Genomic DNA, 72,089 nt, shown 5'->3' on the forward strand with positions numbered 1-72,089 from the left:
ATTAGACCGCATTATATATGCGGTTTGAGCAATTTTTTAAATTATAGTCGTACCATATAAACTTCAAACCGCACCACAAAAATAAGGTACAATGTAATATGAACGATTTACACATATCGCCTAATAATTTATAAGTTAAATTGACAATTAAACATTATAATAAAATTCAATAGCTTATAAGATTTATGATGTATATACTAGAGGAAATACATATTACAAGATCTTTATTTATTTTCATGTAATTCACATATTATAAAATAAACATGCAAATTCCTAGAACACGCTCTTATGAAATTGATACAAATGCAGAATAAGTATAGAAACTTACATTACGCAACAGAACTAGAAAAACTTGTTTCTTCAATCTCTCTTATCCTTGATTCATTTGTGTAGCAAAGTATTATAAATAGATTTAACTAAATCAACAACACAGTCTTCCTCATCAAGTTTTTGATCAACCTAGAACTAGTGTGAGCTGATTCTCAATACATAAGATAGAAATCTAAAAGAGATGAAGAAGAGAGTGGCTAGAAGAGTGTGATTCTAGAGTTTTCTATGAATGACTTTTGTTGTCATCTGAAAACCCTAGCTATGACACTCTAATTATAGACACATCCATGGACTTATTTTCTTATTTAAATTAAGTGAAAATTACATTTTATATGAGTTTTTTAATAAAGTTTTTAAAAATATGCATTTTGTTTTACAAGTATTATTTTATGGCTTTTTAAAACTTGTATTCCCTTCTATGGGATTTTTTCCCCATATTTTTGTAAAAAAATCATTATTATGCCATATTTTTGTAAAAAATCATTATTATGCCATATTTTTTCCCATAATCTAATTTTTTTAATTAAATTTGTCCATACAAACTAAGAAAAGTTTAATTACCATATTTTTGCATATTAATGGCCAAAAATCTATATTTATGAAAAAATCCCTTAAATTAATTAAAAAATATATATAAATAAAGCTCTATCATGGCTAGTGCACACTATATGGGTTGGGCTCATGATATTTGTCTTAAATTTAAGGCCCAATGGACTCAAATTCAAGACTATTTTATTTATACATTTTATAATTAATTAATTAATTACTTAATTCCTTATTCAAATTAAATATTTATAATTTGAAACTTGATTTAATATTATTTATTAACATTAACACAAATTTTTCATTATCAATAAATATGCCAAATATTCTCTTTTATTCTTTAAATCACATATTTCTGTAAAATTTTCTAAAATTGGCCTAGTTAGCTTTAAAATCCTATTTAATAATTAAATAATTTAATTGAGACATTCTAGATGATTTACTCAAATATGATGCGGGGATTATGGATCCATGAAATTAAGCTCCAATAAGTTACTGTAGATTTATTTACGAATATTTTCACTGCCTTATTAATTCATCGAGACTCCACTATAGACTCGGAATTGAACTCTTGAATTCATAGAACGTATTTTCCAAACCACAAATACGTTATCCGTTGTTATAACCATTACAATCAGTCAATCCTCTATCGATGACTTATTAACGAGCTGAGTACAAATTACTATTTTACCCCTCATCAGTATTTTATCCTTAACTCCCACTAAGTTCCTTATAAATAATATTTCTGTGAACTTAATCACATAAATGAGATCTCAATTCTTTAATCTTTTGAACAAAGAAATTAAGGAAATCATATTTTCACTTCTCATACAGAAGTTATAGATTTCATATCAATGAATAATACTCTCACTCAATTACACTACTTAATCTCCAAGATGTAAGTATGGGCTAGACCGTAGGGTAATCTGGTAACAAACAAGTCAAAATATTTAAATAATATAATTAGCAGAATATTATCACTTAGAATTAAGATCGACTTGACCTATGGTCAACGTTGTGACATTGATTAGATTCGATAACAACGATATTTATTTATCTATCACTAATCAATATTGGTCATAGTTCGATGTAACCAAATACATCTGATCTTATCTACTTGGTCAATGTCTTGGACAAGACATCACAACGCGAATATATAAGTAGATCATATCGTAGATTGCCTAATTAGTGAAAATCCAATGCACTGATCTTAATCTTAGGACTCGTTCTTTCGAACATATAATTACAATTATAATCCACTGTGACCTAGTCATTATAATTGTAACTATTTATATGTTCGAGATTTTATAAATGTTTATATTATTTTAATAATCATGTAATAAAACAAGCAAGCAACACGGCTGTTAAACTAAATGATTTCTATTACTTTTATTGACAATATAAAATCATGTTACATGCTCGACATGGTTTTATAAGGGCATCAAACCCAACATATACTTCATCTTATCATATTAATTAGAGAAAAGATTATCACTACTCATATTTGAGCCCTTTCAATATTGACACACTAACAGTATTATATTAATCAGTGCTCATATAAGAGCGTATACAAATAAGGTTCAAGTTCCGATGTTCATTTTGTTGATATTAGTTAAATATAATAGTTAAGTTGTTTACATAACGTGGTAAAACACTTGACAATTTTCCCTTAAGTTGGAGTGATGAAAATTTGGAAATTTGTTTTCGATGTATTTAAACATGCCCAAAAAGTAAGTTTGGGAGTATTTAGATTTGATTAATGTCAATTTTGATAAGTTGACCAGCAGTGTTACAACATGTCACTTGACCATGTTGCGACATGTCGCTTAACTATTCCGTACAATTACATTTTTACCTCCAATGAATGGGTTTATAAGCTTATACTGTAAAATATTCAGAATTTCTTAAAAATTTACTGGATGCTCTAAATAATTACAAAATACACGGTCATAAAAAAAATCACTTCAAAAATTGTTCACGATTTGAGAATTCACAAGAGCCCCCTATAGTAGAATCTCCCATTATATTATATATATTTATGACTAATATATAGTTGAGGCATAATATCAAGAAGCAGATAAATACTTCTCGTGTACCTATAAATGATGAACTAAAATCATTATTCTCATTTTTCTTTTATAAATTTCTCTATTGTTTTAGAAAGATCATACACAAAAAAGTAGGGAGAGACATATCATCGGTATTTTTACATAAAATTCATATTTATGAAATTTCAAACCACACATCATTATAACACACGTAATTTGAAAAAACAAAACTGAAAATCATATCATTTTTTACTAGCTATCATATCTACACAAAATATATACCAAAATACAGATATTTTTAATAGAGTGATTCTCAACATGGCCGACATATAACATGGAATGTGTTGATATTTTATATACATTTATTTTTGTATTGATATTTTATGATATTATTTTCTATACTTTATTATTTATCCTTTTTGATCCCACTTTGATTTGACATAGCTCTCGTCCAACATGTTTGCTCGTAGGAGTCGACCTGTCAACTTGGAAACATCAACGTAGGTAGGGTTTCTTTCTAATTAATTAAGAATTTGAATAATATTTTTTAATTACATTATGATAATTTGTACTAAACATATCCAACCAAAACTTTTATATAAATACCACATATATAAAATTATAGGGTAGGATTAGGATGCAAATCACTTTTTTGGTTGCACTGGTGCAGTTAGTGGGTTATTTTCTAAGCCTCGGTAATTTTTTTTTTATATGATAATATGTATTGTAGTCATTTAAGACATCCTACAAATTTTTCAGAAATTCTAAATAATTTACAGTGCCGAAAACATGGTTCAAACAGTTGAATTTTACACGCGTATACAAAAAAATAAGCACGAGTGCAACAAGTTGTTTGAATTTTGTTATCGACACTATAAATTATTCGGAATTTTCTTAAATTTTGCAAGATATCTTAAATGACTACAATGTACACTGTCATATAAAAAATTGAAGAAAAAAATTATCGAGATGTAAAAAACACTCACTGAATACACCAATGCAACAAAAAAAGTAGCAGCACCGTAGGGTAAATACCACATATAAAATTATAGGGTAAGATTACGGTGCAACCACTTTTTTGATGCCAATGGGTTATTTTCTATACCTCGATAATTTTTATTATACGACAATATACATTGTAGTCATTTAAGACATCCTGCAAATTTTCCAAAAATTTCGAATAATTTACCATGTCGAAGCATAGTTCAAACAGTTGAATTTACATGCGTATACAAAAAAATAAGCACTTGTGCAACAAGTTGTTTAAACCTTGTTGTCAGCACTATAAACTATTCATAATTTCTTCAAAATTTGCATGATGTCTTAAATGACTATAATGGACACTATCATATAAAAAAATTATCGAGATATAAAAAACACTCACCGGCTAGACCACTACGTGGTTGTAGATATTGTAGCACTAAAATTATAAAGAATTCTTATAATTTTGTCAAAATATTGTAGCACTTTTCTTAGAGTGCTAAAACAAGACACATGTCATCTTACTTGTGGTTGTAGATATTTATTTAGTGGTTAACAAGAAGATTCCTTAAGAAGTCTATATTGCACCTTCACTAAACCACACTCTATTTCAGCAAAACGTTAAAACAACACACCAACCCAAGGTTTTGCCTCATCAACAAGCCAATTCACATTCACACACACACACCATCTGTTCGACAAAATTACTCACTTGAGTGATTAAAGGAGCTGCACATGGGAGGCCAAGCCTGAGGCCCCATTGCACTGAATGAATGACCAAATTTGAGAAAATTGGCCGAGAATTGTTAGGCCATCTCCAACCACAACACTATATTTGCCGTTGCACCATCACCAAATATGATAAAATTTTAGCATCTTATTTTTTTCCATTCCAACCACAACACCAAAAGTCACACCAAAAAATATATTCTTCATTATTATATTATTATTCTTTTACATAATTGAATACTTTTTATTATTATATTATTTTACTAAATTTTTTAATTGTTTTAAGTATTTTGTTAAGTATTTCTTTAATTATATATTGTATTTTGTTAAGTATTTCTTTAATTATATGTCAATGTTAATTATAATTTTTTATGAGTGTATTATAAAAATTAATTAAAATTGTGTAAAAAATATATATAATTATGATATATCTAAATTGTAATTAAAAACTTCCAAAAATAATTAAAAAAATAATTAATCTAAGCATTTACAATTTAACTTAATCAAAATAAATTAATTTTAAACTTAAATAATATATATATATAAGATTATTTAAAAAAAAAAAAAGACATATGCCGTAGCTACAGTACCCCAGCATATATGCTGGGGTACTGTAGCAATTCATCATATATGCAGCTGCCATTGCTGTGGGTTGGAGGAGTAAAAAACAGCAAATATGAGGGGATGTTGTGGTATATGCCGTGGGTTGGACTTGCCCTTAAGGTACACTATTGGTGTCCAACACCACAAATAGGTGTCAGACTGCTATTGGTGCAATCTAATATCGAGTCCTACTTATTTAAATTTAATAAGAATTATGAGGTATCGCTAACCAATCATGAGGCGGCACCTCATGTAGTGTTGGACACCTTAAAATACCAAATAACAACACTCCAAAAATTAATAACTATATTTTGCTGGAGTCCACATAAAAAGCTTGGCATCAAGTGTGTTTGTGTGTGTGTTAAGGTAGAGTGGCCACGTTGAGTCCTGCCCTAACACACCAAAAACCTTATCCATAATAATTGATCTCTATTTCTTTTCTTCCATAGAAGAGTTACTTTTGGAAAAAGTTGCTTTGTTGTGGTGATCAAATCCAATCAAATCAAATCAAATTGAATGAATGAACCCCACCACATCATCTCATCCTTTTTATCCCATTTCTCTTTCGTTTCTTTTTTCCTTTTTCAAAATTTTGAATATCCGAATGCATATAAGTTATGTACAAGAGATTTCTTGAAACTTCTCTAGTCTTCCTTTGCCATGAATTTCTCAATGGCTAGTGCTAAGATGACAAATTAGTCTTTTGTTTGTTACCCAAAAGTTTTTTGTTTTGTAAGAAAAGGTTGGAAGTTTCAAATTAGTACAATAATGACTATAATCGTTTGAATGGTCGTTTAGTACATAACTAATTGCCTCAATTAACATATATATATATATATATATTAAGACACATAATATTAAGTATTTTATAATCAATGAATATTCGGATCTTATCCGATCGATTTATTAGGTTAAGGATCATGTTACGAATTATGAAATTTTTTCTAAAAATTAAAAAATAATTAGTGAAGTAACTCGTGCTTTTTATAAATAGTTCGATAGTCTCAAATATTTTTTATATATTTGTTACTTAAGACACCGTACACTAATATTGTCAATAATTATGATTGTGAATATCCATAATATTATATTAAAAATAAAATATTTTGAAAAGTTATTTACTAATAAAGCTTATTTGGCCAATAGCCTAAAAACCCTTTTTTTTAGTGAACCTAATGAGACACTCCAAATAGAAGCTATTTTTTTCGAAAAATCCAAATTTAAACATTCATTTGAGAAGCTATATGCTTTGTGTCTAATTTTATGAAATTAATGGCATTCTTTTGTGGACAAATATCCTATTAGTAATTTAGTATGCTTAAAAATATCTGACTATTTTTATAATAAAATCTTGTGATTGAGATTAATAGACTATCTATGGGACTTAGATTTTACCTACCAAATCTTTCTTTTCTAAGAGCCAAATCTTTGATACTAACTATAGAAAAGCTATGCAGCCCTAATTGTAAGAGTACATAGTTTGGAAAAAATAGCTTATAGCACCCTATTTTTGTTGAAAGTTTTAGTTTTTATCACCAGCATTTAATGTTGTCCACACCCCATAATTTTTGGGAATATAATGTGATTTTAGAAAGTACTAATTTTTTTATTAGTTGATAAAGTTAGGGTTTTATCTATCAAATTAAGGAAAATACTCAATAGGAGGAAAGCAATGGATAACATTAGGTATTTATCATAAGTAATGATAGAGACACTAATAAATTAAATAGAATGATGTACTATTAATTTGAACAACAAGATTTAAAAACACATAATTGTACTTGAAAATAAAGAGATATTGGCGTTAAAAATACCAAATGTTTTCGAATATTTTCACTTATATACTAATTTTTTTTTTTCGGCAACAAAAATACCAAATTTTTGTTAATAGTTTCACTTAAGTACTAACTTTTTTATTTTAACGGTAATAATACCAATTCTTTATTAATAGTTGCACTTAAGTAACAAATTTTTTCAACTAATTTTTTGTTATAAATAAAATTGATTTTATATATTTAATAAAAATTATTTAAGGAATATATATATATGTGGCAATAATACTAAATTTGTACTAATAGTAGCACTTAAATATAAATTCAATTTTTTTTTCTAAATTTATTTAATTTTTATTAGTTTTTTTATATGCTTTTATAAATTAAAATTGATTTTATATATTTTTTTCAAAATAATTTAAGAAATATTTACAAAAATAATACTAAATCTCTACTGTTATTTACCTTCAAATATAAATTCAATTTTTTAAATTCATTCAATTTTTTCCATTTAATTTTTTAGATTTTAATAATTTAAAATTAATTTTATACATTTTAAAAATTATTCGAGGACTATTTGAAATAATTATCTTTTATAATTAGCAAATATTTGGTATTATTGTCGTGACAAAATAAAAAAGAGTTGGTACTAAGTGTAACTATTAGTAAAGATTTGCTATTATTGCCGCCAGAATAAATAAATTGGTACTTAAGTAAAACTATTAACAAATATTTTTTCCGCAAAAAAAAAAATTGATATATAAGTAAAAGTATTTGAAAATATTTGTTACTTTTACGGTCATTATCCTCAAAAGAAATAATTAAAGAAAAAGTTACCATTATTGAAAAGAAATAGTTAATGACAAAGTTACCATTATTACTCAAATAAGATTTTGTCTTTTGAAATATTTGGTGAAAACTAATAAATTATCATTTAAGAACTCAAAATTTATGGAAACAATGACAGTAACTTATTATTATTATTTTTAAAAAAAAAAAACATCAGTACTTAGTTCAAGAAGGAATTCACTAATAATGTAGTTTTTATCATGTTGCTTATATTAAAAAATAATAATAATTATATGACATCCACACATCTAATGATACTTTCACACATAGCTCGAATATTCATCTCGTTTGGAATATTGTTTGAATTTGTCTCAAATTCTACATCACATTCGGAATACAGTCAATAAGTATTTGACATCTGGCCGAGATTGTGTTTGACATCCGTCTCAAACTCTACTTTTCGGTCTCAAACCCTACTTCTCGTTCAAAATATAAAAAGCAATTTTCTTTAATTTTTTGCAAAAGTATGAGGAGTTGTTTAAATTTCAAATTCCACAACTAAAGGACAAAAGTAAAAGTAGGTTTGAGAAAAAGTCATTTATGAGATTTAGCCAATAAATATATGACAAACTATAACCAATTCACCATTAAACCATTAATATAAACAATAACACTATAATAATGCTATAATAGCTGTACCCACTATCAATGGAGTATTGCTTCTTCTACAACACATAAATTTGCAACGTCATATAATGCAATCTTCATACATATAATATTCATAGGGAGCTGATGTGGTATACTCTTTGTTTATATATACAATTTTTTTATATTTTGATACTTATAGTTATTTAGTACGTATATTAATATTAATAATTATTATATGACATTCACACATCTAATGACACTTTCACACATATTCGAATATTCATCTCGTTTCTACATCACATTCGAAATACAGTCAATAAGTATCTGACATCTGGCCGAGATTGTGTTTGACATCCGTCTCAAACTCTACTTCTCGGTCTCAAACTCTACTTCTCGTTCAAAATATAAAAAGCATTTTTCTTCAATTTTTTTGCAAAAGTGTGAGGAGTTGTTTAAATTTCAAATTCCACAACTAAAGGACAAAACTAAAACTAGGCTTGAGAAAAAGTCATTTATGAGATTTAGCCAATAAATATATGACAAACTATAAGCAATTCACCATTAAACCATTAATTTAAACAATAACACTATAATGCTGTCCACACATCAATGGAGTATTGCTTCTTCTACAAGACATAAATTTGCAACGTCATATAATGCAATCTTCATACATATAATATTCATAAGGAGCTGATGTGGTATACTCTTTGTTTATATATACAATTTTTATAATAACGTATATTATAGTTATTTAGTACGAATATTAATATTATTAATATTTAACTGAAGGTTCATATCAATTCCAACAAGTGGAGAAAGTAAAAGAATCAACTCTTTAGAAAAATAATAAAAATTTATATTATGTATTTATATATATATATCTTCTACATGAGAATAGAAGAACAAGCTTTTTTACAATCACAAAGAGGAGGTGAGTTTTTCCCTCCACAACATAAAAGAGCAAACCAACAAAACAAAACACAACTGTTTGCTCTTCTTGAATATTGGCAAAAAAAAAAAAAAACTACTAAGGCCAGGATCCAAAAAAATAAATCCAAAGGCCTAGGGCTACAACAACTCCTTGGGGACACTCAGTACAGTTTGTCTTGATCTTGATTTTATGGCTGTCATTTTTTGACATCTATAATGGATGGTGGATATTACAGGATGATAAAAGAGAAGTATAAACCAAACTGTACATGGATATAGTCAAGTCGGGGACGGCGAAAAAATTAGCGCATCATCTCCCGGCGGCGGCCAATACTGTTTTCTCCTCAGAATCTTGAGCAAACCTTGGTGTTCTTGGAAGAACAGGTTCTTGGTTAGAAGTAGAAGATGATTCTGCTTCTGCCACAACTAGTTGTTTTTCTGCAGGAACAGGCTCCTCAACAGGCTTTGGTGTGTAGTTGAATGAAAGATCTTTATTAGCAGCCAGGGCTAAGAGCTCTTTCTCTTCCAGCCCTTTTACTGGCCCGATGCTGCAGCGATCCGGGGTGTGTTTGGCCAATGCATCTTTGAATTTCTTGATCTGCAATACCAGTTCCCATCAGACATTAATTCCAATAAGAAAAAACAGCTTGAAATTGATATGTGTTAAGACTTTCATTGATCAATCAAAGTTGGAAAGTAAATGGATTAGTCTGATCAGAAAAAGAAGATCAATCCTAATATAAAAAGTACTGAATTCTATGTTCTATGTAATATGAGGACTAGTCCATTTCAGGCTTGTGGCTCAAATCAAGAAGCTTTTACCTAAAATAGCACAGCTATAACACAAGATTGTGTGGTGAAAAACTATTATTCCAAATTTCAAATTTGGTTTGAGAATAGATTTAAGAACTCAATCAAATCAGATAACAAGGGAGCAATTGACACAATTCAACCCAAGAAGCTTTTACCTAAAATAGCACAGCTATCTAGTCTTAGGATGAGTCCATTATATGAAACACAAGATTGTGTGGGGAAAAACTATCATTCAAAATTTCAAATTTGGTTTGAGAATAGATTTGAGAAGTCAATCAAATCAGATAACAAGGGAGCAATTGACACAATTCAACCCAGTTCTGAAAAGCTTATGAACAAGCAAAGGGAAAAGCAAGATGGGACTAAGACTAACCGTGGCATTAGTACAGCTAAAGCTGCATAAACGGCCATGAGCTCCTCTGTAGAAGCGGAAGAAGGGCAAAACATGGACATTGAGACTATAACACATGGATTTGTGCTCTTCATAGTTGACCTGAAGAAATTGAACATCTGGGTTCATCTCTGCCATCTGACATATCTGTCACCACCACCAACCACATAAACAAACAAAATTAAGAACTGGGTCCACCAAAAATTGATCAAAGATTTTTTCTGAAATAATCAAAATAAATAAACAAAAGATCTTTGTTACCTTGGGATGAAGAGCTCTGCAGCCACCACAACCAGGAGAAAAGAAATCAACAATAACTAGCTTATCCCCAGCTTTTGAAAGGGATTCTACCAGGTCTTCTGCAGATTCCACCTCCTTCATATTTGGGTGAAGCCCTTTCTCCCACCATTTCTGGGCTTTCCCAATTCGAAGAGTTGTCTGCAAATTTCAAAGATCATGATTATACACAAAATTAATTACCATAAACAGAAAATATATTTATTGGAATATAAATAGAAAGAAAATTACAAAATTAATGATTAAAACAAAACCAACCTGGGCCTTTATTGTGGATGATTGGGACTGAAAAGCTGTTCTTCTCGAAAAGGCTTCATTATTCTGAAGCGAAATTCTCTTGCCGTGAAAATCACCGGTTGACAAAAATGAAGAGGAAGAAGAAGACACGTTTGATTTGAGTGTCAGAGAACAAAAGGAGCCTGATCTATTGAAGTTACAGCTCTTGGGAAAAACAGAGATCTTTTGATGATGATTGAAATTTTGATGCCATGACGAAACCAGATTTGTTTTGCTCAAAACCTCAGCCATGGGAAAGGAAAAAAAAAAAAAAATTCTCACAAACTTTCCTGCTAAACAAACAAAATCTCACAAACTTTCCTGCTAAACAAACAAAATCCCTCGAACCCAGAAAAACCCAGGAAAGAAAAAAGAGAAAAAAGAAAGAAAAAAGTTTTCTTGCGAAGAGAGAAACGAAAAGTGGTTCAGTTTGCTGAGCCTACAAGCCTTGACATTTAGGAGGAAAATCGATCAGGGAAGAAGAAAACGAATATATACATCAGATTGGGGGCAATTGCGTAATTTCAGTATCAGAGTAAAGGAATGGTGACGTGGAAAAATCTGGAGCGTTGGATTAAAAAGTAAGAGGCTGATTTGATTTGAATCCAACGGTGTGAAGAAGGAGGATTTTGTGGTCTTGGACTTGGTCTCTCTTTATCTGAATATTATTTTATCCACATTCAGATTTGGAGGACCGTTTTTTACGGTTGGATGATGATGCACGTGAGCTATATACTTTTGGACACGTGGCACTACGTTACACTGTTTTTTTTTTTTTTTTTTGAAGTGGGAAGCTAATAAAATAAAATAAAATAATTACTTGTTGTTTGATGAGGAATAAGTCAATATATACCCCACATTATGAGTAGTGTTCACTAGTAGATAATATTTTATCCACAAGTTTTCACTACACTCTCTAACCTAAAATTATTTCTCCACATTAATAAATACGTAAAAATATAACATTTGTATGATAATTAATTATACATAAAAAATATATTTAAAAAAAATAAATTAGGTGTTTTTTTGAAAAAAAAAAAAAATAGTATTTTGCTAAAATTTTAACCGAAAATTCTGAGTACAGGTCAGGTCTAATCTGTCTTTGTCTAAAAATTCATACCTATATATAATTTTTTTGGTGCATCAAAATAGTTTAGATATCAATTAGTTGTTGTATTTTGATTGGTACAACAAAGTTTATAAATGTGTTTTGATAGATAGCGCAATACAATTAATAAATATATTTATATTGGTGGGATATAATGGGTAAATTTATATGAAAAGATAATATAGATTAGATATGAGGAATAAAATATAGTATTTTTTTTTTAAAATACCTTTTGCATATTACATACAAATTTAAAGTAAATAAAAATATTATAATGAAGTAACATTTAAACTATTAAGTATGTTCATATAATATATTTAGCTTCATTTACTCTCCATATCATCAATATCTTCTAGTTTAAATAATTCATTACTTTCTTTACTAACATTTCTCAAATGTTTCTTATAATCTTGTAGAATTTTTCACAATATGCATTATAAAATGATATATATGTTTGAATTTAGAGATCTTTTGTAAAAAAAAAAATGGTATTTTTCTAGAATTTAGGACCCTTTTAAATGGAGGATCTAAGCACAAACCTGACTCGTTTATGTCTAGAATTAGCCGTGATTATAAGACAATTACTTGTATAATAGGTCTTTATAGTAAATATTGATCTCAAGGAGTAAACATAATTTTGTCAAAACCAATAAAATTTAGACAGTTGGTGGATAAATGTAAGATATCAAGTTATAAGGCCAACTCCAATGGAATTAAATGAGTCAATGTTATATTTTGCTCGATTTTTACAATTATGTTGTGCAAATTAATTTAAAAAGTCAACAAAATCAATTATTTTTTATTGAAAATATATTAACAAATTATTAAATAAATAAGTAAAAAATTAACGTTGTGACTCAAGTAAAATTGAAACATTATTCTGATTAAAAAAAATAATAGTAAATATATAATATAACAATATTGTATTGAATATGTATATTAGGATTATGACTGGTGAATTATCAAATACTAAAGGATCATATATTTTTTTTTTCTATATTGGGCTCTCAAAAAAATGCAAAAATTCTAAATTCTAAATTCTTAAATGTTAAAGCTTTTTGTTTAATTTTGGATTTTTTTTTCTAATTTATTTTATAATAATATTTATGTAAATCATATTTTTAAACTAATTTTTTTACAAATTGACACGTGGCACTTTGTTACAGAGTTTTTTTTTATTATTTTAAGTAGGAAGCAAATAAAATAATTACTTGTTTGATAAGAAGGAATAAGTCAATATACCCCACATTTTAAGTAATATTTTAACCACAAATTTTCACTACACTCTCCACCTAAAATTATTTGTCCACATTAACAAATAATAATAAATCCAATATAAAATATAACATTTTTATGATAATTAATTATAAATAATTTTTTTTAAATAACTTAGATATTTTTTTCATAAACAAATAGTGTTTTTTTTTTAAATTAGAATTTTTTTTTATCTAAAAATTTAGAGTAAATGCATGTCTAATATGTCTTTGTCTAAAAATTTCAAATAGTATAATTTCTTTAGATATATAAAATAATTTAAATATAAGTGATTGCAACATGCATAAAGTAAAACATTTAGTAATTGTACTTTGATTGGTACAACAAAATATATAGATGTGTTTAGATAGCACAATAAAATTAATAAATATATTTAGATTGGTACGATATAATTTATAAATATATACAAATTAATATGATATAAATACAAACACAAAGCGATAAAATTATATAAAAAGATAATATAATTTAGATATGAGGAATAAAATGAAGTAAAAAATAAATACTTTTATTTATTACATACAAATTTGAAGTTAATAAAAATAATATCTAGAATCAACTACTCTTCATATCATCAATATCTCATAGTTTTAAAAATTCATTAATTTGTTTTAGCCACCTTTCTCAAATATTTATAATCTTGTAGAATTTTTTTATAGTATCACAACTTTTCATAGTCTAATTTCATGTAGAGAAATTAGTGAAAATAGTATATTTTTTTTAAGAATTTTTGCACTCTGGCCTACTTTTGATAATTTTTTGTAAAATGACCTCTGTTTAAAATTCGACCAGTTGTCTAAATTTTTTGACCAGTTGTCTAAATTTTTCAACCAACTGTCTAAAATTTTCGACTACCTATCTAAATTTTTCGACCACCTGTCTAAATTATTAGAGACTATTTTGCAAAGAATTATTAAAATTAAATTAAAGTGTAAAATAACTTTAAAAAATAAACCATTTTGCCAAAAAAATCCTTTCATGTAACCATAAAGTCTTCATAAAATGTTTCTATTTTAGAATAATTCTCGTATAGTTATATTTTACAATAATAAGCACAATAAAAGCACGAGCACAAAAAACAGGTACAATAAGATTCGTAATTTTCTTATTAATATCTTCAGTATTTTTTTAATTAATAATAATAAGAAGAAGAAGAAAACTGATTTTGAATATTTAATCTTTTTGTTGACCCATATTTCGAATTTACACTATCGAGAAAATAAAAGTTTTTTAGTGCACCTAAAGTGGACTTTTTTTATGTTGACCATATTAATGCAATAATTAATTAAGGTTTTTTTTTTATTATTTATTTAAAACAAGACTAATCTTACTAGAGCATCTTCAACCCAAATTTCACTTTTTTTGTGCCAATATTATACAAAAATTCAATCCAACCCAACTACATAATTTGTACCAATAATGTTAAGATCTACAGTGTTATACACCAATAATGTTGAAGTTTACGGTGTCCTAGGACGACAAAGTGATATTTTTCACTTGTTTTTATTTAATATTATAACTGTATTGTTAACACAAATTTTCGTCAACAAAAAAATAAGAACGATTAAGCTAATAATATCATAAAATAAGAAATGTACACATAAATTTTACGTGGTTCAGTAGTTAAAATCTATCTACGTCCACGAGTCACTTTTATTGAATATTCTGAGTTAAAGGTTAGAAATCAATTTCCAAAAATTACAGTACAATATTTGTCCATGAAAATAAATTAATACAATTAAATCTATCTAAAGAATTGGTATTTGATTCTCTTCCCACCATTTTAGGGGAAGTTACAAAATATTTTATATGGATTGTTATAAAATTTAATATTTATAAGTAAAATAATATATTTGTCATAAATATTAAAGTTTCATTTTTTTTATGGGAAATGTACAATTATAGGACAATTCTTCTACATGGGTTTCACTTTAAGCTCTATCGGTGTGGCTATTCAGTTGCTTTCCACGCGCATAAAAGAAATTAGTCACGCGTGCAACAATGTGTTTGAACCTAGTTTTCGGTACTGTAAACTATTCAGAATTTTCTAAAAATCATGTCGATGCTCTAAATAGCTACAATATACACGGTCATAAAAAATCGCACCGAAAAATATTCAAAGGTCGAGAACACCGAGAGCCCCACTGGTAGGGCTTAAAATGAAACCTCTATATGAGAAATTCCCTACAATTATATACCTAAAATCTAAAGTATTTACAAAAATACCTTCAGCCAAATTATTTATACAAATATTGAAACCACGTCAGCATAGCATACTGAATTTTGAATTTTTTTGGAAAATCCCACTTTCCAAAATTATAAAAAATTATATTTTAGTTGCTTACAATACTGATAAGATACATATTGGTCAATTTTTTTTTTATTAAAAGCTTTATTTTTAGATCATATTATTTAAGTTACTTTTGGTTATCTTCAAAACTCATTTGTGGATTAATTATCAATTAGTTATTTTTATATATACTATGGTATCTTATTATTTATCATAATATTATTTTATCCAGATTTGGAGGACCGTGTTTTACTGTTGGATGATGATGCACGTGCTATATACTTTTGGACACGTGGCACTACATTACACTGTTTTTTTTTTTTTTTAAGTGGTAAGCAAATAAAATAAAATAAAATAATTACTTGTTGTTTGAGAAGGAATAACTCAATATATACCCCCACATTTTAAGTAGTGTTCACTAGTAGATAAATATTTTATCCACAAGTTTTCACTGCACTCTCTAACCTAAAATTATTTCTCCACATTAATAAATAAGTAAAAATATAACATTTTTATGATAATTAATTATACATAAAAAATATATTTAAAAAAAGAAATTAGGTGTTTATTTGCAAAAAAAAAAAAATAGTATTTTGCTAAAATTTTAACCAAAAATTCTGAGTACAGATCAAGTCTAATATGTCTTTGTTTAAAAATTTACGCTTCTAAATAATTTCTTTGGTGTACCGAAGTAGTTTAGATATCAATGGTTGTTGTATTTTGATTGGTGCAACAAAGTTTAACTGATATGTTTAGATAGAAAGCACAATACAACTAATAAATATATTTATATTGGTACGATATAATGGGTAAATTTATATAAAAAGATAATATAAATTAGATATGAGGAATAAAATATAGTTTTTTGTAAAATACCTTTTGTATATTACATACAAATAAATATAATATTTTTATGATAATTAATATTACATAAAAAAATATATATTTAAAAAAAAATTAGGTGTTTTTTTTTTGCATAAAAAAATATAGTATTTTGCTAAAATTTCAACGGAAAATTCTGAGTACAAGTTAGGTCTAATCTGTCTGTCTAAAAATTTACGCCTCTAAATAATTTATTTGGTGCATCGAAATAGTTTAGATATCAATTAGTTGTTGTATTTTGATTGGTACAACAAAGTTTATAAATGTGCTTAGATAGATAGCACAATATAATTAATAAATATATTTATATTGGTACGATATAATGGGTAAATTTATATGAAAAGATAATATAAATTAGATATGAGGAATAAAATATAGTTTTTTTTAAATACTTTTGTATATTACATACAAATAAATATAACATTTTTATGATAATTAATATTACATAAAAAATATATTTTAAAAAAAATAATAATTTAGGTGTTTTTTTTGCATAAAAAAAATAGTATTTTACTAAAATTTCAATAGAAAATTCTGAGTACACGTCAGGTCTAATATGTCTTTGTCTAAAAATTCACGCTTCCAAATAATTTCTTTGGTGTATCGAAATAGTTTAGATATCAATTAGTTGTTGTATTTTGATTGGTACAAGAAAGTTTATATATGTGTTTAAATAGATAGCACAATACAATTAATAATTATATTTATATTGGTACGATATAATTGGTAAATTTATATGAAAAGATAATATAAATTAGATATGAGGAATAAAATATAGTTTTTTTTTAAATACCTTCTGTATATTACATACAAATAAATATAACATTTTTATGATAATTAATATTACATAAAAAATATATTTTAAAAAAAATTAGGTGTCTTTTTTTGCATAAAAAAATAGTATTTTGCTAAAATTACAACGGAAAATTCTGAGTACAGGTTAGGTCTAATCTGCCTTTGTCTAAAAATTCATGCCTCTAAATAATTTCTTTGGTGTATCGAAATAGTTTAGATATCAATTAGTTGTTGTATTTTGATTGGAACAACAAAGTTTATAGATGTGTTTAGATAGATAGTACAATGCAATTAATAAATATATTTATATTGGTATGATATAATTGGTAAATTTATATGAAAAGATAAGATGAATAAGATATGGGAAATAAAATATAGTGTTTTTTAAATACCTTTTGTATATTACATACAAATTTAAAGTAAAATAAAAATAATATCTAGAATCAAGAATAAGAAAATTATGTTACAACATAAGACCAACTCCAATGGAATCAAATGAGTCAATGTTATATTTGGCTCGATTTTTATAATTGTGTTGTGCAAATTAATTTAAAAAGTCAACAAAATCAATTATTTTTTATTGAAAATATATAAAAAAAATTATTAAATAAATAAGTAAAAAATTAAAATTGTGACTCAAGTAAAATTGAAACATGATTCTGATTTAAAAAAAACAATAGTAAATATATAATATAACAATATTGTATTGAATATGTATATTAGGATTATGACCGGTGAATTATCAAATACTAAAGGATCATATTTTATTTTTTTTCTATATTGGGCTCTCAAAAAAATGCAAAAATTCTAAATTCATAAATGTTAAAGCTTTTTGTTTAATTTTGGATTTTTTTTCTAATTTATTTTATAATAATATTTCTGTAAATCATATTTTTAAACTAATTTTTTTACAGAGTTTTTTTTATTATTTTAAGTGAAAAGCAAATAAAATAATTACTTGTTTGAGAATAAGGAATAAGTCAATATACCCCACATTTTAAGTAATATTTTAACCACAAGTTTTCTCTACACTCTCCACTTAAAATTATCTGTCCACATTAATAAATAAATAATAAATCCAATATAAAATATAACATTTTTATGATAATTAATTATAAATATATTTTTTTTAAAATAACTTAGATATTTTTTGCATAAAAAAATAGTGTTTTTTTTTTAAATTAGAATTTTTTTTTATCTAAAAATTTAGAATAAATGCATGTCTAATCTGTCTTTGTCTAAAAATTTCAAATAGTATAATTTCTTTAGATATATAAAATAGTTTAAATATAAGTGATTGCAACATGCATAAAGTAAAACAATTAGTAATTGTACTTTGATTGGTACAACAAAGTATATAGATGTGTTTAGATAGCACAATAAAATTAATAAATATATTTAGATTGGTACGATTTAATTTATAAATATATACAAATTAATATTATATAAATACAAACTCAACTGGTGTTAAAATTATATAAAAAAGATAATATAATTTAGATATGAGGAATAAAATGAAGTAAAAAATAAATACTTTTATTTATTACATACAAATTTGAAGTTAATAAAAATAATATCTAGAATCAACTACTCTTCATATCATCAATATCTCATAGTTTTAAAAATTCATTAATTTGTTTTAGCCACCTTTCTCAAATATTTAAAATCTTGTAGAATTTTTTTATAGTATCACAACTTTTCATAGTCTAATTTCATGTAGAGAAATTTGTGAAAATAGCATATTTTTTTAAGTGATTTTGTACTCTGGTCTACTTTTGATAATTTTTTGTAAAATTGTATCTTTTTAAAATTCAACCAGTTGTCTAAAATTTTCGACCACCTATCTAAATTTTCGACTACCTATCTAAATAATGAGAGACTATTTTGCAAAGAATTATTAAAACTAGACTAAAGTGCAAAATAACTTTAAAAAATAAGTCATTTTACAAAAAAGTCCTTTCATGTAACCATAAAGTCTTCATAAAATGTTACTCTATTTTAGAATAATTCTCGTATAGTTATATTTTACAATAATAAGCACAATAAAAGCATGAGCACAAAAAACAGGCACAACAAGATTCGTAATTTTCTTATTAATATCTTCAGTATTTTTTTTAATTAATAATAATAAGAAGAAGAAGACTGATTTTGAATATTTAATCTTTTTGTTGACCCATATTTCGAATTTACACTACCGAAAAAACAAAAGTTTTTTAGTGCACTTATAGTGGACTTTTTTTTATGTTGACCATATTAATGCAATAATTAATTAAGTTTTTTTTATTATTTATTTAAAACAAGCCTAATCCCACTTAAAGCATCTTCAACCCAAATTTCACTATTTTTGTGCCAATATTACACAAAAACTCAATCCAACCCAACTGCATAATTTGCATCAATAATGCTAAGATCTATAGTGTTATACACCAATAATGATGAAGTTTATAGTGTCCTAGTAAATTTGTTGGCAACTGTAGACGACGACAAAGTGATATTTTTCACTTTTTTTTATTTAATATTATAATTGTATCGTTGACACAAATTTTCGTCAACAAAAAATAAGAGCGATTAAACTAATAATATCATAAAATAAGAAATGTACACGTAGATTTTACGTACGTGGTTCAATAGTTAAAATCTACATACGTCCACGAGTCACTTTTATTTAATATTCTGAGTTAAAGGTTAAAAATCAATTTTTAAAAATTACAGTACAATATTTGTGCATGAAAATAAATTAATACAATTTATTCTATTTATAAAACTAGTATTTGATTCTCTTCCCACAATTTTAGGGGAAGTTACAAAATATTTTATACTCATTGTTATAAAATTTAATATTTATATATAAAATAATATATTTGTCATAAATTATTATTAGCATAAGATCTTTTTTCAGTTTTCTTCTAAGGGTTTATACATTTTTTGACATTGTGTTTTGTTGCATTATTTGTTTGGATCTTATATTTTGAAAAATTATTTTTTGGACCCTATATTTTTAAAATGGTTCAAATAGAACCCTAAACCCGATTTTGGTCAAAGTTTTCTCAACTGAAATCACAAATAATTCACCAAACTAATAATTCATAACAAAAATAAAATAATTATGCTTAAAAATTGTGTTGTTATATTCAATTTTTTCTTCATTAAAATTGAGTTTAAGGATCTATTTGAACAATTTTACAAAATATAAAGTCTAAAAATAATTTTTTTAAAACACAAAATCCATATAGCTAATAAAAAAAAGTACAGAATCCAAAAAGTATAAAACCTTCTTCTATTTCAGACTTAAACCTTAGCTTATTATTTTTCATTTTTTAAATTATAAATATTTCATTTTGATTAGACTGAAAATATTCTTCAATTAATTAGGACGAAATATGCCATTTTGGTGATGCAATCGAATATTCGAACATCAAAGAATAATTTGATGATTTTGGTCAAAATGAAAGAAAACTTGCACAACTCAATTAAGTTTTCTTTGTTAAAAACTTATGGAGGAAGTTATCATTTGGGGTCAATCAAGTCCATGAACCAATTATCATGTTTCCTCTTCAATCACCTTATTTAAAATTCAAGAGTCCAAATCAAGTTCCCCATTGCTTTCAGTAAAATTTATATTTAAAAATAAAAAACATGTTTTCTTTTTATTGAAGAAATGAAAAGATTAAAAAAAATGCAACTAAATGACAATTATCATTGGTGAATGGCATATTTAAACTTTAATGTGTTTATATCTTTTTATACCTTATATTTTGTTTCATTTAATTTAATAAATTATTTTTTGAATTTTGTGTGTTATAAAATAATTCAAATAATTCTCTAAACCTAATTTTAATAAATAAAAAATTAAATATAACAATTCAATTATTAAGCAAAATAATTGTGATCTTGTTCTGAGTTGTTAATATAGTAAATTATTTGTGATTTTAGTTAAAAAAACTTTGATCAAAATAAGATTTAAGGGTCTATTTGAACTATTTTACAAAATACAGGAACCAACATTATTTTTGTTTTAATTTTTCCATAAATTATTCGACTAGTGATGTAACCATTTTCAAACTATCGATGCATTTAAACATGAAATAAAAATGACAACAAATAAATAAAAGGAAAATTGATACTACTTCTATACTTGTTGGGATCTTTCCATTTGAATGACTCAATAGATTGGCTTGCACCAGATTTTGAAGGCAGAATGGACAGTTTGTGAGACTTGGGAGATACCTCATGAGGCTTCACTCCACTTCTCTCATGCTCTCAGCCTCTTTCACAGAATGCCTGGATTGATCTTAGCCGTTGATTATGCGGCATACCATGATATCAACGGCGTGGCATTTCGCTCGTATAGCAAACTGGCAGTGCTGTTTAGCTGTGGAATAGCAAGTAATTAATCATAATCCCAGCTTGAGTATATGGAGGCATTAGCATCAGTTGCAAACGAAATGAACCTTCAAGTTTGTCTAATGGCATTGGCAGATTCATTTTTCTTTGGCTGCTGTAGGGTTCCGGCCAAATTGAATGACCATCGGTTTGCCTTTGAACTCGTATCCATTCACTAGATTCTGAAACCAATGATTTGTTTTGAAAATAAGTGGACATAACATAACATGTAATGATCTAAAAGTCTCATGAAATTTAGATACATACCAAAGCATTTTGGGCTAATTCAACTGATGGGAATGTCACAAAAGCTTGGCCCCTCATTCTTCCTTCCTGACATTTAAAACATTAAGATATCCACAAGCATTGATTGCATCACATGAATGATAATATTTGTTATCATGGTTCCCAACTCTAGACTGAAAGCTTCAAATATGAAAAGAGCCCATGTAACTGATGAGTCATACAGAGATGGAAAATGCCAAACAGATAACCAAAACTTCTTGCTCAGGTACTTCGAGGCAGAGACCACGGGTGCACACGGGTCGGATTTTCGGGTTTCGGGTTTTATTTGGGTTCGGTTTCGCATTTGATTCGGGTTGGGCTGGGCTATTTGTGTTTTGGGCTGAAAAGTCAAATTTTGCAAAAATACCATTTTTTACACTTTTTTTTAACACCATTTTTTTCAAAAATACCATTTTTTTTGGATTTTGGGTTGGACTGGGCCAATTGGGTTTTGGGCCGAAAAGCCCAATTTTGCAAAATTACATTTTTTTACACTTTTTTTTCAAAAATACCATTTTTTCGGGTTTAAATCCAAATCCGAGTTTTAACAAATTTCAAACCCGAACCCGACCCAACTTTTGTCGAGTTCGGGTCGGATTTAACCTGAATCCAATGGGTTTTCCCAAAAACGAGTTTTCAGGTTGCGGGTCGGCTAGGTTTGCGAGTTTTTCGAGTCAAATGCAATGCTGTAAATTGCGGGTTTGCGGGTTTTTAGAAACTTGATTGTGTTCAGTGATCATACCTGCATTAGCTTCACACTGAGACTAGATTTGGCTAGATCGGTACTTCCAAACAATGATCCTACAGAACGATATAAGCATGATGTAAATTGTAACAGGTCAAAATAGGTTCTTTCAACTATAATATACAGCAGGTTATAAATTACAGTCGTGATATTTTACATGCGAGCATTTTAAAACATTTGATTAAAACACCTACGCTTTTATAATGAATGGAAGATGGAACTGCTAAAATGATATTTAGTTTTTTCTACCAACAATAAAATGTATATGAGATGATCATTGAGAGCTCACCAAATATGTAGTAGAAATCATCAAGAAGAACATCTTTTGCCAAGTTCTTTATGTACAATACAGGAGCGGGGTTCCCAGCTTTATAATTCTGCAAAATACAAGTTAAAGTTCGATATAATCTCTTCTTTATGTCTAGTTATCAAGCAAACAGCTGGGAAAAAAATCCATGACAATGTTCTTGCCACTCTCTGGAGTCTGGACAAAAGTTTTAACATATCAACAATGAAGTGTTACATCCAAGATTTAAAGTTGGTACCTTAAACACTGGAAGTGATAATAATTCCTCTGGGCCTAATTTTCCACCCTGTATTTCTTCTGGACTTGCATAGGGTTTGATATCTAAAGCCTCTGATTTCAGATCATCTGTTTCTTTAGTAATTTCATCATCATTGTGTTCCTTCTGGACTGGCTTATGTGCTAATTTTATCTGCAGAAATAGGAAATAGAAAATCAAAATTTCAAGACAAAAGAGCAAATCCTATTATCATCTTGCATAAAAAGTAAATTACCTGCAGCACAGGGTTCCTCTTTTTTATAATTGGTCTTTCCTTCGGTACCAGAGTTGCTGGTTTTAATCCCACAGTTTCATGAGCTACATCTTTATCAACTGCAGGACCTACAATAGCTTCCCGCCTGGCACGCTTCAATCCTCTCGAGCCTCCATTGACATTTTCAGCCTCCTATAAATAATAATATATTGTTAAATAGAACATGTAAATGCTTTGGTAGCAAAAGACACGACACAAATTTTCATTAGGTTTGACTCGTGATTCAAGCAACTCCGCATATGTCTACAGAAATAAATATGAATAAAAAAGCACAAAATAGTCTGACTCTGGAATATCAAAGATCCACAACAATAATTTAGGTTTTTAAAAAATATAATATTTTACTTCTAGAACATATAATTCATAAGATATCATCACAAACGAATCAATAATTTGGAATCTCCATATATGAACGAGAACAAAGAGTATTTTAGAAGTGTTTTAAAAATAAAAACCGATATTGAAGAAGCAAGTTATACATAGAGATTTTGAACTTTTTCCTGTTTTCCTGCCTTGAGTAATAATAATAAACTGATTCATACATGCATATGCATATAATATAAAATTACAGGTGTTAGGCTGTTAGCTGCCTAGAAGCTACAAATGTTACCTCATCTGAAGATTCCATCTCTGACTCTTCACTAGATGATTCTACCAATGATTGCTTTGTCGATTCAAGAGGGGGAGGTGGTGGCGGGGGTACTGGTGCTAATGGTGGTAGAGGCGGAGTGGGCATAGCCATACGAAATGGAGCTGGAATGTTCATTTTATTCATCAAGTGCAAGACCTATTGTTTTTACATACTTGTAAGTAATATGTTCCTTAAAACCTATTTAATTGATGAAAGATTAATTCTAAGAACATCATAAACTCGTGAAAGCTGTAATTCTTATAGTAGCTTCAGATGAGATTAGAGAGAACCTGTGTATAGAAGCGAGGAACAGCAATTAGAGCATTTACAATGTTTGTAAGGATGTTACCATCTGGTGGAGGGTAAGCATACCTGTAGTAAAACCTTTTTCAGTAAAAGCAACTCAACCTGGATCTATCTAATATCTATTAAACACAATCACAGCCATACAAGAGGCAACATATAACTTTTGGACATTTTCTAGCACGCAATATACTAGGTACATAAAATTTCTTCGCTCCTGATTTAAATTTTAATTCACCTATTCTAGGAGGTCTGTGAGCAAACAGCCAACACATTAATTGAAAGAAGTTATCTGACATTGCAAATGACAAAAGGTAGCTGCAATCACTGACGAATAAAATTTACTATGCAGAGCTCAAGGCTATGACCTCCAAACGTACTTTTATGATTTTGTGCCTTAGAGTGTGTTGCCCAAGAGAAAATCTCCATAACCATTTAATAGCTAGGGATTTATTATTCCCCACCAAGTTACCAATATCTAAACTAACCTTTCCTCAACAATTGGTTACCTCTTCCTGAGCTACTAGTGGTCCCTTCCCGAAAGAAATATTGCATTGACTTTTCTACGGATAAACTAGCTCTTTTTGGCATTTTGAAAAGTGACAAATAGTATATTGGAATTGAGGATAGAACTGCTTGAATGAGAGTGAGTCTTCCCCTCAAGAAAGGAAATCAAAGCTCTACACCATTCATCGAGACGCTTTGCCACCTTCCTAACAACCAGTTCTCAAAAGATTTCCCCTGGGACAACCCTAAAAATCTAATTGGCCAATCTCCAACTTCACAACCCACCAACTCAATGTACATGCGTATAGTACAGCTTGAATGAGAGTGAGTCTTCCCCTCTAGAAAGGAAAACTATAGGCCATCCATCAAGTCGCTTAGCCACCTTCCTAATCCTAACAATCGATTCCCAAAAAAAAAAAGTAATTATAGGATTTTCTCCTAAGGAGTAAGGACAACCTTAAATATTTAAATGGCCACTCTCAAACTTCACAACTCAGCAAAAGACAACACCATATCCTCATGTACATTAACACTTACTAGCATACTCTTACTCATATTTATCCTGAGTCCAGAAAATAGGCAGAAAACCTCCAAATCTTACATAAATTCAGCAAACAGCCATCTTCAACCTTCAAGAATAAGGTTTTGTCTGCAAACTGTAAATGAGACAGTGACAAAGCATCTCTTCTCACTTAAAAACCTTTAACCAAACCATTTGCCACAGCTTCAATAATCACTCTACTAAGCCCATCAGCCACTAAAGTAAATAGAGAGGGCAATAAAAGATCACCTTGCCTTGTCACTACTTTACTAGTTTCTGCTGTCTCCAACTTGTCATTATCTTTTCAGAATTTACCTCAAACATTGGGGCTCCAATGTCCATTTCAAATGGTTTCTTCAGCATAGGAGTCACCTAAACCTAACAACACTGACACCTAAAGTCTTGCAGTGGAAATAGTACATAATAAGAATTATGAAGCTGCAAAGCTCACAGATAGACACTAAATAATAAAAGTCTTGCATGATCGCATTAACTCCACTGATGGTTATATATCAAACAACATCAGCATAATCAGACTTATCTTGAATCACGCCTTTGGAGCTTACAAGTTATAAATACTAAATAAAATATATGATAGTTTCCTAAATTTGTTTATTTATCTAGTTTTTTAGTTTTGTATGTGAGCATTTCTAACCCTTTATCCAGTTAATTATTTTTGAAAATTTGCATTTCTTACCCTCATCTTTAACGTGTTTGTAACTTTTGGCTTGAAACTTCTAATGACTATGTATTACTCCTTAAACTTGTTGATCAATTAATGTAGCACACAATCTGCCCAAATTATTACTATAACCATAATCACGAAGTTTGTTCCTACAATAAACATCTATCTATGTTTCTGGACCAGTGACCAAAAATTAAATCTGCAGTATGTACATTGCTCTATATTCAAACCCTCAACTTCAAATGCAAAGGGATTTATAAATGACCAAAGCACATACGTCTAAACATGCTTTTGAGTTATATCAATGTGTTACTGAAAGAGGCAAAGAAAGCTGACATACTCGAGATAAGGAGGAAATGGATAGTCCACTCCAAGTCTAGGGGCGATTGGATCAGCAGCAGGCAAGGACCCCGGTTTTGAGACTTGCTCAGAAGCATTTTCTTTGGAGCCACTTGTGCTCAGAACCGAAGATTGAGCTTCATGGGAACCTGGCTGAGGTTTATTATCATCCTGGGGTTGCTTAGATGCCTTTTCTGCTTTCAAAACTTTACCAAGAAACCTCAACCTATCAAATTCAAAACAAGAACTCATGTGTGTTACTTCATTTCAAAACCTTGCTAAGAAGAAAAGGACACGAAAGGGAAAACTGAAGGTGGGTTTATCAAGATATGAACTTCTCATACCCATTCAACTGGCGATGTGCCTGAAAAGCCAGTGCATCATTTGGGAAATCTAAAAAAGCACAGTTCCTCATTCTGTAGAAAACACATGACGAAATGATTTCGTAAAATTGCTCGAACTAACAAAATGAATACTTATCATATAAATGCATACCGGCCATTGGCGGAGCATGGGCGAACTGAGGAAGCACCGTAGTGGGAGAAGAGCCGAGAGAGAGTGTCTTCAGGAATGGCTTCGGGAAGGTGACGAATAAGCAGAGTGGCGGCAATGGACGGCGGCGGCGGTGGCGGTGGCTGCTGCATCTGAATCTGATTTGGGTTTTGAGGGTTTATGAGAGGAATTCCCGCCATCCCAACTGATCAATCTCTCCCAAACCGGTGATGAGCAGGTGAGGGTTTTGCTTCTGTTTGCATAAATATTTTCTCATTCTTTTTAAATCAACTCTTCACAAAAACTTTTAATTTCTCTTCCATCACTTTCAAAAATATATTTTTATATATTTTTTGTTTTTGAATTTTTTTAACACAAAAATGGAAATATTATTTTTATTTTTAAAAAATAAAAATATGTTTGATAACTATTTTTGTTTTTAAAAATAAAAAATAAAAAATAATAAATGCGTTTGATAACTTTTATTTTTATGTTTTGTTTAGCAATATAAAATGAGGTGATGATTTGAAGAAGAGAAGAAAAAAATCTAAAAGTTGAAAACAATTTAAAATAATTTTGAAAGTGAAAATTTTCTATTTTCAAAATTTTATAAATTTTGTTTAAAATTTAAAAAAATAAAAAATAAAAATAGAGTTACCAAATGCTATTTTATGTTTAATTGCCAAATTTTTAATTAATTAAATAAAAAACTGTTTTTTTAATGGTTACCAAACAACACCAAAAATTTTACCAAACACAACATTAGTTTATGAGAAAACTAATCCCATATTGGAAATCAAAATTAATCAAAACAAATTAGCAAAATGAGGGGTACTATGGTAATTAACATAGTCAAAACTCATTCAGCCAAGTCCATCTTCTCTTTCATTTTGCCCTAGCCGCCTCACCATCTTCACCATAGCCAAAACTCCTCCACTCGGCTGCCTCACCATCTCCACCATCATCTCCGGCCACCCACCCTTACTACCTACCAAGAACACCCCAGTCGCACCTCCGTGAAACCCAGGCACTCTCCACTCAGCTGCCTCACCATCTCCACCATCATCTCCGGCCACCCCCTTACCACCTGCCAAGAACACCCCAGCCGCACCTCCGTGAAACCCAGCCACCTTCACCACCTTAGGCGCGCACCTCCATGAAACTCAGCCAAGAACACCCCAGCCGCACCATCGACGAACACAAACTCAATCTGCGCATCTCTGCACGATTCCATTCGTGAGCCCCCAAATCCAAAACGACGAGGATAGGCTGAGGTGAGGGATATTCTAGTGGTGGGCGGAGGCGAGGAAGAAGGGTGACGCTTAGGCTGTGTGCGATTTGTGGTGCTTGGAGCTGTGCAAAACAACGGGGATGGCTGGGTTTGCGACGGGGTTTTGGGCGTAGGGGATGGGGGTTTCTGGTGGTGGTCGGAGGCGAGGGAGGAGGTTGGTTCGTGGTCAGATCTGGTTTTTTTTCTGTCTTGAGATCTGTGGTAACTGGTTACCTTCACGTTGTTTGTTTGTATATTTTAGGAGGTAACTGGTTACCTTCACATTCTGATGTGTGTGTATATTTCTGGGTTCTATATGGTAACTGGTCACCTAGGTTACTAAATCATACTTACTCTTCTTCTTCTTTTCCTTCAAATGTGATGTTTTTTTTTCATTTCTAATATGAGTGACTCGTCAACCTCTTATGATAACTGGTTATCTGTAACGCCCTGGATAGCCAAGACCGCTACACTGTGTACTTATAAAAGTGCAAGACTCGCTAATCAAGTCATTAGTTTTAAAACGGTCACTAAACATGTGTGAGCTAGGGTTAAAAAAGGTTTTGGTCTCAAAAGTTTCATTTTATATAGTTAAACTGTTATATACACGGGATCCCAAAAGGAACAGAGTTAAAAGTAGATTTACAGACTTCCAAAAAGTACATAAATAATCATTAGCCATACTAGGGCAAAATAAACAGTCTTTCGGTCTCGCATCCCCGCCTAAACCTCAACCGTGGTGGCTGAGCAGCTGGCCATGTACATTCCACTCGCTGAGCTCTCCAATCAAGGCTGATCCAACTTGCCCTTGTCTTTACCTGCACCACGTAGCACCCGTGAGCCAAGGCCCAGTGTAATGCCCCAAATTTCCTAATAAGGTTTAGGACCTTGATTAGGAGGTCGGGAGAGCCATAATTGATTTATTATGATATTTAATGATTATATGCATGTTTATGTGAATTATATTATTATATGATGGTGAATGCATGCATATGGGCTCATATTTTAAATGCAAGGGCATTTTGGTAATTTGGCCACTGTGGGCGTAATTGTATATTTTGGGTGCATGGTTGAGATTAATTATAATTTTACCACATTGTATGTGGATTAGTTCGAGCTTTTCGACATGAGACGATCATGAGATGTAAGTGTTCGGTCTAGTCATAACGGGCTTAAGTTCGGGGCTTGGGGTGAGTCTCGGGGTGATATTAATGATTAGAGAATTACCGGGAATTAAAGGGTAATGGGATGTGATTTATTGGTATTCGGGAATGTTGAGATTAGCGAGAATTGGAGAGCGTTAATTATAATTAACGGTATAGGTTGGAAATGACGAATTTACCATTGGGAGTGTTTAGAAGCTTTTAAATTGGTCTAGGGGCATTATGGTCTTTTGACCTTAAGGATTTATACCAGTTTTTGGGGGTTTGGAAGGCTGTAGAAACAGAGCAAAACAGAGCCTAACCTCATCCTTTCTTCCTTTCTCTCCCGTACAAACTTTCCTTCATCCTTTTCTTAGAATTTTGAGAGCCACCTTGAGGAGTTAAGCTTGGAGATCAAAGGGGGAAGCTAGGGAACTTGTCACAGCCATTAAAGGGGATTCAAAACCGTGTTTGAGGTGAGTTTCAGTTATGAATTTAAGGTGTGCTCTGTTTTTTTGAGTTAAGTTTTGAGTTTCTTAAGTTTTTAAGCTTAGGATTGGACTTTGTGAATTGTTGAGTTTTTGGTTGGTTTGAGCTTCAGGTTTTGGTGGTTCTGGACCATTGAGAAGTTTGGTAATACTGATTTGATGATTTGGAGATGTTTAGATGGGTTTTTGGAAGGTTTTAAAAGTGGAAAAATGAAGAAAAATGGCTGGTGCGAAGTTGGGCCGCGGCCTTGTTCTTGGGCGCCGCGGCCCTAGCTTGAAGAAGGTGGTGAAGGCTCTGTCAGGGGGGCGGGCCGTGGCATGGTCCATGTAGGGCCGCGGCCCTTAAGGGAAAAATTGCCCAAAAGTGTGTTTTTGTGATGGAAACTTAACTCTAAGGGCCTGGGATCGATCCTACTACCTAGTTCAGTGGGATTTGATGTTCCAGATGCTAGGGTTGGGTTTGGAAGTATTTAATTACTCATTTTGATAAGGTTTATGTTTGGTTATGACTAGGTGACCGCTAAAGGATTAAGAGCTGATCGTTCTCAAAGGTCGTTTCTTTTATTAATTCTCGCTCGAACCCAAGGTAAGAAAACTGCACCCTGTGTTTATGTGACATGCATGGTTATCATTGAAGCATGTTGGTTGATTATTGAGTATGACATGCATGGTTATTATTGATGCATGTTGGGTGTTTAAATGTAAACATTGATAGCATAATGAATGTTGGGCGATCTTGCCCATTTGCATATGATTGTTGTTGAGGCATGCTGGATGATTAAGTGTGATGCATGTAATGCACGAGAAACATGTAATTAGGGCATGCCATGAATGATGAATATGAGATTGGTCAGAGCTTGAGTCTCTGAGTTTGTGCATGATCATGATTATGCTAGGAATTGTTTAGTAAGCATGCTGAATGCCCTATTCTTGGATAACTAGCATATGATACATATTGATAGCATTGCTTACTTGTGTATGGTACTGACTAATTAGTCAGATCGACAAAAGTGTTAGTATCAGCTGTGAAGCTGTGACTTATTTGTCAGGTTCGGCAGTGATACTGGACACAGGTCAGGTAGCGTTGACTTATTTGTCAGAACGGCCTTAGCATGAATCACGCAAGCCAACAGAGATTAGATCTAATCGACTACTAGCATTGAATGACTCAATGAGCATTAATGCCTGACCGACCCTGAGGGTCGATGAACAAAATCAGAGCTTGGAGGCTGGTGGCTTACTTAGCAGCCACTCTCCCGCTAGAAAACAGAGCTTGGAGGCTAGTGGCTCACTTAACAGCCACTCTCCCACTAGAAAAGAGAGCTTGGAGGCTAGTGGCTTATTTAACAGCCACTCTCCCGCTAGAATCATGTGATGTGCACCCATTGGTTTGAAAGCTTTATATTCAATGTGATTATAATGATAATCATTTGATAATGTTTATGAAAAGTGTTATGTTTTCTTGCTGGGCTTCGGCTCACGGGTGCTATGTGGTGCAGGTAAAGGCAAGAGGAAGCTAGACCATCCTTGAGTTGGAGAGCTTAGGTAATGACGTGTACATATGCAGCTGCTCGACCGCCACGGCCGAGGTTTAAAGTGGAACTAGGGTTGAACCCTGTTTTGCCGCTTAGAACGGCTTGTAGTAAATATTTTCTGTAATAAACTCTGAAATTTATATTTTCGGGATCCCAATATATGTATTAAACATTCTAGTGAAACGTTACACCCTAACCAAGATGTTTAATCCCTAAATCGCTAATCACACTTAGTTCACGATTTTGGCCAAATGACTCGATTAGCGAGTTTAGCACTGTTTACAAGGCACACCGTAACGGTCCCGGGAGTTGGGGCATTACACCCAGCAAGAAAACATGTGCAACACAAACAGTAGAAACAAACGACAAACTCACTAAGCATGAACTCTCATCAGATAATCCACAGTAGTCAATTAGCATATATTTAGAGTCATGGATGCAATCAAACACTTATAACATTTATATCACATAATAATTAGGGCCGACAACTTAGGCCGCACCCTCTGTTTATCCCACTAACTCCGGCCCGCTTAAACCGAGCTTAGTACATATTAAGCTGTCCTCGGCTACCAGTGGCCGAGCCGCGCCCTGTGTGCTAGTGTAACCCTTGGCACCCTTAGGCCATTGGTTCACTAAATAGCTTGCATGGCATAATACCATCTTTTCAAGCATTCATAATAGGGAACCCTTAGTCCCGTCACATATATTCAACCAGGTGCAGTTTTCTTACCTTTGATCTTGGCAGTTATTATTTACGAGCAACACTCCTCAGGCACGATCCGTTCCCGAGCCTAAGCTTTTATCACCTAGTCACAACCAAAGTATAAGGTTCCATTAATATCCAAATATAGGTTTTCAGGTTCAAAACTAACTTCCAGGAATCCGATTTCCACCAAGCACGGTACGGTGGTGAAATCAATCCCGAGCATACTAGACCACATTCCCATGCCTAAAATCCCCAAGGGTTCAAGTGCACAACTAAGGGCTGCGGCCCTTGAAGTTAGCCGTGACCCTAGCCTCAAAACAGAACCAAGGACCACCCTGGGCAAAGACACGCGCCGCAGTATGCAGAGTTGTATGTGAGGGAGATAGTTCGTCTCCATGGAGTTCCAAAGTCTATTGTATCTGATTGAGACCCTATCTTTACCTCCAAGTTTTGGGGAGCTCTCATGTGTGATTGATTTCGAGGGGTCTTGGAGTAAGTATCTTCCATTGATCGAGTTTTCATATAACAATAGTTATCAGTCCACGATTGGAGTGGCTCCTTATGAGATGTTATATGGAAGAAAGTGCAGATCGCCCATTCACTGGGATGAGATGGGTGAGAGAAGGTATTTGGGACCTGTTATACCCAGATTTCGAGCCATGGTAACTATGGCTCCGGAAGTTGGATTCGCAACAAATGGTCTCGTAAGGATTGAAGTATGCTCCAGGATTGTATATCGAGCCTGCAAAGTACGATATATGACCTCGAATATATGAGCTCGAAATGGTCTCGATCTCGAAAGGTAGCTCCGAGAACACACTCATCTTCGGGGACGACTTCGGATCGGGGGTCTCGAGCTAGATGTATGTATGATCTCGAAAGACACGTGATCTCGGGAGATGCCATTAGCTCGAACAATGACGTGAGACCTGGGATGCTAAAGCCTTAGAGATACGCGATAATCACCTTGAATATCTACAAGTATTATAAATATGAGATGTAATCCTCATTTATTAATGTAAATCCTCAAGAATCGTGGGATATTATTTGGTCAGTTATGCGTTTCCTGGTCTTCAGGGACGTTTCCTTTTATATCTGATTATAGGCATTTAAAGCCATTTATTTTATTTACAAAAGAGTAACTACCCAAAATATGTGGGATAGTATTCTGCATCCTTCCCTATAAATAGAGAAGCCATAGACCATTGGAAGGGACCGAAATTCTGATCCTGGAGAGAAAACTCTGAAGAATTCATGCTAAGGATTTTTCAGAGATAATCTTAAGATTAATAACAGAGACTCGTGGACTAGGCAGATTTAACTGCTGAACCACATAAAAATCGCGTGTTTGATTTGTTTTATTTCATTTAGCTGTAGTGGACAAAATTCGTATACTTGAAAAATAATAGTCCAACAAGCAGTCAGTCAGCCCAATAAGCTATCTAACTAGCCAAGAAGGCCCAAAGCCCATGTAAAATAGGCTCGCATATACAAAGTACCATCCAATTACCCAAAACCATACCCGGACCCGAATTCGGATACACTCAGTCAGCCAGGGACCTTGAAACAGTCAAGGCTCCCATCACGTTCGCCAAGAATCTCGGAATAAAACCACTTGGAGCGAGTCAAACGAAGGAGAAAGACGGAGGAGGACGGAACGAGAAGGAGGACAATAAATAAGACCATCAGAGGTTGAGAAAAGGCATAAAATAATCACTGAACTTTCTTTACTCTCTAATTGAAACGAAGGCTACTCTATTTCTGAGCAATCCAGTCAAGCAAGACTAATTAGTCAGTCTGATTGGACCTGACCTAGTCGCTTGACTCCTCCGTCATCGCCACCGTCACTCTGACCATTTTACGACTCCTTCATCCATCATCATTTCGACTATTTATATCTTAATTTTATTACTTTCTATTAGCTCTCGTTACAACCCGACTGACTTGAGCGTCGGAGTCCCTTTGGCTGACACCCCACCGGTGCTCCCAATTGAACTCTCGTCTCTCTTCTCTTTGTTATTGACAGGTTGCTGGTGCCCATCTAATCAATTGAAGGAAATCACCTCTACAATTTGGCGCCCACCGTGGGGCCCTAGCAATCAAACGATCGACAAAGAGATCAAAAAGTTCACTGGAGAGCCATGTCAGACGTGACTGAGACACCCGATCTGTCTGCTCAACTCGCTCTCTTACTGCCCAGATGAATGAAGAACGCGAGAAAATGAGGAGGCTCGAAGCTGAGAATGCTGACCTGCTCGTACGAATGGAGGCCATGTCCTCTCAAGCCACCGAGGCTCAGCCATCCCGCTTCCGAGGCCCAGTCAGCCCTATGCAACCTCTGGGAGACCTCACTCCTATCTCTAACAGTGATGGACCGAATCAGACAGTTCCATCACCCTCGGTAAGGAATTATCAAACTCCACCCACTATGTCTAACATTCAAAATTATGTTGTCAATACAGGCGAACAGGTAACCATGACTGAACATGGACATTCATCTGCGCCCGGATCACAGCAGATTCTGGGAATCAGCCAGCCAGCCGGTGCAGCTGGACAGCAACAGATTCCAGGAGCCAGTCAGCCAGCCACTGGACCCGGACAGCAACAGATTCCAGGAGCCAGTCAGCCAGCCACTAGACCCGGGCAGCAGCAGGTTCCAAGTGCTAGTCAGCCTACCATTGGAGCCAGCCAGATCATCATTGGAGCTGGTCAGAATATACCTGAGCAACAGGCAATCGGATTTAATTACCCAGTCATGAGCGAGCCAATCCGCCAAGCAACCACAAGCTCATTTCCAATCCAAGATCCTGAGTTGGCTCGAAAGTTAGCTGAGATGGAGGCGCTCATTCAACGGATTCCTGGGATGCCGGCTCCGATTAAGAAGAGTGCAGCAAGCTGTTATGCGGACTCTCCATTCGTAGACGACATTGCACTAGTGGAAATGCCAAAGAAGTTCAACTTCCCAAATATGAAGATGTTTGACGGGACGTCTGACCCGGATGATCACATCGCACAGTATAGGCAGAGGATGTTCACCGTTGCCATCCCACGTGATATGAGGGAAGCATGCATGTGTAAGGGGTTTGGTTCTAGTCTGATTGGACCAGCCCTCCAGTGGTATACTAATTTACCTAATAATTCTATTTCTACTTTTGCACAATTGACTGACACTTTTGTTGAGCAGTTTGCTAGTAGCAGGAAACTTGAAAAGTCTGCAGAAGACCTCTACATCATAGTTCAACGACGGGGTGAGCCTTTACGAGAGTACGTAGGCCGCTTCAACAAAGAAAAGGTTTCTATAACCCATTGTAATCAGGACACAGCCATCTCAGCCTTCCGCAAGGGACTCCGGTACGACTCAGACCTATACAAAGAACTTACCAAGTATCCTTGCAAGACGATGGAAGACGTTCTCGCCAAAGCCTGGGCACAGATCAAGTGGGAGGAGGATGAAGTTAACTATTATCACTCTTCTCCGAGGAAAGACACTCGAAGAGACTCGAGGGCAGGCAGACAGCAGAGTGATAGACGATCCGAGCCATACCCGTATCCCAACAGATCAGAGACCAGAAGGAGGGAGTACAACCGGTCGTCCGAGACACGTCTGCGAGATGGACCAAAGATACCAGAATACAATCTTTCAATTTCACCAGCTGAAGTCGTTGGCGTACTGAAAGGACTCGGAGACAAAGTGAAATGGCCGGAAAGGATAAGGACTCCGTCTGACCAGCGAGACAAAGCAAAATGGTGTGAATTCCACAATGACCACGGTCACCGAACGAATGAGTGCATTGCCTTAAAACTCGAAGTATCCAACCTGTTAAAGCGTGGTCACCTGACTGACTTACTTACAGACAAAGGCAAAAGAACATTCCAGCAGGAGGCAGACAGGTCAGTCGTGCGAAGAAAAGTAACCCCGTCGAAACCACCTACTCATGAACGGACGGTGAACGTAATAACTGGTGGCTCTGAGGTAAGCGGAGTCACCCATTCAGCAGCCAAAAGACATGCCAGGCAGACCAACTGGGTCAAAGGAGAGTCCGGCGAGACAGAGAAGAATACCATCAACCTACCAGCTCAAACCATCAGTTTCTCAACAACAGAGTCAACCAGACTCCTCAACCCACATCATGATGCTCTTGTCATTGCACTTTACATTGCTAATTGTCTTACTAAACGTATACTTATTGATAATGGTAGTTCAGCTAACATTTTATTTTTAAGTGCTCTCAGGGAAATGGGGATAGATGAATCAAAGATTATAAAGAAGACTACAATCCTCATCGGTTTCAGTGGAGAACAAAAGAACACAATAGGAGAGATCGAGCTACCTGTCTATGCCGAAGGAGTCAATCTATGCACAAGATTCCTGGTAGTAGACTCTCCGTCTGCTTACAACGTGATACTAGGACGACCATGGATACATGAAATGGAGGCAGTCCCTTCGACATACCACCAAGTTCTAAGGTTCCCAACTAAGTGGGGAGTAAAAGAAATTAAAGGCCAACAGAAAGATTCGAGAGCGTGTTACCAGACTACCATGAAACCCAAACCCGCTCAGTTATAGCAATTACAGGAAGACAGACTGACTGACTCCCAGTTGAACCAACCAGACATGGAGGAGTTGGACGAAGTCCAGATACATCCGGAGTTTCCAGATCACAAAGTCCAAATCGGATCACGATTGGATCCTGACATCAGAACTAAGCTCATTGACTTTTTATCTGCCCATTATGATTGTTTTGCTTGGTCCCATGCAGACATGACTGGAATTGACCCCGAAATAATTGTCCATAAATTGCAGGTTGATCCAGACTACCCACCAAGGAAGCAAAAAAGAAGAAAATTTGCCCCTGAAAGGAACAAAGCCATTAACGAAGAAGTTCAAAAGCTTATTGATAATGGGTTCGTGAGGGAGGTGCATTATCCCGACTGGTTGGCTAACGTAGTCATTGTGAAAAAAAAGAATGGCAAATGGCGAGTTTGCATTGACTTCACAGACCTCAACAAGGCGTGTCCAAAAGACTCGTTCCCATTACCGCACATAGACATGCTAGTAGACGCCACAGCCGGTCATGAACTCCTAAGCTTCATGGACGCATACTCAGGATACAACCAGATCCTGATGCATCCAGACGACCAGGAAAAGACAGCCTTCATGACCAACTTAGGCATATTCTGCTACAAGGTCATGCCATTCGGATTGAAGAACGCAGGAGCAACATATCAGAGACTAGTCAACAAGATGTTTGCCGGATTACTGGGGAAGACGATGGAAGTCTACATTGACGACATGCTCGTCAAATCCCTCATTGCAGAGGACCATATCAACCATTTAAAACAATCTTTTGACATTCTCAGGAAATATAATATGAAACTGAATCCAACTAAATGTTCTTTTGGTGTGACTGCAGGAAAGTTCCTTGGGTACCTAGTAACCCAAAGGGGAATCGAGGCAAACCCAGCACAGATAGAGTCAATCCGAAGGATTCCTTCCCCAACGTGCATAAAAGACGTACAGAAACTAACTGGACGCATTGCAGCACTCAGCCGATTCATCTCAAAGTCTTCAGAACGATGTCACCTCTTCTTCAACACGCTAAGGAAATCAAAAACCTTCGAGTGGACAGCTGAATGTGAAGAGGCACTGGGCCAGCTAAAACAGTACCTGACCAGCCCGCCTCTCCTCTCAAAGCCAAAAGACAATGAGACATTATTCATCTATCTAGCAGTATCCGAGACGGCAGTTAGCGCAGTCCTAGTCCGGGAAGAGGAAGGCAAGCAGTCTCCAGTCTACTATGTAAGCAAAGCTTTGCTTAATGCAGAAACCCGATATAGCCAGCTGGAGAAGCTTGCACTAGCACTCATCCACGCAGCAAGGAAGCTACGCCCATACTTCCAGTGCCATCCAATAACGGTCTTGACCACCTTCCCACTCAAAACAATCCTCCATAAACCAGAACTGTCAGGCAGACTGACCAAGTGGGCGGTAGAGCTCAGCGAGTACGAAGTAACATACAAGCCACGAACTTCCCTCAAATCTCAGGTATTAGCTGATTTCATTGCAGATTTTACACCTAACATGCATGTGCAGGCAGAAAAAGAACTTTGTTGTCTGACCGAGGGACAATCAGTCGGAATCTGGAAGTTGCAAGTAGACGGCTCAAGTAACACCAGAGGAAGTGGACTCGGACTCGTCCTGACTTCACCCCAAGGTGACATAATCGAACAAGCAGTCCGATGCGGGTTCAAAGCTACCAACATTGAAGCTGAATACGAAGCAATGATAGCAGGACTCGGACTAGCCAAAGACACGGGAGTAAAAAAGATCGTGGTCTTCAGTGATTCTCAATTGGTAGTCAACCAAATGCAAGGTAGCTACCAGGCCCGGGATAAAAAAATGACTGCCTACCTCAACAAGACTAAAGAGTTGCAGTCAGTCTTCGACGAGTTCTCTATCAACCAAGTACCAAGAGGGGAGAACAGCCATGCAGATGCATTAGCAAACCTTGGATCCTCCATCCAGACAACCGACCCCAAGACAATACCTGTAGTATATCTCCAATGGCCAGCTGTCTGGAAAGATGAAGAAGAGCAAGTTAATGACATCTCCAACAACCGAACATGGATGACTTCAATAGTCGAGTACTTAGAACATGACATACTTCCCGAAGATAAGAACGAAGCACGTCGGGTCAAGGCTCAGTCAGCCCGCTTCACTATTATACAAGGTAAACTATATAAACGTTCATTCTCTGGTCCATATTTGAAATGCATTAACCCTGCAGAGGCCAAATACATACTGGCTGAGTTGCATGAAGGAGAGTGCGGCAACCACTCTGGAGGACGAAGCTTGGCGCACCGTGCCCTAACACAAGGCTACTACTGGCCAACCATGCGAGCTGATGCCTCTGACTATGCCAGACGATGCGACAAATGCCAACGGTTCGCTCAGATATCCCACCAACCTCCGGAGCGTCTCATCTCAATCACGTCCCCTTGGCCATTCATGAAATGGGGGATGGATATAGTAGGCAAGCTTCCAACCGAACCAGGACAGAAAATGTACATGCTTGCAGTGACCGACTACTTCAGCAAGTGGATCGAAGCAGACTCATTCCACCAAGTCCGAGACAAAGAAGTAAAGGGTTTCATTTGGAAAAATGTGATCTGTAGGTACGGAGTACCAAAAGAAATTGTGACAGACAATGGTTCTCAATTCATCAGTTTCGACTTCCAAGACTTCTGCAAATTCTGGAACATCAAGCTCAGCTTCTCGACACCAAGGTATCCCCAAGCAAATGGACAGGCAGAGTCATCCAACAAGACCATCATGAACAACATCAAGAAGCGCCTCGAAAAAGCTAAGGGAAGATGGGCTGACGAGTTGCCAGGAGTCCTGTGGTCCTATCGAACCACAACCAGGACTGCGACAGGGGAGACACCATTCTCATTAGCTTACGGGATGGAGGCAGTCATCCCTACTGAGAGCGAAGTTCCGACAGCCAGATATGAGCTAACTACAGACGAAGAAAATTGGGAAAACATGTGCCATGAACTCGACACCATTGACGAAAGAAGGGACAAAGCACTCTTAAGAGTCTCGGCCTATCAACAGAGCATAGCCAGACATTACAACAAGAACATCCGCACTCGGACATTCAAAGTAGGAGATTGGGTTCTACGAAGAGTCTTCCAGAACACTAAGGAAGCTGGAGCAGGTAAGCTCGCCCCGACATGGGAAGGTCCCTACCTCATCACGAAGGTAGTCGGACATGGAGCATACAAGCTACAAACAAAGGAGGGACGCGATATCAACAACAGCTGGAATGCTATCCACTTGAGACTGTATCACTCTTAACTTAACCCAGTCTACTTTCATTTTCTTTCATCAGTAATCTCACAAGATCTTCATTCGAGCAACATACTGACACTTATAATGCAGGAAGTGTCAGAACTACATTTGGGCTTGATCCCTGCAAAGGGTATGTAGGCAGCTCCACGGAGCGCAGCCCCCTATCACAACCATTTTTTCTTTATATATATACTACGAACAGTTCAACAACAAATCTAAATATAAATTGACTAAGTCACTTTATACTTAGATTGGGGGAATAAGACACTAATACTCCATAAGTCATTCAGCCAATTAGCATTCGATACAATAACTTAAAAAACACTAACAGAAGCTACAACAAGCCATAATACAACAAAACTAGGTCAGTTAGATCAGGATACAATACTACATAAGAAAAAGTTCATACAATAACTAGAAAAGGCCCGACAAACTCTGTTATCCCACGACAATGAACACGAGTAGAAGAGGAATCAGTCATCCACAACCAGATCATTAGTAGTCATGATGCCAAAAGAAGTGGCTAACTCTTCGGCCCGGGTTATCTCTTCAGCCCTCATCTTTACAATTCCTCAAGATCAGCAATGTATTTGGGAACATCCCAGCTATCAGCCTTACCATCCCGAAACTCACTGGCCATTACGCCACGGCATTGGATCTCAGCCTCCAGCCCAATGACCAACATCCGATTCTCCAACGAAGCAACCTCGGCTTTGAAATCATCAACTTGACCAAGAGTCACTCTCAGCTTCTCGACATCAGCTTCCTTGGATTCTAGTTGAGCCTTCAAATTAGCTATGAGTTGATCAGACTCCTTCTTGGAATCTTTCAGCCGACTAACTTCACCCCGAAGATCATTTCTCTGACTCCTTACTTCCTTTAGAGTTGCCATTAAGGACTTGATTTTCTTCTTCAGCCAAATGACCCCTTGCAAACCCTGACACATAAAAAAGAAAATGTAAGACAACAAGAGAAATCAGCTAGTCGGCACAAACAAAACTAAATGAAATATTCGTACCTGGAACAAATGAGAAACAGTGGTATCAATTGACCCATCCGTACCAACCTGCTCCATTCTGTGATCATCTTCGGGCCATAACAACTTATCAATCTCTCCTAAGTGAGGCCCAATCTCACTATAGGCCGCAGCATTGGAAGGGAACGAAAGGGCAATGGTGTCGCTAAATGGGTCGGAAGAATCATCCTGCACAGCCTTCTTCTTTTTTTTCGTCTGACTCCGCGTTAAAACAGGGGGATCAGCCGGAGGCACGACAACCTCTCTATCAGCTTCTGAGCTCCCAACGGACGATTTCTTTGCTTGACGCAAACGTTCCAAGGCATTGGAACCGGTTAGAGGAAGTGTAAAGGGTCGGGACATAGCTACGTCTGCAAACAACCGCTCACTTGTCGTCAATTCAGTCAAAAAATTGGGAGTATATCCCAAGACTTCTAAACTTCTCTTGATAAACACAACACGAGGATTATCAGGACTCTGTAGAAGAGGAATACCTTCAGGGAGTTTTTCAACAGAGCGCCACAAAGAACTCTGACGGAGACTCGATTTAGACAACAAATCACTCCACTCACGCTCCGCCTCAGGAATAGCAAGAATACTCTTAAGTCGACCAGAAGACTCCCTCGAATCCCAAAGGTACTCAACTCGAAGCCTACCTGCAAAATGATAGAAGTATCAGCACACAAAATAAAATAAAAACAACAACAACAAGTATATGCAAGGAAATGGATTAGTAGGCAAGCATAAAAGACTCACATGCAGGAGACCATGAACAAGGTATCCTACTATCAGCAGGTAACCCCAACGAGACGAAAGGGACGAAGAAGTAACGGTCCTTCCACCTCTTATCTCCACTCTTCAAACTAATAATTAAAGGAGGGTCCTTCCCCCTAGTTGTTAACTGGTACCTACCTTTGTCATTAAGGTGGGCCTTCAAGTAGTAAGCTCTCAACAAGTCAGCCACCCCAAGTGTTATCTTGTGCCTTTCACAAAGGACTTCGAGAGACATCAAAATCCACCATGAATTTGGCATTAGTTGTCCGGGTGAAATCTCGTGGTACTCACACAACTCAATGACTAATCGGGGGATAGGAAACCGAAGCCCTTCCTTGAAGGGAAGTTCATACAGACACACCCAACCAGGTAAGTGCCAGTCAGGCCGCTCCGCCTTAGCAGGAGCATGCAGACTGATGGTATCAGGGATCTCATAATGACGACGAAGATAGGTCAACTCACCTAAACTTATGGAAGACCTAGGATTAGAACTAAGCATACTACCAGAACCCGGCATACCACCATCAATAGGTTCGTTAGAATCTATTCCCCTTCCAGTAACATCACCTAAAGGACGACCCCCCAATTCTACTACTGTAATTCGGTTGCAATCAACCATCTCAGCAGAACTTTGAAAGAGAGAACAAAAATCTTCTTCACTAAACGAACAAGACAGTCGACAGACTGAATCAGCGTGACTATCACACCTACTTGTAGACATAATGAGCTGATCACCTAGAGCAAAACAATAGCTAAGCCTTAAGGAACACAAAAAAGACATGAAGAATATTTAGCTTGATACACAATCAAGAAGCGCTGGACGACTCATCAATAAATCAGTCAGACGGACCAAACATAAAAAACATATGATTAAACGAGGCAAAACAGACTACTATATCAAATTAGATTACAAAGTATTCAGTTAGACAGCAGTCAGCCTATAAGTCTCTACTAATCAGTCAGACATACCACTCGGCTCAAGGAACAAAAACACATGAATTAGACATACGCCTAAACAACAGAAATTCATATGCCACCATTGCAATCAGATCAAACGCAAACAGAAAATCTACAGGATCAAACAAAAATAACAGTTGAATAAACTAACCTAGCACGAAGAACATGAAGAACACGAAGAACACAAAGAACATGCATATGCATAAAGACATTGAAAGGAAAACAAATGAGAGAAAACTTACCTCTTGAGAATCTCTTTTACTCCACACCTTGCACCTCCTCTCCAAGCCTCCCTCAAATGAATGCAATGGTAAAAACAAACCACCCTTATATAGGCACACAAATCCACCCGATTAGTGCCAAGTGTCAACCATCAGGTGGCCCTACCAAAAAGGATTTAACTTCCTAAGGACACTTAAAGTCTCAGAGACAAATGAAAATTCACATTGAGCGCACTAGGCCCACTCGGCCATCTCCCCCGAACACACTACCTCCTCGGCAGACCACTCGGCCCAAACACACGAGTCACTCGGCCCACCCGGAGGAGCACTCGGCCATGCCGACAAAGCACTCGGCCATGCCGACAAAGCACTCGGCCACCTCGGTAAAGCACTCGGAGGAGCACTCGGCCATGCCAACGAAACACTCGGCCTTCCCGGAGGAACACTCAGCTCGTGCAGCCCATTCAGTCGGCCAACATGTGACCCACCCGGCCATGCCTCAGGGCCACCCCGTGGACCACTAGGCCAGAAGGCCGTTCGGCCCAAGCATCCAGTCGGCCCAAGCAGTCGGTCGGCCAACCAGGCCCGCGCGCATCCGCAATCCACTCGGACAGCCGGATGCATATGTGCTCATTACTCGGCCGGATGTGTTGGTGCGCATCACTCGGCCGCAAGTAAGCAGCCAGTCGGCCCAAACAGTCGATCGGCCAACCAGGCCGCGCGCATCCGCAGGTCACTCGGACGGCCGGATGCATAGGAACGCATCACTCGGCCACAAGTAAAATCGAGTATACCTTTCGGGGGCCGCGTTGCGCCCCCGAACCCCCAAAACTAGGGCGTTTCACCCCTAGACCCCGACTCGCTGACCCCCGTGAATAATTTCTGAAAAAAGGAAAATTGAGTCAATGCCTATTCTGTAACTATTGGGAAAATGGATAAATTCTGATGGAATTAATTTCTTTTTTACTCTTTGATAAAAGAATGAATTCTATACCAAAGAGTGAGGGACAAACTGTAGTGGACAAAATTCGTATACTTGAAAAATAATAGTCCAACAAGCAGTCAGTCAGCCCAATAAGCTATCTAACTAGCCAAGAAGGCCCAAAGCCCATGTAAAATAGGCTCGCATATACAAAGTACCATCCAATTACCCAAAACCATACCCGGACCCGAATTCGGATACACTCAGTCAGCCAGGGACCTTGAAACAGTCAAGGCTCCCATCACGTTCGCCAAGAATCTCGGAATAAAACCACTTGGAGCGAGTCAAACGAAGGAGAAAGACGGAGGAGGACGGAACGAGAAGGAGGACAATAAATAAGACCATCAGAGGTTGAGAAAAGGCATAAAATAATCACTGAACTTTCTTTACTCTCTAATTGAAACGAAGGCTACTCTATTTCTGAGCAATCCAGTCAAGCAAGACTAATTAGTCAGTCTGATTGGACCTGACCTAGTCGCTTGACTCCTCCGTCATCGCCACCGTCACTCTGACCATTTTACGACTCCTTCATCCATCATCATTTCGACTATTTATATCTTAATTTTATTACTTTCTATTAGCTCTCGTTACAACCCGACTGACTTGAGCGTCGGAGTCCCTTTGGCTGACACCCCACCGGTGCTCCCAATTGAACTCTCGTCTTTCTTCTCTTTGTTATTGACAGGTTGTTGGTGCCCATCTAATCAATTGTAGGAAATCACCTCTACATTAGCCATTGACAATAATTGTTTACGTGCTCTTCTTTTACTGTTTGACGAGAAACGGCGTCAGCAGTTTGGTGCTTTCATTGAGAGCCTTAAGCATTCATCCCTGAGAGATTCATGGCTACAAACAATCAGAACACCCCTGATGAAAGCTACCCAAGGCGTCCTGGAAAACAACCAATGGAAAACCCGGATGCTGAGGAGAGAAGTGGGTCCTCCGATTCCCGGGGACCACCGCCTCCACCAAGGGATGAGGATATGTACTACAATCCTGAGTGTTACGTTCCTATTGTAGAACTGGAAAACCGGCAATTGAAACAGCTGTTGGCAGAAGCCAACAAAAGGAATGAGGAGTTGACTAGGATGGCCGCAGAGGCGCAGGTGGCTCAGCCCCCGCCTCCGCGCGAAAACCAAGTCCCTCCTCCAAGGGACGTGCATGTTCCTCCCCGGAGACCCCGCGGACGTCCACGAAAAGATGCTGTCACAAGGAGGCCGACTCAACCTCCGCACCAGCAGAGCCATCTGCTCCTCCTAGGCCCCAGAGGAGTACCCGAGCTCGGGTCCCGCCTAATCCACCTGTGGAAGTGCCTGTAGGAACTGAGAATAACCGAGCCCCTACCGAGGCTTGGACTCAGGTTCCTGGTAGTGCACCGAACGCGACTGACCCATCTCGGGCAAATTCTGGACCCTCTAGGCCGAGGCAAGGACGGCAGCCACCGTCGCCTATACGGTTCCCTCCGTCTCCCATAAGATATCCTTCACCTCCCCACAGAAACGCTCAACCTGTTCGAGATCAGGATCAAGGGCGTACGGGGGATAGACAAGGACACAGGGAGATTTCCAGGAGCGGAGAGGCGCACAATCTGAGAGAAGTCAGACGTCCCGGTCTCGCATTGCGGAGACTAGGCGACATGGGAAGAACCCATCGCGAAACGACCGATCAATGAGTTTCACCAGTGACGAGTCCGGAGAGACCAGGTCCGTCAGTAAACGCGACCGAGGTCGTAAAAATACTAGAAGCCGCAAGATTCGTCCTGACCTGCGAAATCATCTGAATCAGAGCAGGGGGAAGGGAGATCAGACAAATCCGGACCTAAGGAATCACCTGAATGGGCGTAGAGATCCTTCACGGAGACGCGAGCCTGGAATCATGATCAATGACTGTCAATTCCAGACGCCACCTAAGGACCCAGTCCAAGAAAGGATCGATCAGCTCGAAAAAGCCTTTAGGCTTTTAAAGAATGAACGAGGGAACGGTCGATATGAGGACTCTGACGAGGAGCTCGAGCCGTTTGCTCCAAATATTTCTAACACTCAATTTCCTCAAGGGTTCCGGATTCCTCACGTCCCAGCGTTTGAAGGAAAAACCGACCCATGCAGTCACCTGAGTACATTCAACACTATTATGAGAGATAGTAACGTGGGTTACGAGCTCAGGTGTATGTTGTTTCCAACATCATTGGCCGGACCTGCTAAGAGTTGGTTCGAAAAGTACAAGAGGCACTCGATAACTTCATGGGATCAGTTGTCTAGAGACTTCAAGAAGCAGTTCCGAGCTATGATGGGAGTCAGACCGGAGGCATCCACTTTGACTAACGTCCGACAACAGCCGGGCGAAACACTGAAAAGCTATCTGACAAGATTTAATCTAGAGGTCGCCCGAGCTCGAGATGTGGATGACAGTGGGCACCTGATGGCTATCCGAGCTGGTGTTTTACCCGGAAGTGCCCTTTGGGATGACATGCAAGGGAAACCGGTGAGGTCAATAACCGAATTTAACAGACGGGCGCAGAGATTTGTCAATGTAGAGGAGGCGAGGTCAACGCTGAAGGCGACCTCGCAGACCGAAACTACAACGATAAACGTTAACTCCACCTCAACCTCGGCTGACCCAGCAGCTTCATAGCCTACCTCGGAGAATCCCTCCAAGAGGAAAAAGAGCGAGGGAAATAACCCCGAGGCTGAAGGAGGAAAGAAAAAGAAAGGAGAAAGGTATTTCTCCGTATATAAAGTACACACCGAACTCAACGAGTCTCGGGAAAACATATACCTGGCTAATGAAAACCAGGTCCCCTTCAGGCGTCCGGACCCAATGAGAAATCAAAAGTCCAAAAGGGATTCCAGTAAGTATTGCCGGTTCCATAGAGACACCGGGCACACCACTGATGAATGTCGACAGCTGAAGGACGAGATCAAAGGGTTGATCTCGAGAGGTTATTTCCGGCAGTACGTCAAAAACCAGAGTACTGGACAGACTACTGCGAGCCAGAGAGTAGCCGCGCCTTCGACGGCACAAAATAATAACTCCCGATCTCGGGAAGAAGACAGGCCCCCGCCGATAGATGGAGAGGACGTAATAACCATCTCGGGAGGGCCTCATTTCGCGGGAAGGGGCAGAAATGCTCAAAAGCAATACGTTAACGAGTTGAAGACGGGGGACGGGTCTCCTTATGAACCCGAACCTAGGGCACCAAAAAGCCAAAGGGTTGAAACGCAACCGATAACCTTCACTGAGGAGGACGCACCTCATGTTCAGTTCCCTCATCATGATCCATTGGTTACTACTCTTCAGCTTGCCAACAAAAGAGTCCGCCGAGTTCTCATAGATAATGGGAGCTCGGTCAACATTCTTTATAAGGCGACCCTCGAGAAAATGGGACTCTCCCTTCGCGACCTGAAGGCATGTGCAACTACTTTGTACGGCTTTTCAGGAGAAGGGACTGCTTGTATGGGATCCATTGAACTCCCTGTGACCTTGGGAGACTATCCAGTCTCGGTGACCAAGATAATGGAGTTCGTAGTGGTAGATTTACCATCTGCCTACAATGTACTGCTCGGGAGACCCGCCCTGGTCGGGCTGGGGGCAGTGTCATCTATGAGGCACCTGGCCCTTAAGTTCCCAACCCCAAGCGGGGTCGGGACATTAAAAGGAGATTAATTGGCAGGAAGGGAGTGCTATAGCATTTCTTTGAGGGGAAAGAAACAAACGAGCGCTCAGGCACTCGTTATCATACAAAATAAAGATGGAACAGTTTTAGAAATTGACGAGGAAATCGATCCAAGGATTGAGGAGAAAGTTGACCTCGAACCATTGGAATAGCTCGAAGAAGTTCAGCTCGACGAAGCTGATCCCTCGAAGAAGGTGAAGGTCGGAAAACACCTCCAAAACGAAGCAAAATAGCAATTAATTTGCTTTCTGAAGAAAAACCAGGATGTCTTCGCATGGTCACACTCAGACATGGTGGGGATAAGCTCGAATGTTGCGAGCCACGCATTAAACATAGACAAAAGCTTTCCCCCGAAGCAACAAAAGCGAAGGCAGCTGGACGAGGACAGAAAGAAAGCATTAAAGGAGGAAGTTGACAGATTAAAAGCAAACCATTTCATTAGGGATGCTTTTTACCCTAACTGGGTAGCCAATCCAGTGTTGGTCCCAAAGCCCAATGGGACGTGGAGAACCTGTATTGACTACTCGGATCTCAACAAGGCTTGCCCGAAAGACTGTTTTCCGCTACCAAGAATTGATCAGCTCGTGGATGCCACGGCGGGGCATGGCTTGATGTCATTCATGGATGCATATTCTGGATATAACCAGATTCCCATGCATGCCCCCGACCAAGAACATACGAGCTTCATTACATATAAATGGCTATACTGTTATAATGTTATGCCGTTTGGGCTCAAGAACGCTGGAGCTACATATCAGCGGCTCGTTAACATGATGTTTTCAGAACAAATAGGGAACAACATGGAAGTTTATGTTGATGACATGCTTGTAAAGTCTTAACTTAACAAGAACCATGTTGACGACCTCGAAGAGTGCTTTGGCGTGCTCAGAAAGTACAACATGAAGCTAAATCCTCAGAAGTGCACTTTTGGGGTATCTTCGGGAAAATTTCTGGGTTTCATTGTCAACTCTCGTGGAATTGAGGCTAATCCCGACAAAATAAAGGCCCCGATTGATATGTCTTCGCCTCGGAAGCATAAAGATGTCCAAAGCTTGACCGGCAGGATGGCCGCCCTGGGCAGATTCATCTCGAAGTCAACGGATCGTGGCCTTCCTTTCTTCAACTTATTAAAAGGAAGTAAGAAATTTGAATGGACGGAAGAGTGCGAGCTAGCCTTTCAGGAGCTCAAAAGACACCTCGCTAAACCACCCATGCTGTCAAAACCCGAAATGGGAGAAGTATTGTACCTATACCTCTCAACCACCGAACACGCGATAAGCGCGGTGCTCATTCGAGAGGAAGAGAGGGTGCAGAAACCCGTCTATTACATCAGTAAGAGATTACTGGGGGCAGAGTCAAGATATCCATTGATGGAGAAACTCGCCCTCAGTTTAATCCACTCATCTCACAAGCTCCGCCCCTACTTTCAGGCACATCCCATCCATGTACTGACAGATCAACCACTTAGGCAAGTCCTATCTAAACCAGAGGCGTCAGGTCGACTCCTTAAATGGGCTGTTGAGCTCGGACAGTTCGAGATCACTTACCATCCAAGAATGACCATTAAGGCACAAGCCTTGGCAGACTTCATAGTGGAGTGCACTGGTATAGCCGACGACAAGGTAATAACCACGGCCCACGAGCTGTGGAAACTTTACGTCGACGGCTCGTCGAATGAAAATGGAGCGGGGGCAGGAGTTATTCTGATCACTCCTGCAGGGAGCAAATTTCACTCTGCTTTAAGATTTGGCTTTAAAGCATCTAATAATGAAGCTGAGTACGAGGCTCTACTCGCAGGACTGCGAATAGCAAAAGAGCTCAAGGCCAAAGCTATACATTGCTACAGCGATTCCCAGCTCGTGGTTAATCAAATCTTGGGAGAGTACCATGCTCATGGCACAAGAATGGCAGCTTATCTGGAGAAGGAAAAATCCGCATTGGAGTATTTCGAGTTTTACGCAATCGAACAGGTTCCCCGAGAACAAAACTCAAATGCAGATGCCTTAGCTCGACTCGCCACTTCCGCCGAAAATGAAGAGCTGAATGTTGTACCCGTAGAACACCTATCAGCACCCAGTATTACTGAGCCAGACGAGGAAGATGTATGTATGATTGACACAGAACCGACCTGGATGAGTCCAATAGTTGATTATCTCGAAAATGGAATTCTTCCAAAAGACCGGAACCAGGCTCGAAAATTGATGTATCAACTTCCTCGTTACACCATTTTGGACGGAAAGCTATACAGAAGAGGATATTCCATGCTGCTGCTTAGGTGTGTAACCCCTCCCGAAGCAAAGAAGATCATTGAAGAAATTCATGAAGGGTTTTGCGGAGACCATGCCGGGGGGCATAGCCTGTCCAAGAAGATCATACGTCAAGGATATTTTTGGCCAACCATTAGAACATACTCTTTTGAGTATGTGAAGAAATGCGACAAATGCCAGAGATTCGCCACGATACCCCGAGCTCCACCATCCGAACTGACCATGTTGACATCCCCATGGCCTTTCGCAGTATGGGGCATCGACCTCATAGGCTCTCTCCCAACTGGAAAAGGCGGAGTGAAATATGCGGTAGTCGCCGTTGATTACTTCACAAAATGGACGGAGGCTGAACCATTGGCAACTATAACTTCGAAAAAGATCCTTGATTTCGTGGTAAAGAACATCGTATGCCGATACGGAGTACCGAGAAGATTGTATCCAATAATGGAACCCAGTTCGATTGCGACTTATTCACCAACTTTTGCGAAAAGAACGGCATAATAAAGAGTTTTTCATCAGTGGCTCACCCTCAAGCGAATGGTCAGGTCGAAGCCGTTAACAAAACTCTCAAGAGCTCTCTAAAGAAAAAGTTGGAAGAGGCAAAGGGACGATGGCCCGAAGAATTGCCTCAAGTCCTTTGGGGATATAGGACTACAGCTCGGACATCAACCGGACATACCCCGTTCTCTCTAGCATACGGCTGCGAGGCAATGTTGCCCATCGAGGTTGAAATCCCGACGATCCGAACTCAAATTTACGATCAGGATTCAAATCATACTCAGCTCGAAGAAACCCTAGACTTGATCGAAGAAAAAAGAGAAGTGGCTCAGCTGAGAAATGCTGCTTACCAGCAACGAACCACAAGGTATTTCAATAAAAGGGTTCGAGATCGAAAGTTCGGAGTGGGAGACCTGATTTTGAGACGCGTATTCTTAGCCACCCGAGATCCAGCAGCCGGAGTGCTCGGGCCGAACTGGGAAGGACCATACCAGATAGAGTCAGTCATCCGACCTGGCGTATACAAACTTGCGAGATTAGATGGGAGCCTGATACCGCGAGCATGGAATGGCGAACACCTTAGACCTTACTATCAATAGTGTAGGAAGTGTTGCCTGTAACCATGAATTTGTTTGTTTGTTTATTTGTTTTTTAATTTCATCAAATAAAAGGTCTATTTTGTTCCATATGTAATTTCTTTTTATTTTTGCAATCTCTCTTAATTTAATAACCTATGGTCACACTCATAGGATATTAAGGGGGCATCATTGGTATATATACCGTCAGATTAAAAAATAAAAAATATATATTTATGTGAAGTATTTGGAGATAACCAAGTACGCGAGCCCAGATAACTGAGTTATCAAAAACATGAAGTATTTGGATATAACCAAATACACGAGCTTAGATAGTTCGGACAAAACCGAACTACCAAAATCCTAAAACGTTTGGAGTTAACCAGATGTGCAAACTTAACAGGTCTGGAACAAACCAGCCAAAAAATTGATCGATGATAAGTAGGAGCCTAAACCTATCACGAGACAAGTCAAGATCGAGGCTGGAATATCTAAGAGAAAAATAGTTTCAAACTCTTAACCTCGGAACAAAAACTGAGGATGAGGAAAAGTGACTAAACAAAAAAAGATATAACCAGATCATTCACATTACATACCATATAAGTACTTTTGAGTTCATGGTTAAAGTAATATCCGATCTTGATAAGTAACGAGGTCGGAAGAGGATAATTCGAATAAACTATGCATGAATGCATCGAATTTCGAGCCCAAATCCAAACTATGTTTGTATGAATAAATAAACATAACCGGTTCATCAATATAAAAATATGCAAAATATTTCGAGCCAAGAAATGTAAAGCATATAAAAGAATGGTAAAAGAAATTGTATCAGCCCCATGGGCATATATTAAAATAGTTACAGAAATAAGGGGACGCAACCCCGATAACTGATCTCCCCGAGGTCAGATTCAAGGAAAAGGAGTCTCCTTGGCCTTCTCAGCATCAGTGGCACCGGACCCCTCAGGACGAATAGCATGACTATCCTCCTGAGCTTCCTCTGAAACGGTGCCCGAAGCAGCCTTTTCCTTCTCGAGCTGCTTGGCCTTCTCCTTCTTAAGCCGTTCAGCCTCTTCCTTCTCGAGCCGGGCATTCCATCGTTCAAGAAGCGGCGCCTCGTGGGGACCTAAGAAGCTGGTGTCCAGCTCTTCGTTATAAGCCCACATCCGGTACATGGCTGAGTCGACCGCCTTTTCCTTCTTTTCTTTGTACTCGGCAAGAAGACGAGTTTTGGCATCCTCTATGATGTCGAAGGTGGCGGCCTTGTCCTCTTCGAGCTTCTTATTGGTCTCCCGAAGCTGGGTGTTATCTTTCTTTTGCTCCTCGAGTTCAGCTCTCAGCTTTCCGAGCTCCTTGGCCATGTCCTCACGTTCCTTAACCACTGCCTCGAGCTTAGCATTCGCCGCCATCAGATCGTCGTTCGCTCTAAGGTGGAGGTCCTTCGCCTCTTGAGCATGAGTCCTGCTCGAATGGATCTCGTTGTTCAGCTCGTAATTGAGCTGGGCAGTGAAGGCAAGAGCCTGAAAAAAGGAAGAAACCACCATTAGCCTCAGGTCAGTATGAATGTAAGCAAAAGGAACATAGAAGAATACTTACCGCAGCAGTGTGCTCGATACTCTTCTCGTAAAGGACAGTGCGGTCTCGGGTGCCAGTTAGGCACTGCCACTGGGGAGCTTCGAAACTGCCATAGCTCTGGCCGATCCGGGACATGACATCCGAGATCAGCGTAGATCCGTGAGGTCCAGCAGCATTGTCCACCACATACGAGTCCATATGGGTGGAGATTGTTAGCTTCTGAACTCGAGAAGCAGAAGGCCTTCTGGAAAGTTGGGCAGAAGACGTTTCGCCCACCACAGGAGGTTGGGACTCAATGGCAGGGGCACCAACCAGCGAAGTCGGTGCAACCGCGGAGACGACGGCCTGCGAGGATGGCATTGTCGTGGAGGCGCTGGCCTGGACAGTCGACGCAGCAATAGAGCTCGAAACCGGCGGGGCAAGGGGAGGTGTCTTTTTGGACCTCTTGGAGCCTTTGCCCGGCTGACCGGTCTTCAGTGACCCCGCCCTAGGGCGTTTACTCCTCTTGGCGCCTGCATTGTCGATAAGGGCGTCAAGGTCGGAGTCCATCTCGCCTGCACAAGTCACAACGCAGTGAGTCAGTAAAAGAGAAATGTACATCAAGTAATTTTGGTATCAGACATATAGCGATGATAGAAGAAACCTAACTGGAACTCTCCCCCGAGCTCGAGCTTGGGGACCATGATATTCCCCCGTCTTCAGAGGAGGCGGGGGGAGTGCCTTCCCTATAAGTAGGTGATAACCTCGAGAGGTCCCTATAATCATTGGTCCCGTACTGTACAGCTATCCCATTCCACACCTCGTCCGTGGTGTACATGGTATCATATTTCCCGAGCCCACTATCGAACCTATGGACACATTCGTCTACCCAACTCCATATGTAGAAGTGGTATCTATCATGTGGGCACGAGACTAACCTATTGGGCCTGTGTTCTAGTAGTGTGGGAGACCACATCCTTGAGGTAGGGAGGACTTTACCTTCATCTGAGTCCGAGCTCGAGGCTTCATCATTGGCCTCATTCCCGGACCGCGGACTCCTCAGACGAACTGGGAGTGATGGCCTCCTTTCTCTCCTTGGAGGAAGGGCGCCTGTGGGCAGTGGCACCTCCTCTCAGTGTTCATATTTTTTGCTGGATCAGTCGGAGGTTGACTGGCCCTCTCCCAACAACCCGCAAGCTCGGAGCTTGTCCTTGTGTAATAGATACGAGAGAGACCTCCTCCCATAAGGAAGTTGGAGCAAGGCCTCTCTGTGCCTCATCATTGCTTCATTGGGGGTGGGACGCTTAAAATTAGCTGAAAAGCGAAACACATTTCATCTAAATATGGATTTAAGAACTAAAGTCTCGAGCTCAGGAATAAAAGTAACGAGAATACTTACGAATCCGCCTGAACGAGTAATGTCGAGACGGGGACAAACCGTCTGTCCAGAAGAAGGCCTTCTTGAAATCAGGCGGGTGATTGGGGAGATCCTCAAAAACCTTCGTCTCTTTGGGATAGCTCGAGAGATAGTAAAAACCATCCCCTCCCCGAGCTCGGGAGGGGTTACTTTTCAAACAAAAGAGATATAAAATCTCTTGAGGTGAAGGTCCTTCCCACCTCAGCTCATGGTACAAGGACCTCAGGGCAGACAACACCCTGTACGAATTAGTGTTGAGTTGGAACGGTGCCAACCCAACGAAATCAGTAAAGTCTTTGAAAAAAGACTTCAAGGGCAGCAGTGCTCCCGCCCTCATATGTTCTTGGCTCCATGCCGCATATTTTACTGTGGCATCGCGGCCGCCGGGGGCGAAACAGCTCCGTTCTTGACTAGTCGGAGCCCGACACTTCAAGGTGCCTGACAAATGGAGGCCATGGAAGGTCAGGATTTCAGATATTTGGCTGGTTGTGGTAACCGTGCTCCAGTAGAGCTCGGCCTCGAACATCTCCTTCCTCGGCTGCGAGGATGAAGTTTCCCCCATTAATGAAAACTGGAGTTCCCCTGGATGATACGCAATAGTGACCTTTAGCGCAGGGTCGAGGGGAATGGGCCTAGGTCCTGAATTGGGTTCCGGATAGAGGGCCTCCCGAAGAACTCTTCTCTTATTTTCAATGACCTCGTCTATCTGGCGGCGATAGTGAGCTTGAATGTCTTCTTGCTCGCGTGCAAGCTCGTATTCTCTTATCCGACGTTGGTTCCAGGCGAAAAGCGATTCCGGGCTCGGAGATTTCGGCTCGTAAGGGACTGCCAGCAATGACCCCCACCGTCTTTCCAGATTCTGTGACATCTAGCGAGAAATAAAAAATGGTGAGGGCCATGCATGCAAGAGTCACGAGCTCGATGGAATGAGCTCGGAGATTTAGGAACGAGACTAAATACTAAGACCCTTATTGGAGAGTCAGGGGCGTGTATTCCACGAAAAAGAAAAGGAGTGTGGATTATTTTTTGAAAATCCCGAAATTCAAGGGAAAGGAGAGTGGCGGTTAGCCAGGAAAAGCGTTTTTGGGTTTCGTGCATTTGTCAAAGCCCATGTTTTTATCCGAAAGCTTAATGTACAAGAAACGCTGCCTAAGAATTTCAAAACCCAGAAAATGGGAACCACATTCAAACGTCAAAACTGGGTATAAACCAGAGACGAACATCCAGAGTGAAAATCCAGAAAGCATAAAAACCTATCGGTTCAAAACCTCCTATCGTATCATGCTAAGAACATAAACTAGCACACACAGCAAGGACATTTTAAACGAAAAACAAAAACGGCATACTTACACAGTAATGACGATTGCAGAGAGATCGTCGATTGGAGAAGAGGTTGCAGGATAGAACTCACTGATTCGAACAGACCAGGATTCCTTTGTTTCTTTGGTCGAGAAAACATGCACGGAACAGGAACTTTGCAAAGAGGTCTCTGGGCTTGTTTTTCTTCTTTTCTTGCTTATGGCGAATGAGGATGAAAGTGAAGAAGATGAAGAGTGGGGCCTTGTATATATAGGTGGGGAAAAGGAATTAATCAGGAGCGTCGAATGAAATCCTCACTAGATCGAACGAATGGGGATCACTGACAAGAAGGTGCCGAAAAGTTGTCAGACGGACGATCGTGGGCGTGTTTCCAAGGTACTCAAGTACCTAAAATGAGCAATACCCAGCTGACGCGTGTCCATTTTCAAAGGTGTGACGGTACAGTTCTCAGGGAAAGTAGTTCAAAAGTTTCCTTCTCTTAGGATTCGAACAAATACTTTTGAGGGGGCAAGATGTTATACCCAGATTTCGAGCCATGGTAACTATGGCTCCGGAAGTTGGATTCGCAACAAATGGTCTCGTAAGGATTGAAGTATGCTCCAGGATTGTATATCGAGCCTGCAAAGTACGATATATGACCTCGAATATATGAGCTCGAAATGGTCTCGATCTCGAAAGGTAGCTCCGAGAACACACTCATCTTCGGGGACGACTTCGGATCGGGGGTCTCGAGCTAGATGTATGTATGATCTCGAAAGACACGTGATCTCGGGAGATGCCATTAGCTCGAACAATGACGTGAGACCTGGGATACTAAAGCCTTAGAGATACGCGATAATCACCTTGAATATCTACAAGTATTATAAATATGAGATGTAATCCTCATTTATTAATGTAAATCCCCAAGAATCGTGGGATATTATTTGGTCAGTTATGTGTTTCCTGGTCTTCAGGGACGTTTCCTTTTATATCTGATTATAGGCATTTAAAGCCATTTATTTTATTTACAAAAGAGTAACTACCCAAAATATGTGGGATAGTATTCTGCATCCTTCCCTATAAATAGAGAAGCCATGCACCATTGGAAGGGACCGAAATTCTGATCCTGGAGAGAAAACTCTGAAGAATTCATGCTAAGGATTTTTCAGAGATAATCTTAAGATTAATAACAGAGACTCGTGGACTAGGCAGATTTAACTGCTGAACCACGTAAAAATCGCGTGTTTGATTTGTTTTATTTCATTTAGCCATTGACAATCATTGTTTACGTGCTCTTCTTTTACTGTTTGACGAGAAACGGCGTCAATAGGACCAGATATGGTTCAGAAGACTAATGAGGCTATTGAAAAGATTCGAGCTAGAATGCTTGCTTCGCAGAGTAGACAGAAAAGCTACGCTGATCCTAAGCGTAGGAATGTGGAGTTCCAGGTTGGGGACCACTTGTTTCTGCGAGTTTCGCCATTGAGGGGTGTGGGGAGGTTTGGAGTGAAGGGCAAGTTGAGCCCTTGGTTTATTGGACCTTTTGAGATCCTAGAGAGGTTTGGGCAGGTGGCTTATAGGCTGGCCTTGCCACCGTCGCTATGAGGAGTTCATAATGGGTTCCATGTCTCTATGTCGCGGAAGTATGTTTCTGATGCGACGCATGTGCTGAAGTACGGGGATTTAGAATTGCAGACAGATTTGTCGTATGAGGAGCGACCATTTCAGATTTTGGATCGGAAGGAAAAAGTCTTACGGAATAAGACGATTCCGTTAGTGAAAGTATTATGGAGGAGTAGCAAGGTCGAGGAAGCGACCTGGGAGTTAGAGACGGCAATGCGAGATCAGTATCTCGAGCTATTCAGGTAAATTTTGAGGACGAAATTCTCATTAGGAGGGGATAGTTGTAACGACCCAAAATTCGCTAATAAGGCTTAAGGGCCTTGATTAGTGTGTCAGGAGGGCATTAATGGATTAATTGTGATTTAAATGTGTAATTATATGTTTAGTAATGCTTTTGTGATAATATGAAATAAATATGTGATATATGTGAGAACCACATTATTATGTGGGCAGGTTCCCAGAGCACAACTCGAGACGATCCTAGGGTCAGATAGCGGGAAAAGTCACAACGGGACTTAAGATATGACTTTGGTTAAGTCAGGGGTATTTTAGGTATCGGGTAGCGATTTAGACTATCGGGCCATGAAAATAAATATATGGAGATATATTTGAGGTTTGGATGTCTAGGTGGGAATATTGGGGGATTTTACCATTTTGGCCTGGGGGACGGTTCCGGCACCCCGAGCTTTGGGAGTTAACTTAGTGGATAAGACAAACCTATGAAGCCTTTAGAAAGAATTAGACTGACTTTATCTTCTTCCCCTTAGCTGCTTATTTTCTCACTCTTTCTCAAGGAAGCACAAGGAAAGAAAGGAACACAGAAACTTTAAGGGACTCAAGCTGGAATTTCTGAGAATTGAGGTGGGGGAATTGGAGGCTTAGCTTAGGAATTAATCAAGAACTAAATCAGGGTTAAGGTAAGCATTTAATCTTCTTTTCTGTGGTTGGAAATTCTGAGTTTTGGTTGGGTTTTGAGGCAAATATGGTTTTGATGTCTTAAGACAGAATTAAGGAGGAAAGCTTGGGAATTTGCTAGGTTTTGACTTGGTGAAGTGGTTCAGCAGAAGAGGTAAGTTTCAATCCATGATTTAAAGGTTTTAATTTGGATTTGAATGATTGGTTTGGGTGTTTATATCTTTTGAGTTTCAGAAATTGAAAAGAAGAGATTAGTGTGTGTTAGGCTGAGTTTTCTGTGGAACTATGTGGTTTAAGTCATGCCAAAGGAGTTGGGATTAATTGGTTATGAGTTAGGGAGCTTGGGGATGGTTTAAGGTGAGGTTTTAAGCTTAGAAATTGTGGGAAATCTGGGTTCAAAGGGAAGGGCCGCGGCTCTGTTCTAGAGCGCTGCGGCCCTAGGATGAAGAAAGGCCAAGGAGGCTCGGCCAAGGGCGGGCGCCGCGGCGCCCAAAGCAAGGGCCGCGACGCGTGTCTTTGTTCAGGTTGGCCTTGGTTCTGTTTTGAGGCTAGGGCCGCGGCTAAGCTTCAAGGACCGCAGCCCTTGGTTGTGCATATGAACTTTTGAGGGTTTTAGGCATTGGAATGTGGTCTAGTTTGCTCGGGATTGGTTTCACCACCGTGCTTGGTGGAATTCGGATTCCCGGGAGTTAGTTTTGTAACTAGAAACCTATATTTGAATATTAATGGAACCATATACCTTGGTTGTGACTAGGTGATAAAGGCTTAGGCTCGGGAACGGATCGTGCTTGAGGGGCGTTGCTCATAATCAATAACCGTACAGACTAAAGGTAAGAAAACTGCACCTGGTTGAATATATGTGACGGGACTAAGGGCTCCCTATTGTAATTGCTTGAAATGATGGTATTATGCCATGCAAGCTATTTAGTGAACCAACGACCTAAGGGTGCCAAGGGTTACACTAGCGCACAGGGCGCAGCTCGGCCACTGGTAGCCGAGGACAACTTATTATGCACTGAGCTCGGTTTAAGGGGGCCGGAGTCAGTGGGTTAAACAGAGGGTGTGGCCTAAGTCGTCGGCCCTGAATATTATGTGATATGAGTGTAATACGTGATTGATTGTATCTTGAATCTAAATGTATGTGTTGAGTGTCTATTGTGGATTATCTGATGGGAGTACATGCGTAAATAATTAACTGTATGTTATCATTGATTGTGTTGTATATGATGTTTTCTTGCTGGGCCTTGGCTCACAGGTGCTACGTGGTGCAGGTAAGGGCAAGGGCAAGGGCAAGTTAGATCAGCCTTGATTGGACAGCTCAATGAGCGGAATGTACATAGCCAGTTGTTCAGCCGCCACGGTTGAGGTTTAGTCAGGGATGCGAGACCCAAAGACTGTCTATTTTGCCTTAGTATGGTTAGTGATTACTCATGTACTTTTGGGAGTCTGTAAACTTACTGTAACTCTGTTTTCTTATGGGATCCCGTGTATGTAATAGTTTAATTATATAAAATGAGTCTTTTGAGACCAAAACCTTTTTAACCCTAGCTCTTACATGTTTAATGACACGTTTTTAAAATAACGACTTGATTAGCAAGTCTTGCACCTTTATAAGTACATAGTGTAGCGGTCTTGGCTATCCAGGGCGTTACACAACAACCCCAACACTTTTTGAGCAAGTTAAGCCACACAATTCAACAGAAAATTCAACTTAATACTCATAAAAATCACACTCACAATCACTGAAACTTTAAGAACATAACCACCCAAACTAACCAGTCAAAAACCCAAACTCAAACCACAAATTCATAAATTTGAGCTTACCTTGTTAATGAAATCCTTCCTCTAACCAAAACCCAGCTGATTCCCACTGTTTATCCAGCTCAAGTTCCACCCTAAACATCAATTGGACAATAACCTCAATAACTAGCTAAACTCAAAGTTAAACCTAAGAAAACACAGGGTTTAAATCCTTACCTTAACCTTGATTTGATTCCCTTGAATAGGTCTTGAACTAAGCCTCAGAAATCCAGCTCAATTTCCCAATGATTCCCAGCTCTAAAGTCCCAGAATTTTCCCTGCTTCTCCCTTGAGTTTTCACTTAGTTTCCCTTGTGTTTTCCTTGAGAGAAAGGAAAGAAGAACTGAGAAAGAGTGTTTAGGTCGGTTTAGTCTTTCTACGGGTTTCCTCAAACTTGTCTTACTTGTTAAGTTAATCCCAAGGCTCGGGGTGCCGGAACCGTCCCTGAGGGAAAAATGGTAAAATCCCCCAATATTCCCGCCTAGACTTCTGAACCTCAAATATATCTCCATATATTTATTTTCATAACCCGATAGTTTAAATAACTACCCAATGCCTGAAATACCCTTGACTTATCCAAAGTCAACTGCTAAGCCCTATTGTGACTTTTTCCCGCTATCTAGCTCTAGGATTGCCTCGAGTCGTGCTCTACAGGTCTACCTACATAATAATGTGGTTCTCACATATATCACACACATATATATATATCATATTATCATCAATTATCATTCAACATCATTAATCATGGAATCATGCATTTAAATCAATATATTCATGCAAACCATATTTATTTCATTTATGCCCTCCCGACACACTAATCAAGGCCCTTAAGCCTCATTAGCGAATTTGGGATCGTTACATTATCCCTCTTATGGCAGCAAGTTACTAATCGCACTGTAACTGGTTACCCCTCCTGATACATGTTATTTAACCTCTAAGATTATTTTTTACATAAATGTGAAAAAACACAAACAAGTAACTGGTTACCCCTCTAGATAAATGTTATTTAAGCTAGCTGTAGGATTTTTTTTACATAACTTTGAAAAATTAATTAAGTAACTGGTTACCTTACCCAGGTTTTAAAAAAAACGTACAACCTAAAAAAAAGGAAAAAAATGTTTACAATAAATAAAAAAAATAATAAACACAATTCATATAACAAAATTTTTTTTTTTGCAAAACAACCATGGAAAAATTTAATATAAAAATAGTTATATAAAATTAATATAAAAAAATAATCAAATAAGCTAAAAAAATAATCAAATTACAAACATACCCTTCCAAATTCATAAAACTTGATTAAGAGTGAAACTATGGCATAAACAAACTTTTACACAAAAATATGGGAAATTAAACCCATAAAAGTGAAATTAAAACAAAAAAAGCCATAGATTAACTTTTCTTGAAAAAAAGTCATATTTTTGCACAATCTATTAAAATTCCCATATAATATGTAATTTTCACTAAAAATATATTTTCTATTTCTATAACCAATAATTGTTGAAAATAACATCTTTTTTTACTAGCCTAGTTTTAATATTTTTTTACAAAATAATTTATGTCTAAAATTTCGATTAACTATCTGAATTTTTTAACCAATTATTGAAAAAATTTGACCACTTATTTAGAGTGTCTGATGTCATTTTGCAAAAAAATTATAGAGTGCAAAATTATTTTAAAAAAAAAATAGTTCATTTTAACACGAGACCTTCTATAATTTAACATAAAGAATTTAAATGCTAGAAATTATGAGTATTTTTTTAATAAAAAATGAATTAAATATTTAAATGCTACATTTTAGTAATTTTGGTTAATTTTTCTATAAATTATTTTTAGTATAAAAATATAATATTTTAGAAATATTGAATTTTTAGTTGCTATTTACTCTAAAAAATTCTCCTTCTTACAAAAATATAAGGATTGAGAACCTAAATGGCAAAAGTAGAGCAAGTTGAGATTTTTTTGCTACAAAATAGCTATAAATTTATAACAAGGGTTTGATCAAAGCTTAGTGTTTAGGGTCAGTCCGTGAGCATTGGGTCCAACAAATATTTTGATATTTTTATAATAATTATATATGAAATAATATTTTTGAGTATTTTGTATAGAAAAAAAAATATTTTTTAAAATATTGGACCCTTCTTAAGTGGGGCCCTAGAAACAAGTTTGATTCGCCTATGCTTAGGATCAACCCTGTTATTATAAGGTGAGCTTGAATGAAAGTTAATGGAGGAAGTTGTTATAAAGTAATTGCTTCATTTGTGCTAAGAGGCATATCTTCCACCATTGTGAATATTGTGCCAAAAATTATGAATGATTGAAGACAATAATAACAAGGGGTGTGACACTTGAACTAATTGTACCAAGTGTCATATTGTACAATGTCCAAACTTGTTCATTCAATTAGGCCAATCTCAAGCACAAAAACTCAAATATTCAAGAGGGAATTTCATGGTGGGACTGCCATTTTTCTTGTCTAGCACTAGGGTTTCAATTTCAACACATTCCCACTTTTAGTTTATATTCGAATGTAGACTCTTTCCAAGAATAGACATCTAAATATTCTTATCTATAAATAAGTGAGGTTCTTCTTCTTCTTCTTCTTTTTTCACTTTGATTTATATTATTTGAGAACCTATGATCATATTACAAATCATTATGTCCATAATCATAATTCTTATTCATGTTTATTATTGAATCCACACTAAAAATATTGATTAGGTTGATGCATTAACAAATGGAGCTATTTCAAGTACAAGTGAAATGATTTGGATGAACATGCAAACACATCATCATCATTAGCAACTATGGATTAAGTGCACCTAGAAGATACAACCTCCAAGATCAAATCAACCCTAATTAACTCATGCAATTTATCTAAGTGGGTTTTGCTCATTGTTTTGTTTCCACATCCCATTATATAAAACAAGAATATAGACTATTATATATGTATAGTAATGATAATAATACACACACATGAAACACAATGGTGATGTGATGGTAGGTGAAACCACCAACCACTAACTCTATCTTCTTTTCTTATTCTCAATGCACGTTACAACAAAATGAAAAAAACAAGGAATTTTATGTTGCATTCCCCAAAAAAAAAAGTGGCACACTAATGTACCTTTCCTATTTTTCACTCTTATTTTTTTAGGATATATATTGTAGTTTTGGAGAGTATTTGCAAATTTTAATAAAATTGTGAATAATTTACAATATCAAATTTTTTTTTTTAAATTTGTTATAAGTTATTTTTTTTATTTGCGTGGTAAGCAACATGTTTAAACTTTATTTTTTGTATGGTAAATTATTTAGAATTTGAAATATTTGCGGGTAAAGTACCAAAACTTTCACTTTTTTACACTTAAATACCAAAACTTTTTTTTTAATGATGAAGGTACAAAAATGTTACTTTTTCTTGCATTTTGGTACCAACAGGTGATTCTTGACTTTTGACCAGTTAATAACCACGTGTTAACTAAATGTTGGTCCATATTTTGGTACTTCAACCACCAAAAGAATAAAATTTTGGTATTTATCCGAAAGTAAACATAAAAGAACAAAGTTTTAGTTTTTAACCGCAAATTTCTCTTATTTATTTTTTATAAAACAAAAATAGGTTTTATGATTTAATATTTAATATTTATTTTAATTAAAATAGATTTCTAATATATTTTTTCATTTTTAAAATATTTTTTTATATTTTAAATATATTTTAATCATGCTATGAAAAAAAATAGAAAAAAAACAAACAATAACTATAATCACGTTTTGAACCCCCAATTTATACTACAACAATTGTTATTGGATGTCACATTTTAAAAGTAGTCAAACATTATTTATTTTTATTTTGGCTTCTCAAATTTTCAAATCCTATAGTAATTTTTTTTTATTAAAATATAGTTTAAAATATATAAACTATATGTTAATTGATTTTTAAAATAAAAAATAAAATAGAAATCTATTTTAATTAAAAAATATATATTTCAAATCAAATTCTAAAACTTTTTTTTCTAGAAAAATTTGCGGCTAAAATACCTAAACCAAAAGTGGACTAAACTTAAGTTGTTCGATGTTGTTAACTTGTCAAAAGTCAATCATAACATTTGGTACCGAAATGCAAGAAAAAGTAACAATTTATTACTTTTACACCAAAAAAAAAAAGTTTTGATATTTTAGATTAAAAAGTAAAAAATTTGGTACTTTATTAGCAAACATTCCTTATAATTTTTTGAAAATTTGGAGATATTATAAATAAATACAATGTACATTACAAAAAAAAATTGATTCAAAAACCATAGAAGAACTAAAAACACAAGAAGGTACAATGGAATGGTTTTTTTGGGGTGCACCACATAATGGGCCCAAAAAAAATTATTCCTTTTTTTTATTATTTTTAAAAATAATAAATAAATAAAAATATTCTCCTTTTATTACTTATTTATTTAATTATTATTTTCTAAACAAAAAATTAGTCTAAATAGTAACCACCACAACTACTAATAGACACGTTAGTTACTTACTTCCTCTCAACACAAAATCCCAACAATGGAGTTCCCATATGGCCACACCACCACACACCACCACCACCACCACCGCCGAGACCAAGACGACGACGACGACAACGGCGATGATAATCGACAAAGACCAAACTACCCTCCTCCCGGTACTCACTACTCTTCCTTCGACCAACCCCCACCGCCACCACCTCCGACCTCCTCCCACTTCCCCCATGACTCACCTGCAACCCATGTCCACCACTCCTCTCATCAGTCTCCCTACGAAGACCGTTCCTTTCCTCCTCCTCCTCCTCCTTCCTTCGATCATCGCCCACCACCCTTTGATTCCTTCGATCACCGACCTGAGTACGGCGCTTCCACCAACGTTCTCCACGTGGGTCATCATTTTGAGCAGCCAGCGCCGATCGAGGAGCCTGGGTTCCATGGCGATCATCACTCTCGTCCCCATTTGCCCTCTTTTCTTCCTCATCACAGTACTAATACCCACCAGGGTTCTCAGTCTGAGCTATATGGGAGGCGAACTGTTAAGGTCTTTACTAAAGCCGAGCCCAATTACTCGCTCACCATTAGAGATGGCAAGGTCATTCTTGCCAAGTCTAATCCCTCCGATGATTTACAGGTTTGACTTTCGAAACCCATTTTTTATCCTTCATTTTTGAGGAGTTGTTTGTGGGTTTTGAATGTTATGATGATTGGATTGCAGCACTGGTACAAGGATGAAAAGTACAGTACTAGGGTGAAGGATGAAGAAGGTTTTCCCTGTTTTGCTCTGGTTAACAAGGCTACTGGTCAGGCTATGAAGCACTCCGTTGGAGCTACTCATCCTGTAAGATATCACGGGAATATAATCTCTTTATTTAATATTACCTATGAAGTGATTTGGTTCTTGATTCTTTAAAACCTTATGAGTTGAAATCACTTGATCATTATTAAATATTTCTTTCTGTGTTAGTGGGAAATGAACTATTTTGGAGCTAACTTTAAATTATAATATAATTAGTAATAAGTTTGGAATGAAGAAACTAAGATGATTCTCTGATCGAATCCCATTAGCTGCTGTGAGTTTGAGTTATTACCTCTCTAAGTATTTTGCTTTTTTGGGGCTGGATGTCCATTAGAATAGCGTGTGGTCAGGTTTCCACTGATCTTTTTTTTTAACATAAACATAAGCAAGGAAAAACTAAGAACACAGAGTTCATAACTAAGTACATTGACATAGCAGGGTCATTAGTTGCATCAATGGCCAATTTAATAGTACTAACTCAGATTGACCACATATAGCTCACAAACCACATCATGCTGCAAAAGGGTGCATCTACAAGTTCTTTTATTAAAACTACAGCCCTTAGCTCTGACACAGTACCTTATAAATTTGATGGGTTTTCTCTTTGCTTATATTATGTCTACACACACAGTACATACATATGTAAATATTTGCAAAATCTCTTTCAGAAGACCCATTATTATCTACTTCCAGATCGAATCATGTGAGAGATTTAAGATCATTTGATTTCTTATATTTTCGCAACTTATGCCACTCTCCCATATATCACTTTGCACAATGTTTTAGCATTTGGAGGTGTACTTTCTTCTTGGTATGGATGATTATTTAAATGCCACTCTCTTCAAGAACTATCCTATAATTTGCCGTTAGGTCTCTTATTGTCCCTAAAAGGAACACTTTACACTTACAGGTATACCACTGAAGCAAAATAATCTTTTTAGGAAATATCAACTTTCATGTAGAAACTTGATGAGGTGGTTTTAATTACTAGTTTGTCTTTTCTCAATAATCTGGGAGACTCGACTATTTAGATGTTCTCTTTTTCATAAATTGCTAGTGTTATGCTTGCAAGCAACCATTTGTTATGTTCCTTCCATTATTCATTGTATTTTAATAGAGAGGCAAACGTTAAAGAAGTACAGTTATTGAACCTTTATCCACGCTCAAAATCATGTCATTCATATTTTAACCATTTCATCGTGCTGCGGTGTGCTGAATCTAACGTTGAACTTGTCATTATTTCAGAACCTTAAATATTGCCTGTAACAAGAAATAAGAGAGAGCCAATCCTCATTTGTGGTTTCTTTGTGTGTCTCTAATGTTCGACATGTCATAACTTTAATCATGATTTATTAAAAATATGCAGTGATAGGATTGAGAGAAATGTGGTTAATTGTCTATGCATATAATCAAACTTTCTTTGCCATTATGTTTGACTAGCTTGCATATTTCATCACTCCCAATTCCACAACAAGTTTATAAACATCAAAAATTGCCCCTCTCCATATGCAGGTACAGCTGATACCATACAACTCAAATGTTCTCGATGAATCCATACTTTGGACCGAAGGCAAGGACCTAGGCGATGGCTTCAGGCCCGTTAGGATGGTCAACAACATTCGCCTTAACGTGGATGCTTTTCATGGTGATAAGCATTCTGGAGGTGTACATGATGGAACCACTATAGTGCTGTGGCAGTGGAACAAAGGAGATAACCAGCGTTGGAGAATCACACCCTATTGTAAGTTTCCCAACACATGAAAATCTAATTTTAGTAACACCTGCACTTTTACTGTGTTATAATCTAATCTATTTTCTATAGGAATTTGGTATGATGCCTTGGTGGTGGTGCTGCTGCTATAGAGTTTGGGATACTATTCTAATCTGCTTATGAAACTATTAAGTTGTGAGCTTTGATGCTTTATGTGTTTGTTTTCACTTGTGAGTGATATTGTGGTTTGGATTTTGACTATTGCAGCTTGTACCTGCTATATATAACCATATTAATGAGCTTATCATGAGTATATCTGTACTGAGATTTGAGTTATAAACTAGAAAAACACTGCCCATCTATCTATTAATATATTTCCTGGTACATTGCTTCATGTCCAGTTATTACAATGGTCTTGTAGTGCATTTTGTTTAGAGGAAATTACAATCTAAAAAAAAAGAATAAAAAAACGACATCAGTTTCTTTTTTCCAATTTTATGGTTTTGAATGGGAAAATCAACTGATTTTTGGCAATATTTTATGAGGAAATGAGACATCAATTATAAAAAATAAAAAAGAAAATCTTTTCAAAATTTGGGTGATCTTACATATACTGAGTGTTTATTTGCCTCTTGGTTCTTTCTCTATATGTTTTATCTTGTTCTTTTATTTTATTTTCTTCTTCATATTTGTCATCCATTTTCATTTTTCTGCATTTTTTTTTACATGGAGAAGTTTGACTCTTAGCTTAAGTTTGTGCTAGAAAGAGATCATTGATTGGAAAATTTTGGAAAAAATAATAATAAAAGAATTGGTAATAATTTGCCATCTTTTCCTGAGCTGCTATCCAATAAGGCACTATTATAAGATAATATATTTAGATTGATTTTGGTGTTGAGTGTTTTCTAATTCTGATAAATGTAAAGATAAAGACTTTTGCTTGTTTATCAGTTTAAAATATTTGATATAAATATAAGGGTAGGTAACCATTTGTTATCCTGTGTTTTTGCTATTTTCAATAATGCTCATATGATACTTTATATTTTAAAATCGTACATATTTGGTACCTGTTATCCCCATTTCCTCTCAGGGTTTTGGGCCCTCGCCCCGGCCCACGGTCAGAGGGGCCGGTTCGGTATTCGGGCCCAACCCGCGGACTACGGACTGGGCCTGTGCAGAAAGGTCCGGGAAGTACCTCCGGGTTCATGATTCGGCTCGAACGGTCCCGGCACTGTCCGGAGTGCCCCGGATCATCGCGTCCCGCTCCCGGACCCAGAATGGTCCGGGCCCGAAGTAAACGCAGCGGGCCCAAGGTAAACTAACCTGGACCGCTTCATCCCCAGGCTATGGGCCAGGCGTCCAGGACACTGTAGCCGCCTCATTTCGCGTGGGTCTTGTCCCCCCACTTTTCACCTGCAGAAAGGGTCTCCTTGGGATTGTCTGCTGACGTGTCAGGACTGCGCAGCCAAGTACTCTGACCGGTCTTGTCCCCTGAATCTGCCTCGTGATTCGAAGTGGTCAGAGCCAAAGTGCCGTTTTGTCGGGAGAATGCTTGCATCTCAGGGCAACTAATTGGGCCTGAGCTGGTTTGGGCTTGATGTACTATATATCTTTTTAGCTCGGACCTCTACTAGGAAGGCCCCCTGTACACATATTCCAAATGGACCCGGGTCAGGCCCGGCCCAAACCTGGTGTCCCCTTCATTCTATAAATATAAGTTGTAATGCTCCATAGAAAGGGGGGAGAAAAAGGGCAGAAACTCTGCTGAAATACAGTTAAACAACTCCATTGTAAAAGCTTATTCTAGCTCTAATACAGATTTATATACAGACTCGTGGACTAAGGCTAGTTAACGCCCCAACCACGTAAAAACCTTGTGTCGATCCTCTATTCTCTTTATTATAATCAGTAAATATCCTTCTTTAGGATAGTTGCCGAAAATCTCGGTTAACAGTTTGGTGCTTTCGTTGAGAGCTGAAGGAAGCTAGCGCCAACGTCAGGCCTTTACTACGATGGTGAACACTCGTAACACCACCTTCGACCCTGCCAACCCGGAGCAGGGCAACGAAGACCCACTGCCTTCTCAGCGCGTCCCTCAAAACCTGCCTGAAGACGTGCCTCCTCAGACATCTCACCAAGACGAGTCGCAAGACTACGAGGATGAGACGGAGTACGAAGTAGGAAACGAAGAAGAGTACTATGAGGAGGAGAACGAGGGGGAGTATCATGATGAAGCTGCGGATCCCGAGGTCCCTCGCGACGATCAGCAAGACCCGGAGGTGACTAGACTGAGGCAGCAGATCCAGGATCAGGAAGCCAGGATGGCTGAGCAGGCGAGGGCGCACCGCCGGGTGCAAGAGTCTCTCCATGCCCTGCAAGCGCTGATGGCCGCGCAGGGCCCGGCGGCCAACCCCGCAGGTGGCCCGCACCCAGAAACGCAACATCCCGCTCCCCAAGCGCAAACCGAGGGCCCCAGGGGGGCCAGCCCGATCCGTTTCCCAGAGCCTCCCCCCGACACGGCTCCGAAAGTCCCAGACAAGGAGCGACGGACGACTCGGAAAAAGACTACCCCCGTCAGTAAAGCCGGGGCACGTTCACGACCGTTACCTAGGAAAGAGAAGGTGTGCCCCGTCCCAGGACGAGGCCACCCAATCGATCCGCAGGGGGTACGGCCGCAGGACGATCAGCCCCGGCCCGCCCCAATGGCGAACGGGAGGGAAAAGTCTTTGCACCCGAGTGCCTCGGTCAACAAGAACCATCGGGAAAGACCCCGCCGCGTGGATCGTGACATTCTCAGCTCCGGGGACGACACTTCCCGGGTAGATTTACGTGAGGGACTGAATGCCCGGAAAGAGCGGGCCCGCAAGCACAAAATCCTTCCTCGAAACGGAGACCTCAGGAACGACATAAACGACAGACGGAACGAGAGAATCCCCCTGGAGGACAGCGCGGCCAGGCAGCTCATGGAGCAAATGGCAGCATTAAAAAAGGTCACCGACCGCTTGGTCCGCAAGCAAGAGGGCGCGGACACTGACTCCGACGAAGAGGACAAGGAGCCGTGCGCGAGACATATCTTAGACGCCGTGTTGCCCAAGGGGTTCAAGATGCCAAATCTCACCGCCTACACTGGAAGCACGGACCCTAGGGATCATCTGTCCCGGTACAACCGACTCATGACCGTGGCTCACGTCAGCGACAGCGGCAAATGCCTCTGCTTCTCCATCACGTTGGGCGGTCCCGCCGAAAAGTGGTGGAAAAGGCTCAAACCGGGGTCCATCCAAACATGGTCCGGGCTACAGTCGGCTTTTCGGAAGCAATTCGTGGCCGCCATGAGGATGGATATGCAAATCAGTGCCCTCGCCAATATTAAGCAAATGCCCGCAGAAACATTGAGGGCCTACATCCAGCGCTTCACTGAAGAAGCCTCCAAGACGAAGGTCGACGACGGACAGCGCCTGGTGGCACTACAGTCTGGAATCCGGGCCGGTTCCCCGCTCTGGGACGACATGCAGCGCAGTAAAGCCGCCACCCTAGAAGAATTTATTAGGAGGGCCCAAGGATTCATCAACTGGGAGGAGGCCCAGATCCAGGCCTTCGGGTGGCCCTCGGCCCCTCACCCAGTCGCTCAGACGATTCCGGGAGGTGCGGGACATTTCCCCGCGTAGTCCTACGCATCGCCCCCCATCGTCCCGGGGGGGTAGTCGCGCCCGGCATTAGTTACACGCCTGCGGTGTACGGTCCTGCCGTTTCGGGGTACGCCCCGGCCCAGTCAACGCCCTTCTCCGGGTATGGTGTCGCGCCGGCGGGGCACAGCATGGCCCCCGTCGTGGCCCAGCAATCGCAGACCGGGGTAACCGAGGCAAGCGTGAATCCCTCTCGGAGTAAGCGGGCCGGCAAAGGACAGAACCGGCCGGAATCGGCCAAAAAAGGGAAGAGGGGCTATGAGCCCCAATACTCGGTATACACTAACTTGGTGGATACTCGGGAAAACATCTACCTGGCTACGGAAAGAGCGGTCCATTACCGGAAACCTAGCCCCATGTTTAGGGGGGGGAGGAACCCTAGAGACACCAGCAAACGATGCGCCTACCACAAAGATGTGGGCCACACCACCGACGAGTGTCGGCAGCTCAAAGATGAAATTGAAAACCTCATCAAGCTAGGACACCTCCATCAGTGGGTAAGTATGCCCATAGGCGTCCCGGGCATGGCAGCAAATCCCGCGCAGTCCGCGGCGCCGGCAACGACCCGTGCATACCCGCCCCAGGGAGGGTACGCGCAAGGGTTCCCGGCACAGACCCCTCAGGGGGCTGGCGCCACGCAGGCCCCCGGTCCTGGGATGCCCTACCCTTCTGGGGCAGCGCCCCCTCGAGTGGACGGGCACGTGTCGACCATTTCAGGCGGACCCCACCTAGGGGGCCCTTCGAAGAATGATCAAAAGCGCTATCTGAGCGAGCTGGACCATGACCAAGAAGTCTGCCCCCGCTCAGCGCCCCAAACTGATGAACCTCCCCATCACGTTCACGGAAGACGACGCCCGTAACGTCCATTTCCCGCACCACGATCCACTGGTCATAGATGCTCAAATTGCCAACAAGATGGTGTCCTGAGTGTTGGTGGATGACGGAAGCTCCGTCAACTTGTTGTTCAAATCCGCCTTTGCCGCCATTGGCCTGACGGAGGCTGATCTGGCGTCGTGCCCGACCCAAATCTACGGCTTCAACGGAGACGCACTCCTCCCCATGGGAAAGGTCCAGCTGCCTGTTACTCTGGGAGACGCGTTGCAGCAATCGTTCAAGTTCTGCACCTTTGTGGTGGTGGATTGCCCAACCGCCTACAATGCCATCTTTGGCCGGCCCGCCCTGGTCGAGTTCGGGGCCATCACCTCCATCCGCCATCTATGCATGAAGTTCCCGTGCAGCAGCGGAGGGATTGGGACGGTCCGCGGAGATCAGAAAAGCGCGCGGAAGTGCTACCATATCTCTGCCCGTCCTGTTTGTATGGTCCGGGATGAGCCCGTCGGGCCGGCACTCCGCCAGCCCGAGCAAGCTATCCGGGACGAAGACGATCTGGACCCACGGTTGGGAGAGGAACGAACTCTTGAGCCAATGGACGAAATCGAAGAGGTATGCATCAGCGAGTCCGACCCTGCCAGGGTCATCCAAGTGGGAAAAAGCCTGCCGGAAGACATTCGGGCCGCCATTATCACCCAAGTCAAGAAAAACCAGGATCTTCTGGCATGGTCGCACTCCGATATGAC

General features: G+C 38.1%; 3 protein-coding genes across 4 annotated transcripts; 1 reads left to right on the top strand and 2 right to left on the bottom strand.

The window, feature by feature from the left end:
• Positions 1 to 9,277: 9,277 nt before the first annotated feature.
• Positions 9,278 to 11,613, bottom strand: LOC133824705 (thioredoxin-like 1-1, chloroplastic). The gene is made up of 4 exons (XM_062257672.1): positions 11,133 to 11,613; positions 10,839 to 11,015; positions 10,560 to 10,724; positions 9,278 to 9,971 (listed from the first exon to the last, which is right to left on the bottom strand). Exons 1-4 carry the CDS (start codon positions 11,400 to 11,402, stop codon positions 9,684 to 9,686), a joined length of 900 nt encoding a protein of 299 aa, XP_062113656.1. The 5' UTR covers positions 11,403 to 11,613; the 3' UTR covers positions 9,278 to 9,683.
• A 9,836-nt stretch (positions 11,614 to 21,449) lies between these two features.
• LOC133824706 (U11/U12 small nuclear ribonucleoprotein 65 kDa protein) lies at positions 21,450 to 27,530 on the bottom strand. 2 transcript variants are annotated; one of them, XM_062257674.1, is made up of 12 exons: positions 27,252 to 27,529; positions 27,101 to 27,172; positions 26,758 to 26,982; positions 24,672 to 24,753; positions 24,361 to 24,537; positions 23,712 to 23,882; positions 23,459 to 23,629; positions 23,203 to 23,290; positions 22,911 to 22,969; positions 22,151 to 22,216; positions 21,952 to 22,065; positions 21,450 to 21,872 (listed from the first exon to the last, which is right to left on the bottom strand). In XM_062257674.1, exons 1-11 carry the CDS (start codon positions 27,446 to 27,448, stop codon positions 21,982 to 21,984), a joined length of 1,392 nt encoding a protein of 463 aa, XP_062113658.1. In that variant the 5' UTR covers positions 27,449 to 27,529; the 3' UTR covers positions 21,450 to 21,872; positions 21,952 to 21,981. The 2 variants fall into 2 exon arrangements, 1 of the variants encoding a protein (XP_062113658.1); XR_009888562.1 differs by lacking the exon at positions 21,450 to 21,872 and having other exon boundaries at positions 21,979 to 22,065; positions 22,151 to 22,212; positions 27,252 to 27,530.
• A 36,791-nt stretch (positions 27,531 to 64,321) lies between these two features.
• Positions 64,322 to 67,239, top strand: LOC133824708 (ricin B-like lectin EULS3). Its single transcript, XM_062257676.1, has 4 exons — positions 64,322 to 64,953; positions 65,038 to 65,160; positions 66,631 to 66,859; positions 66,941 to 67,239. Coding segments are annotated over exons 1-4 (945 nt in total). The 5' UTR covers positions 64,322 to 64,362; the 3' UTR covers positions 66,943 to 67,239.
• Positions 67,240 to 72,089: the final 4,850 nt, after the last annotated feature.

The sequence above is a fragment of the Humulus lupulus genome, chromosome 3, assembly GCF_963169125.1.
Source record: "Humulus lupulus chromosome 3, drHumLupu1.1, whole genome shotgun sequence".
In the NCBI taxonomy this organism is placed as follows: Eukaryota; Viridiplantae; Streptophyta; class Magnoliopsida; order Rosales; family Cannabaceae; genus Humulus; species Humulus lupulus.

Coding starts and splice junctions, on each gene's coding strand:
- LOC133824705 (XM_062257672.1), bottom strand. CDS start 11,402: ATGGCTGAGGTTTTGAGCAAAACAAATCTGGTTTCGTCATGGCATCAA. Junction 11,016..11,132: donor CATCCACAATAAAGGCCCAG/GTTGGTTTTGTT, acceptor TGAAATTTGCAG/ACAACTCTTCGAATTGGGAA. Junction 9,972..10,559: donor TTAGCTGTACTAATGCCACG/GTTAGTCTTAGT, acceptor CTGGTATTGCAG/ATCAAGAAATTCAAAGATGC.
- LOC133824706 (XM_062257674.1), bottom strand. CDS start 27,448: ATGGCGGGAATTCCTCTCATAAACCCTCAAAACCCAAATCAGATTCAG. Junction 26,983..27,100: donor GCACATCGCCAGTTGAATGG/GTATGAGAAGTT, acceptor TGAATTTGATAG/GTTGAGGTTTCTTGGTAAAG. Junction 22,066..22,150: donor AATTAGCCCAAAATGCTTTG/GTATGTATCTAA, acceptor CATTGGTTTCAG/AATCTAGTGAATGGATACGA.
- LOC133824708 (XM_062257676.1), top strand. CDS start 64,363: ATGGAGTTCCCATATGGCCACACCACCACACACCACCACCACCACCAC. Junction 64,954..65,037: donor ATCCCTCCGATGATTTACAG/GTTTGACTTTCG, acceptor ATTGGATTGCAG/CACTGGTACAAGGATGAAAA. Junction 65,161..66,630: donor CCGTTGGAGCTACTCATCCT/GTAAGATATCAC, acceptor CTCCATATGCAG/GTACAGCTGATACCATACAA.